The sequence below is a fragment of the Monodon monoceros genome, unplaced genomic scaffold, assembly GCF_005190385.1.
Source record: "Monodon monoceros isolate NGI ecotype Baffin Bay Population unplaced genomic scaffold, NGI_Narwhal_1 Super_Scaffold_12, whole genome shotgun sequence".
In the NCBI taxonomy this organism is placed as follows: domain Eukaryota; kingdom Metazoa; phylum Chordata; class Mammalia; order Artiodactyla; family Monodontidae; genus Monodon; species Monodon monoceros.
This window is the reverse complement of record NW_021703768.1, coordinates 69259638-69331726: the sequence shown is the minus strand read 5'-3', so window position 1 is coordinate 69331726 and position 72089 is coordinate 69259638. Positions and strand designations below refer to the sequence as shown.

General features: G+C 36.8%; 1 protein-coding gene and 1 non-coding gene across 2 annotated transcripts; both read right to left on the bottom strand.

The window, feature by feature from the left end:
* Positions 1-23150: 23150 nt before the first annotated feature.
* Positions 23151-25186, bottom strand: LOC114892630 (cytochrome c oxidase subunit 7C, mitochondrial). Its single transcript, XM_029217781.1, has 3 exons — positions 25003-25186; positions 24120-24248; positions 23151-23284 (listed from the first exon to the last, which is right to left on the bottom strand). The coding sequence occupies exons 1-2, from the start codon at positions 25075-25077 to the stop codon at positions 24132-24134; spliced, it is 192 nt and encodes a 63-aa protein (XP_029073614.1). The 5' UTR covers positions 25078-25186; the 3' UTR covers positions 23151-23284; positions 24120-24131.
* LOC114893507 lies at positions 23381-23443 on the bottom strand. The gene has a single exon (XR_003792926.1). It is a non-coding gene; the product is annotated as a small nucleolar RNA Z39 (small nucleolar RNA).
* Positions 25187-72089: the final 46903 nt, after the last annotated feature.

Here is a 72089-nt window from a genome sequence, read left to right as displayed (position 1 = left end):
GGTCTGTTAATATTTTCTATTTCTTCCTGGTTCAGTCTTAGAAGGTTATACCTTTCTAAGAATTTGTCCATTTCTTCCAGGTTGTCCATTTTATTGACATAGAGTTGCTTGTAGTAATGTCTTATGCTGCTTTGTATTTCAGCAGTGTCTGTTTTAACTTCTCCTTTTTCATTTCTAATTTTATTGATTTGAGTCCTCTCCCTCCTTTTCTTGATGAGTCTGGCTAATGGTTTAACGATTTTGTTTATGTTCTCAAAGAATGAGCTTTAGTTTTATTGATCTTTGCAATGGTTTTCTTTGTTTCATTTTTGCATGTTTTATTTTTTTCTGCTCTGATCTTTATGACTTATTTCCTTCTGCTACCCTTCTTCTTTCTCTAGTTCCTGTAGGTGTAAGGATCGATTGTTTATTTGAGATTTTTCTTGTGTCTTGAGGTAGGCTTGTATAGCTATAAACTTCCCTCTTAGAACTGCTTTTGCTGCATCTCATAGGTTTTTGATCATTGTGTTTTCATTGTCATTTGTCTCTAGGTATTTTTTGATTTCATCTTTGATTTCTTCAGTGATCTATTGGTTATTTAGTAACGTATTGTTTAGCCTCCATGTGTTTGTGTTTTCTACGTTTTTTTCCCTGTAATTGATTTCTAATCTCATAGCAGTGTGGTCAGAAAAGATGTTTGATATGATTTCAATTTTCCTAAATTTACTGAGGCTTGTTTTGTGACCGAAAACATGATCTATCCTGGAGAATGTTCCATGCACACTTGAGAAGAAAGTGTAATCTGTTGTTTTTGGATGGAAAGACCTATAAATATCAGTTAAATCTATCTGGTCTATTGTATCATTTAAAACTTGTCTTTCCTTATTAATTTTATGTTTGGATGATCTGTCCATTGGTGTAAGTAAGGTGTTAAAGTCCCCCACTATTATTGTGTTACTGTCGATTTCCTCTTTTAGAGCTGTTAGCAGTTGCCTTATGTATTGAGGCACTCCTATGTTGGCTGCATATATATTTATAATTGTTATATCTTCTTCTTGGATTGATCCCTTGTTCATTATGTAGTGTCCTTCCTTGTCTCTTGTAACAGTCTTTATTTTAAAGTTATTTTATCTGATATGACTATTGCTACTCCAGCTTTCTTTTGATTTACATTTGCATGGAATATCTTTTACCATCCCCTCACTTTCAGTCTGTATGTGTCCATAGGTCTGAAGTGGGTCTCTTGTAGGCAGCGCATATGTCAGTCTTGCTTTTGTATCCATTCAGCAAGCCTGTGTCTTTTGGTTGGAGCATTTAATCCATTCATGTTTAAGGTAATTATTGATATGTATGTTCCTATTAGCATTTTCTTAATGGTTTTGGGTTTGTTTTTGTAGGTCCTTTTCTTCTCTTGTGTTTCTCACTTAGAGAAGCTCTTTTAGCATTTGTTGTAGAGCTGGTTTGGTGGTGCTGAATTCTCTTAGCTTTTACTTGTCTGTAAAGCTTTTGATTTCTCCATCGAATCTGAATGGGATCCTTGCTCAGTAGAGTAATCTTGGTTGTAGGTTTTTCCCTTCCATCACTTTAAGTATATCATGCCACTCCCTTCTGGCTTGTAGAGTTTCTGCTGAGAAATCAGCTGTTAACCTTATGGGAGTTCCCTTGTATATTATTTGTCATTTTTCCTTTGCTGCTTTCAATAATTTTCTTTGTCTTTAATTTTTGTCAGTTTGATTACTATGTGTCTTGGTGTGTTTCTTGGGTTTATCCTGCCTGGGACTCTCTGTGCTTCCTGGACTTGGGTTGCTATTTCCTTTCCCATGTTAGGGAAGTTTTCAACTATAATCTCTTCAAGTATTTTCTCGGGTCCTTTCTCTCTCTCTTCTCCTTCTGAGATCCCTATAATGCGAATGTTGTTGCATTTAATGTTGTCCCAGAGGTCTCTTAGGCTGTCTTCATTTCTTTTCATTCTTTTTTCTTTATTCTGTTCTGCAGCAGTGAATTCCACCATTCTGTCTTCCAGGTCACTTATCCATTCTTCTGCCTCAGCTATTCTGCTATTCCTTCTAGTGTATTTTTTATTTCAGTTATTGTATTGTTCAGCTCTCTTTTTTTGTTCTTTAATTCTTCTAGGTTTTTGTTAAACGTTTCTTGCATCTTCTCCATCTTTGCCTCCATTCTTTTTCTGATGTCCTGGATCATCTTCACTATCATTATTCTGAATTCTTTTTCTGGAAGGTTGCCTATCTCCACTTCATTTAGTTGTTTTTCTGGTGTTTTATCTTGTTCCTTCATCTGACACATAGCCCTCTGCCTTTTCATCTTGTCTATCTTTCTGTGAATATGGTTTTTGTTCCACAGGCTGCAAGATTTTAGTTCTTCTTGCTTCTGCTCTCTGCCCTCTCTTCATCTCATTTACACATTGAGTTCTTGTGTTTTCTCATATTTTTGTTCAACAGCTGATCTGTAGTAAGTGGTATATAAGGTGGTGAGGATGAAGTGGTAGACACAAAGACATAATGCTTGCCCTCAGTGAACACATTGCATATGTACACACTCAGAATTGTTTTTTGATAGCTTGTGTGTGAGACAGATCTTCAACATGATTAGCAGATTTAAGTTTTAGAGTATGAATTCATTAAGAACTAAGTGTTATATGACTCTAATAAAAAGGAAAACTGAATATCACAGTTTGAAGTCAAAGGAAGGTAAAATAAGTAGGAAGACTCACTTTCTTTGTGATTTAGAAACTCTTCTGAAATAATCCAAAAAAGGAGTTCTAAAGAGAAAACAAGTTTTCTCTTATCTCTTTCTCAATAACTCCAGAGAAAGGGCAAAGTATGGTTGCCTATACCCAGCAATGTGGTGTTTATTTCATTTTCAGTGTCTTTGCAAACAGAGCCAATTCTCAATATTTCTGGATTCTGTACTTTAAATTTTGCCTACTCTTAAAAATGTATTTGTAACCTGAAAATCAATACTCCTGGCATTTTCACATCATTTATAGACATGCACAAAGTGTCAAAACGTTTAAATTGCAGGATGGGCACATTCCCAGCTGAGGAACAAGGTAACACTCTGCCTTGTTTCAAATATCATGCTGTAAAAAAGTGTCCTTTGGGGAGATCTATTTAGTGCCACGTATCTGGCATTTTTGTGCTTTTTGTTGATGATTTTGCTTAACACAGCCCTCAAGTACTGTCTGTTCCTGAGCACAGGAAGGCTGTGCTGAACCTCACAGGAAAAAATATATGTGTTAGGTGAGCTTTGTTTAGCCTGATTTATAGTGCTGTTGGTCTTGAGCTCAGTATTAATGAACCAATGATACATATTAAATAAGATAATCTTTAAACAGAAACACACATAAAACAAAGATATGTATTGATCAGTTGACAAAAGAAAATTGGCAGCAATATAATAGAGAAATATGGTAGGAACAAAAATTAATCCATCCTTGAAATTCATGCTCCCTAACATTTTTCTTGCATTAGGATTTAATGGCAGTCCTTTAGCAAGAACTTTGGCAACTGTCAGTATTCCAAAAGGGTGAGCAGGACTTGACAGGAAATGAAAAGTTTGTCATTTGTTAAGGTGTTGATGGTAGAGAGGTTGGAGAGTTTCATCAAGGGAAGAATTAAAGCTCTTGGATTAGCCTTTGCTTAGATTAATACTCTATTTTCCTCTTTGCCAAAAGCCTGTGGAACAATCAGAACAGAAGCCAAGATACAGTGTAGATATTTACAATGCATTAATTTTCACATCCTCCCCAACATTTCCCAGCTTCCTTGTAGTTAAACAGGGCCATGTAACTAGTTCTAGCCAATGATGTTTGAGCAGAAGTGCTATAACTCTTTTGGTAGAAGCCTAGCAGCTTGTGTCTTCCAAACCACTTCCTCTGCATTCTCGTTCCCTGCCACAGCAAGCCCTAGAACTTTATTGTGGTGATGGTGCCATGAGAGGGCAGAAGCTTTGTCATCCTGGGTCACTGAACAAGAAACAGACCTCTCTCAACCAGCCTAATGAATAATCATCCTGAGAAAGGAATTTTTTGTTTTGTTAAACTATTTGATTTGGGGGTTACTTTATTTCATATTGTTACATTTTCAATGTCCCTTTTTATTCACTGTATCCGGAATGCATGCACAAGGTATTCTGGGTCAGAGACAGATTTCTCAGTAAATTTCTCACAGTAAATAATAAATGCATTGTGTCCTATTCACCCTAGTCTTAGTGGAACAATGGAAGCCATGTCAGTTGTCCTATGTGAGTGGACAAATGCCTATAGGAGAGATGAAGAAAAATGATTTTTCTCTGCTTATATAAAGGAAGAAGGCAGCTGTCTCCCTTCCCTTTTGTAAATAAAATCTCTCCAGGAGCCAGATCTCAGCTTTTCTTTTTACTTTTTTTTTTTTTTTTACATCTTTATTGGAGTTTAATTGCTTTACAATGGTGTGTTAGTTTCTGCTTTATAACAAAGTGAATCAGTTACACATATACATATGTTCCCATATCTCCTCCATCTTGCATCTCCTTCCCTCCCACCTTTCGTATCCCACCCCTCTAGGTGGCCACAAAGCACCGAGCTGATCTCCCTGTGCTATGCAGCTGCTTCCCACTAGCTATCTATTTTACGTTTGGTAGTGTATATATGTCCATGCCACTCTCTCACTTTGTCACAGCTTACCCTTCCCCCTCCCCGTATCCTCAAGTCCATTCTTTAGTAGGTCTGTGACTTTATTCCCGTCTTACCCCTAGGTTCTTCATAACCTTTTTTTTTTTTTTTGATTCCATATATATGTGTTAGCATACGGTAATTGTTTTTCTCTTTCTGACTTACTTCACTCTGTATGACAGACTCTAGGTCCATCCACCTCACTACAAATAACTCAATTTCATTTCTTTTTATGGCTGAGTAATATTCCATTGTATATATGTGCCACATCTTCTTTATCCATTAAACCCATCTACCTAGAGAGGTCTTCAACTTCTGGATCTTTATCCCTTTTTGACATGTAAATCCCTACTGAGATAGCCCTCCAGTCTTCCAAGTACCTTGGGACTTAACCTAGGGACATAGTCCAGGCTCTAACTTGTTGGTCTTTTTGAAAGATAAGAGCTCTATCCTTTCAAATCAAAGAAATTAATTGTAGGCAAGTGACAACAGAACTAATTTTCATGGTATGAGAATACGCTTTTTACTATAAGAGGAGTGAAAACAAACATTCTCTAACTTTATAGCATAAAAATTTCTGTGGCCTAAGAGGGTAGAGCAGGAGCATTGAGAAATCCATGGAAATTTTACTTCCCCACATTTATGATGGTCTGGCCTCACCTGAATAATAAAAGTGTTAAGGGTCAGACTAATCTGGCTAAAGAAAAGTATCCTTGGTAGGCCAACTGGCCCGAGGCAGGGGAACACAATCAGATTCACAGGTTGCATCAGACCGAAATTCTCCAGACCACCCAGTTCCAGAAACTGCCCTGGGGACTTTGAACCCAGCCCAGCCTTCCTGCCTTTCAAGGGGCGGGACCAACGGTCCCCCGGATACCCGAAAAGACCACCAAATAAGGAATACCCTGCGCCCTCCCAGATTCACCACATCCCTTTCCCTTCTTCCCCTATAAAATCTTGCCCAACACTCGCCCGGGTGCGACTTCTCTGGCCCCTTTCTCTCGGACCAGTGAACCTCGCCCGGGAGCGCTCCCTAATAAAGCTCACTTGAAGCTTTCCTCTGTTTCGCGGTGCCGTTTGTTAAGATCCGACCTTACAATCCTTAAAAGAAAATAGAAAACATGAGACTGAAAATATAGCCTGCATATATATTTTTGAGGGCTAAGCATGTCAGGCCAAGGGTTTGGTATTGTATTCATCCAAAAGCATTACAATGATTTTGGAGGCCTTGTTATCCAAAGGTGTCTATATATCAATTCAAATATTTCTAACAAGTGTCTGATATGTTCAAATGTGAGGGAGGCTCAAAGCAGTAGTAAGTCTCTAGTGAAGAAAAGGAACTTCCTTGGATAAATTATGAAAAAGCCACAATCTCTAAAAGAGGCTGGAGACTCTGACTCCTTGAAGTCTGACACAATCTTAGTATGACAACTTAAAGTAACTTAACTACATGGACCTGGCCTAGAATGTGCCTTCAGGGGACAAACATCTCCCCAGGCTAGGCTTCTGCTGTCACCTTCACTATACTTTTCTCTAGTGATGACCTCCAGCAGTTGTCATTCAAACTGATTTTAGATTGGACTTGGTATCTAAAGGACCAAGAGAAAGTTCAATTTTTTTTCCTTTAAAGGCTAAAGTAAAGCTCTCAAACTGAGGTTATATTATTACATCACTAAGTGAAATTAAACAGAGGTCTAAATATCAGCTATAAAATCTTTCTAAATGTAAATTCTAATCCAGGTTTCAAGGGAGATATGAGGGTGAGGTCCTTTTGAGGAATCAGGGTTTGATTGAATGTAAATCTTTGGTGCCAAAGATTCCTCTTTTTGTAAATAGAAAACCTAGCAGAACACAACATAAAGCTACATGAGCATATACTTAACTTGAGTCTTTCCTTCTTGAATTTGGCTCATCAACACAGAGCTACAGGGGTCTGTCTTTAAAGCCCTAATATTCTGCTTTGAGAGTAGACTTGCCAATGAAAATAATAAAAATAATGTTTTTCTCCCATAAAATCCATATCCTCAAAAAACTGAGGTAAATAAATAGTGACTGTATTTCTTATATCAATTGTGCATATCATTACAGCATTTCACATGATGTTTGTTTTTTCCTCAGCTGTAATTTAGTTTGATCTTTGGGAACTGAAGCATGCATAGTTATAATTTTCCAGCTCTTCATAGTGTATAATTAAAGTATTTGTATGTATTGTGAATTTAATTGATATATAAACAATATGCTTATGGATGATAAGCACATACTAATTTCCATATCAAAAATTGAAAGTAAATAAGAAGCTATTTTCCTTGTAAGCCTTTTGACAGAGCCTCTTTCAATGGCTTAACTTATTTTTTTTCTCATAATTATGTTATCAGGATAGGTTTAGCTCAAAATAAGAGTATTTATCTTAGCCTTGATAAGATTCAAATGCTAAGTGATACATTGAATACTGAATAGAAGTCAAACTTTAATTTAGAAGACAAAAACAGAAATAAGTGACAGTCATTGAGTGTAGAAGCATAAAAAGAGAAGTTATTTGCAAAAGAAATTGGAGGTGAGGGAATGAGTGATTCCTCAGCATCCCTCCACCTCCTTCCCTACCCTATGTAGTGACTAAGAGCTGCTGTGGCAGGAGTGAGACATGAATTTAAATGTCCATATGTCATTTAATAGTTACATGTCCTTGGACACACTTGGGTACTCTCTGAGCCACAGTTTCTTAATACATAAAAAGCACCTTCTTTCTTTCTCTCACCCCTTAAGAGGTAATTTGCTAGGAAATCCTTGTCAAGAAATCCTGTTGGCTCTACCTTCAAAATATATTTCCCCAAGTGCCCATCATTATCCTTCGTCTGAACAATGCAATATGCTTCTCCTTTGCCTCCTGCTTCCAATCTTGCCCCCTTCTGTCTGTTCTCAATGCTGCAGCCACAGTGAACCTTTGAAAATTAAAGTCAGATGGTGTCACTCCTCTCCTCTAAACCTTCTCATTCAGAGTAAAGGCCATGGTCCTTATAAAGGCTTAGGAGGCTCTACCTGCCCTAGCCCACAGTGACCTCTCTTTAACTAGGCTCTCTCGCTGCTATGCTCTGGTCCCTCTGATATCTTTGTTATTCCTTGAGCCCAAATGACAAACTCCTGCCTTAGGAATATTCTTATTCCAGATATCTCAAGTTTTTGCTTAAATATTAACTTCTCAATAAGGCCTACATTGACCACTCCATTTAAAATTACAACTTACCTCTCCCTACCCTACCCACAGTCCCTTCGCCCCAGTTCTATTTTTTTCCGTGGCCCTCCAACTTCTAAGATACTATGTAATTTGCTTATTAGCCTTCATATTTATTATCTCTCTTTACCCCTTTAATATGTAAACTTAACAGAGGCAGGGATTTTACTCTGTTTTGTTCACTGATGTATATCAAGCTCCTGGAGCAGTACATTGAATCTAGTAGGTCCTCAATAAATATTTGTTAAATGAATGAATGAATGAATGAATGAATAAGTACCTATAATGTTATTTTGAAGATTAAGTTCAGCTGTTTAATACTGCTACTATATTCTTGTCTAGATATTTCTAAACTTTCCTATTTATAAAATGTCATCAGTTCTCCCCACATTCTCAATTATAAAAGAAATAAACATAAAGTCACTATGTACATAAAAGATTACAATGAATTATATTTTTAGCTTCATAAATATGCTCGCTTTCTTTGAGAACTAAAACCCTGGGCCACCGACATTCATAGCCTTATTAGATGCATTTTAGTAAATCCTTTGCTCAGCCTACTGCTAAGAGAACATCCTGAAGAGATTAAGGCTCTGTGGAAACACTAAGTACACGCACACACACACATACACACACACATAATCAGAAACAATGGCCAGTTTTAAAATCAAGTGAGTGAACGAGGATCAGCAATAGCATAAAGAGGTGAAAAAATATACTGAGATCTAAATAATGTTTGCATCTCAGTTAACATTAACAGCTTAGTTTACCACATGATATGTAGTAAAAAAAAAAAAAAAAAGGGGGGGCTTCCTTGGTGGCGCAGTGGTTGAGAGTCCGCCTGCCGATGCAGGGAACACGGGTTCGTGCCCCGGTCCGGGAAGATCCCACATGCTGCGGAGCGGCTAGGCCCGTGAGCCATGGCCGCTGAGCCTGCGCGTCCAGAGCCTGTGCTCCGCAACGGGAGAGGCCACAACAGTGGGAGGCCCGCGTACCGCAAAAAAAAAAAAAAGAAAGAAAGAAATATTAATTCCTCCTTGCCCTGTGGTAAAGCATACAACAGATAATGTGTGAAGATCCCAAAATTCAGTACTTATTTCTCAATAAACATCAGTTGATTTTGAATATTAAAACCAGGTATACTGTACTTTATAATTTGATAGCAAAATTATTCTGTGTTTTTAAAGTTTATTTTCTCTAACAAGCAAAGCACACTTTTATAATAACTTAATCTCTCCAGTAAATTTTCCTCCTGAAAGGGTGTGTGCAGAATATTACATCTGCACCAATAAATTGTCATTCTCATTTTATAACTCAGTCTTCTGTGATTTTGGTTACCCTACACAAGTAAAATGACAAAATTGAATGATTAAACGTAATATCTAGTTTCTGGACCCGTGCAGTCATCACGTTGGTATAGATCCCTCATGAAACACAGCCTGAAATGACCCACTACTCTGTCTCTACCACATCCTAGTTGTAATTACAATCTTTCATTAAGTTTCAGACAATAGTCTCCCTTCTCTAGGAGATTCTCAATGTACTCATAAGATCAAAGACCCATCAATTTTCTTATTCACTCTTTAGAAATAATTGTGAGATATATATATTTGCACACATACGCACAGAAATTAAAAGGTTAAAAAGACTGAAGTATCTGCCTAAATTATCCTTGAGAGCAACTGAAAGATATATATTTCTATGACCATTATGACATTAAATTAAAACAAATATGGCGGGGCTTCCCTGGTGGCTCAGTGGTTAAGAATCCTCCTGCCAACGCAGGGGACACGGGTCCGAGCCCTGGTCCGGGAAGATCCCACATGCCGCGGAGCAACTACTGAGTCCGCAAGCGACGATTACTGAAGCCCGTGCGCCTACAGCCCGTGCTCCTCAACAAGAGAAGCCACTGCAATGAGCAGCCTTCCGTGCACCGCAAGAAAGAGTAGCTCCCGCTCAACACAACTAGAGAAAGCCCACGCAGCAACGAAGACCCAACGCAGCCATAAATAAATAAATTAATTAATTAATTAAATGACTTCCTTTCTTAAAAAACAAAAACACAAGCTTTCAATAAATATTAAAAAAAATAAAATGTGGCCAAAAATTGTTTCTAAATCTGCCAACTCTTTCTTCCATTCTTTATTAACAACCATTTTCATTTCTCATAGGTTACATTTTAACAGCTGAATTTCAGCCTTTTGTAACTCTCTTAACATGTTTTTTAGTTTGTCGCTTGGGAAGTTTTTCACATTTACAAATTGAGGATTATTTGACTCCAGGGCGCAGAGGTCCAAAGTTTTGTCTTAATAAAGACTCCTTCTAAGAGTGTGATATTTTTGGAGTCTATCATCACTGCTTACAAACTATACAAAAGACGTTGTCATAACAACCAGAGCTTAGTGGCTTAGTATTCCAGATTTTCAGATTTAATCTTTATACCTAAGTAATATCTTTCTGCATTGCTTTAAACCTCTTGTAAAATAAACGAAAGGTTTACCTTGAGCATTGAAGAGGAATGCTTAAAGAATTTCCTATAAATAAACATATCTGTGTAATTTGTATATGTATATCTCTCTATACATAAATATGTGTATGTGTGTTTGTCTATAATATATGTAAATATTACATGTTCTATATCTGTATGACCCATCCTCTTCTCCACATCTCTATGACCTCAAATTCTGCCCATCCTTCAAGGCCCAACCAAACTCCACAAAACTGTCTCAGATACACTGTGTTCCCATCTCCCCTATGCTTTCACAGCCCTTTTTGAGCCTGTTTTCAGTACTTATCGTATCCTAATTTGTATTCATATGTGTAAGCATCTATCTTTCCTGAAAGGTGGGAAATATCATCTTACTTCTCAGTGCTTTTCTTAAAGACCACTAGTTATACCTTAAAACATAGGACTTAAGTAGATATTGAGTGAATGAATATATGTCTTTGTCAAGCAACTCCTTGGGCAGGGTACTAGAGTTCTGCTTTGATGGAATACTGACATCCTATGTTCATATGCAAATGGAGCTGCCTTCAACTTTAGAGATCAATATTCATCTTGGTAAATATTAAAATGAGCTCTCTGTAGAGTACTGCCTCTTACTGTCACTTGATTAACTGTACTGTAAAGTTATTTTATAATGCCAGAGAAACTGATAGTGATGTCTTTTGATTCAAGACATCAAAAGACTTTACCACAGGTCTTACAATGTTGAGACCTTAAGATTTTAAGACCAGGATTAATTAACTACAGAGATAGAGGAGTCAAAATACTTTTCACATTGGCTGGCCTTTTGAAGAATTTTCTATTCTCATTTCTTTTCCAATTTACAATGTAAAGACTCAGTTTTTGCATTTTGCACATGTACACAGTATAATAGAATTGCTAAAGAATTTCATAAAGCACACAGATATAAGTTCATTATGGAAACAAGACAATTAGGAACAACAGGAAGCATTATTTTCCTGTATTTTATTATAAAGTATCTCATATTGAATACTCTACCCCCCTACTTTTCATGTTCTAACCCTAATTGAACCCTCATATTCCCATTCTAAGATTACGTCTTCCTGGTTATTCTTCTTTCCCAGTTTCTCTTCTTACTAGGCCATCAGGCAGGTAGTCGCAAATTAATATTACTCTTGTAACACACACGCTTAGAACTGTAAAGAGCTGAGACCCACCATCAGTCCTATATCTTAAGTTGCCAAATCAGCCACACCTGTAACCCCCCTCCCCACCCCACCAAGACCTTTCCTCTTTGCCACACATATTATCTACTCTCATTCTGCAGTACTCAATTAAACCAAAGCCCTCTTCATACTTCCTGAAATCCTTAATTACGTTCACACTCTTCTGTATACTTGGAATGCTCTTCAGTTTGATTCACTTCCGCAAACATTAATTGAGTACTTACGGTTCACCAAAGACTACGTTAGGTACTAGGAACACAAAAATGTAAAGATGCAGCCGATGCCTTTTAAGGATACATCATTCTTTTAATCTTTCTTTGTCAATTCTTTCTTGCCTTTACATGCTACTTAAGCTACTTCCGAGGAAAAATTTTCCTGATTCACCTCACCTGATGCTACTCATTCTTTTACTTCATATACATATTCTGTTGGGCTGCACCCCACAGGCCTACAACACCTGCACTTGCTGAGCTTTAAGATGAAAGAAAGAGCCCAGAGTCAGCGACGGAGACGTCAGTGGCTTAATTGGTGGGGGATCTTACACGTCTGAAGCAAGGTCCTGGAGTGACACCCCACTGTGTGAGGCAGGTAGCAGGCAGGACATGGTGGCCATCTTTGCTCCTTGGGGGAATGGGAGACTGCTAGATATAGCAGGAATGACATCAGGTTGGCTCATTAGTTACCAAGGAAACCAGCAGAGAAGCACGCCCCTCACCACCCCTTTGATAAGGACAATCGGCAGCTGGAGCAGGGAGCAAATATGTAGGAAGTTCAGTCTTGTGAGAAGGGTGAAGTTGAAGCAGGCACAGATTGAGTAGGGGATGTACTGAGAGTAGGAGAGCAGTATCTTGATGGCTCTGACTCCATATTCCATAGTTCTTCAATTGTATTATGTCATCTGTAAATTCTTATTTACTTATTTATTCATTTATTTATTTAATTTTTGGCTGTTAGGTCTTCGTTGCTGTGTGCAGGCTTTCTCTAGTTGTGAGCAGGGGTTCCTCTTCTGTTGTGCGCAGGGTTCTCATTGCAGTGGCTTCTCTTGTTGTGGAGCACGGGCTCTAGGTGGGTGGGCTTCAGTAGTGGTGGCACGTGGGCTCAGTAGTTGTGGCTTGTGGGCTCTAGAGCACAGGCTCTGTAGTTGTGGCACATGGGCTTAGTTGCTCCGCAGCATGTGGGATCTTCCAGGACCAGGGATCGAACCCGTGTCTCCTGCGTTGGCAGGCAGATTCTTAACAACTGTGCCACCAGGGAAGTCCCTCACTTGTAACTTCTTAGTCAGATTTTCTCTGGAAAATGCTTTGAAACTGCTAGAACTGATAGTAATATATTCGTGTTCCCTAAAATAACAGCATTTAATAGATACATCTATAGCATCTTTATGCTCTGAAACTTTAATATATAGAAATTATACACCCTGTGAAGTTCTAGAAGAGACTAATCTGGTAAATAGTAAAAAGAGTTGTTGCTTCTGGGAGATAGGAACAGGGATTGACTGGGAAGGGTATGAGAGAACTTTCTACAGTTAAGATTTGCATTATGTAGGTGTATGTATTTATCTAAACTCCCCAAATAGCTATTAAGATTGTGCCCATTTCACTATATGTAAATTTTACCTTTTTATGTCTTTGTTTTGTGTTTATTTCTTAGCTGTTTTATGCCTTTCCTTCAGTTTCTTTACTAAATTTCAGGGAAATCTATCCTTCCTTAGACAGCTTATAATTTCAAAGATCATTGTGTCTTTTTTCTTATTTTTTTCCTGTTTGGTCAGTTATTGTTTCATACCTCCAAGCCAGAACTTCTAAGTTTTTGAATTTTTAAATTCAAGGTGACTTTTTTCCCTTCACTATTTGCAAATGTTTAAGAATATTTAATTCAGATTAGATTGTGTTAAGACTGCTTCTGCTTCGAAGATGGTTTATTGGCAGCGGACTTTTCATTAGCTGAAATGAAATGCTATGAATCTAAATTTCTGATTTCTTCTTATAGTAACTTTGTATGAATTCTATCTGGCATAGGCTATTCACTTTGAAGCAGGATTTTCCTGTACTAGTAATACAATTATATGTAACCAGAGTGAGAGTTTAAGGAGGCTAACTAGGTTTTTTGTTCAAAGGCATCCTCTTCTTTCATGTGGTGAAATATTAGGGTTTTTTTGGGTTTTTTTTTTTTTGCGGTACGTGGGCCTCTCACTGTTGTGGCCCCTCTCCCGTTGCAGAGCACAGGCTCTGGACGCGCAGGCTCAGTGGCCATGGCTCATGGGCCTAGCCGCTCTGTGGCATGTGGGATCTTCCCAGACCGGGGCACGAACCCGTGTTCCCTGCATCGGCAGGTGGACTCTCAACCACTGCGCCACCAGGGAAGCACTTACTTTTTTTTGTTTTGTTTTTTTTAATTTGCACTTTGTTGGGAGAGGGCTTGGTGCTCTGAGTTTGTACTCCATTTTTACAGGAAACAATTTCGCCCTCATGCTTCCTTTTCTTCGTTTACCAGCCAGCCTCCAAGGGTGCATCTCCTTGACACTTTGACTGACTAGAAGTGGTGCCATTCTGAAACTCCTGCCTTGGGTTCTGCTCATTTTCAAGTCCCTTCCTTTCATTGTCACAGTAGCCAGTGCTCCAATCTGCAAGATCTCAACCTGATTCTCAGTATTTTCCCACTCTGAGTGCAATTGGTTTTTGAGAGTGATTTTACCTGTATCCCAACATCCCCTGTCGCCCTACCTCCACCCTCATTCATACCCTGTTGACCCTACCCATATCTCTGCATAAGTCTCCCCTTGGGTATGGGCTCTATATGTGATTTTGCTAGTCTGAATGCTTATTTTTCTACTTACAGGTAACTTAAAATCTATCTCTTAGTATTTGGGGTTCCTGAACCCAATTCCAGTGTGTGTGTGTGTGTGTGTATAGGCTTCCCCACACAAACACTTCTTGAACACCAGCAGTGTGTCTGAGAATTCAACTCAATTCTGACATTATCTACCCAGAGATAACATTAGATTCCACAGGTAAAGGGCTCAGTCCCATTAGACCATCTTCCCCTTCAGGTGCCAATTGCAACCTCAGGCTGTTACCTGTGCTTCTGACCAACTGGCTGTAAATCAGTGGTTCCCACAAACCCCTGCTTGGGTTTGATTAATTTGCTAGAGCAGCTCACAGAATTCAGGGAACCCATTTACCGCTAGATTACAGATTTATTACAAAGGATATTAAATGATACCAATCAACAGCCAGATGAAGAGGTACCTAGGGCTTTGTCCAGAACAAAGGAGGTCCTCCTGGACCTTGGAGCCCAGCATTGGGGCACATGGAAGTGTTCTGGTTCCTCAGCCTGGAAGCTCTCTGAACTGTGCCCCTTTTGGGGTTTTTATGGAGGATTCATTACACAGGCATGATTCATTAACTCATCAACCATTGGTGATTGACTCACCCTCTAGCTCCCTCTCCCCTCCCCAGAAATCAGGGAGTAGGACTGAAAGTTCCAACCTCCTATTCAAGGTTGGTTGGCCCTGGCAACTAGTCATCATCCTTAGGTGTTTTCCAAAAGTCACATTCATTAACATAAATCCAGTTGTTGTGGAAAGGGGCGGTTATGAATAACAAGACACCCATTTGACCTCCATGGTTCGGAGGTATTTTCAGGAACTGAGGACAAGAGAGCAAATTTTATAACAAAAATGCTCCCATTGCTCTTATGGCTCAGGAAATTGCAAAGGTTTTGGGAGATGTGAGCCAGGAACTGTGGATAAAGACCAAAGATACATGACAAATATATTTTGGTCCTTTGAGTGACCATATATATATTTATAAATAGAAATGATAAATCACAGTATCACAGTTACATTAAAGGCATAGGTTATGGGTGAATTTGCATTTTCTACTGATCAGTAAATTTCTCTGGAGGGCATGTGGGGAAATTTAGACTTAGGACATGTCTTAGTTTGAGTTGCTGTAACAGAATATCACAGATTGTGTGGCTTATAAGCAACAAAAAATTTCTCACAGTTTTGGAGGCTGGGGAGTCCAAGATCAAAGTGCTGGCAGATCTGGTGTCTGGTGAGGGCCTGCTTCCTGGCTTATAGATATGTCTTCTTGCTGTGTTCTCAAATGACAGAAGGTGGTTAGGGAACTCTTAGGGGTGCTGACCTGAAACAAATAGACTGCCAGATATTTCTCCAGCAAATATGGGTTTATTCAGGATCAGCAAAGAATTGCAATTCAAGGTCTACAACCATGGTGAGCCACGTGCAAGTCTCCACAAGGCAAGGAAAGAAGAGTGCTTTTATAGAGAGGAAAAGGAAGTTGGGAGGGCTATAGTAAACAAAGAGCCCTTGCCAGGAGGAAGGAAGGAAGAGAAAGGTCTTCTTCCAGTTGGGCTCAGCTATTATCATAGGGTGGGCGAGCTCCTCCTTCTGCTCTCCCGACTCTATGTAATTTTGGATTTTATTAATTTTTTACAGGGGTCTCTTTTTTAAGAGCACCAATTCCATTCATGAGGACTCCAATATCATGATCTAATCACATCCCAAATGCCCTACCTGCAAATACTGTCACTTTGGGGATCAGGTTTCAACACACGAATTTTGAGGGGGACACAAACATTGTCTACAGCAGGAAGTTCCCTTTTTTTCTGTGATAACTTGGAGATATCTAGAATTTCCTTTCTAAAATTCCAACCATTTTTTTCCCCAGGTAATTCATATTAATTTCCATACTGGTAAACACTGCAAGCCAGAATCTTGCTGTCAACTCATCCTATTATGTGCATCAAAAATTATTGTTGGTACTGTAATTGACAGCAGTGTCCCCCAAAGCTTTGACTATTAGGGAAAAGGCAGCATTTCAGAATTTTAAATTATCTTTTTCTTTAATTGGTAATAATGATACCCATGTTAAACAGTTTCAATTCTGCTACACAGAGTGTATACAAGCTATTTAATCAATTTCTGATGGTGGGAAAATCCACAGCTTCCCAAATAGGTACATATATGAAGAAAAGGACCTCTATGCATGGTTCAGTAGCTGAGAAGGGAAACTGTGACCATTGAACCATCAAAAATTTCCATCTGTAGTATTGGTAGTTTCATATGGTTCAACTTATGTACCCCGTCTGAGGAAAGTGTGATTGATTTTGGTAGTGAGCATGAAGAGATTTCACACTACATAGTTTATAGATACAACTGCACTAAGCAAAGTTCTCAGAACATAAAGATGAAGATATTATTCAATATTTGTTGATATTATTAATTCGAACAAATTAAAGGTGTAAGTCTGATAAATTTATCAATATATAGATATTTAACTGATCATCTCCTGTTACTAGGCATCAAAAGAGAATTTCCTAGACTGGCTTCTCATATACTAGGAAATGCTATTAAACCTAATTGATAGTCATCCTACCTCCATCTATCTAAATATAACTGTTGAAAGCCTAATATTTACCTGGCATTGTAGTAAGTTTTGGAATACAGCAAAGAAAAAAGACAAAGCTTATTCTAAGGAATATAGAGCCCATTAAAATCTTGAATAATTATTCAATATCAATTATTGTAGTATCTGCCTTTTGTTAGATCTCTGAAAATTGTGAGGGGATGGTGAATTTTAGCTGAAAAACCTAAATTTGAGATGACTTTCTACAGGAATGCTACATTGAGTTGTACTGTTTTCCAATGTATAATACACAATGAAGGTGACTGGACAAGGGAGCGAGTGTGCTCTGGCATGCTGTGCACACCTGGAAGAAGGCCCACATTTTTCTAATTTTTACAAAGCTGCCCATCGGGTAAGTGGGATCCATCAAAATGAGAGACAAGGTGTAAATGCACAATAGGTAGCTACTAAAAACTGCAGCTCTAAAAAACCACTTTGAAAGTAGAAAGCTATTTACCTCCATCAATCTGGCCCTTCGTACACACATGGGAAGTGCTGAAAAGAGATCTTTCCTTACTACCAAGTCATGCTTTTGTGTGGTATGGTACCCATCTTTGTAATTGTAGATACAATTCATTTTAAATTTTGAAGAGTCCTTAGAAGATCGAGTTGACAAAGATTTCTACAATTAAAGATTCAGAGATATAGAGAAGTAATCCTTTTCAAGGTCTTACGGGGTACCCAAGTATTTCAGTGAGGGTAGGCCAAGCTTTGCTGCAGTCACAACCCTCAAACCCCAGAGGCTGAAAACAATGAGAAAGTTTCTTGCTCATTCTATATATTTGACAAAGGGCTGTACTACTAGTACCTCAGGAACCCAGGCTAATGAAGGCTATACCCCAGCAGCAGGAGTAAGGGAACTTGGTGAATTGTACACTGTCTTCTAAAGCTTCCATGAAGTGTCAACACATCATTCTTCTCATATTTTCATTTGTCAAAGCAAAGGAGACAGTGTTCAATCCTGCCATGCATACAGAAATAGAACTGGCATATTCTTGAAAAGCCCTAATGACTACTATACCAGGTTAGAGAAAGACTCAGATAACTTGTACCCATATTCAAATCTGAGTTCAAGAAGTCTCTCCAAAATTAACTGTAAATTATAATCATATACTAAAAAAATCTTCACTGTATTAACATAATACAAAGAAAATGGCTATGTTCCTTCTGGTCTACAAAATTTTAACAGCTGTGAGAACAAGGTATCATTTCGTAATGGATGAAAATTTTTTAATTGTTTGATGTGACAGAGTATAAATCATGTAAAAGCTTTCATTATTTACTACAGAGAAATTGTTTTCTATTGAGACAGAAAAAAAGAACACTATTTCTCCTCTTTTCTAAAATCAGCTTAATCTTAAATTATACTCTAAAGACCTATGCTATGGCCTTTATTGGCTACACTAAAATAAAGGCTTATTACATTTTGACATTGGGGTCGATCTTCTCAGTATACTTTATAGTTGCAGCAGGCATTGTCTTTTACACACCCCATAACCACTTTCTTCTCCCGTTCTATTAGAATGCTGGTTTGTTCCAGTTTCCACTTTTTTCACGTTAAGACTTGGAAGAAAATATTAATTGCTCAAATGTAATCACTGCAGTGACTGTCATTTCCCTTGCTAGTGTTGTATTTAGAAATGGGTATATTATATCCCTTGTGTCCAATGAACGGTGAAGGAGTTTGCTAGTGGGCTTCTAGGAAATCTTTCTTCATTCTTAAAAATAACTTGAACAGATTCTTTTCTTGCTGGATATTGTCAAGTCTGTACGGGATGCCTGAACTGTAGCAGCCATCTCATGACAAAGAAATAGTTTACAGACAATAGGCTGAGTTTGGATAGAATGCCCTTAAATTCTCTGAGCTCTATCTTTTGTTATGTAAAACATATTCCCTAATCCTTTAAGCCAGTGCCTCTCAAAATGCTGGTCTCAAACAGGACCAACAGCTACTGTCGGAATGTAAATCAATATACATTTTCTTTCAAGGAAGGTTATCTACAAAGAACATCAGATGGACTAAACAGTGTCGTCAGTGACATAGTTAAATTACACTTTGGCAGAAAATCTTAATCTCATTGAGTCTGCAACAACTGTTATTATTTGGTTGGAGAACTCAACTAATAAAGTTACCTGGGAAAAATTCATTTTTCTTCAGAAAACACTGACACATACACCATTTTGGTGTACAGACCAGAAAGTCTGGGGTTTGCTTTTAGGTAATTTTGCTATTCTTGGTTTCAATTCAGTAATTCATTCAATAAGTGTTCACTGATCACTTAAATTATACATGTAGTATAAATGAATAAGTAAAAGCTGCCCTGGTCTCAGAAAAATTACAAGTTGGTATGGGAGATAGGAAGGGAAATCAGTGATTACAGTACTTGCCAAGGTTAACTATAAAGCTGTTTACAGGGTGTTGGAGACTTAAGTGTATTATGTTTGGGAGGAATTGGCAAGGGAAAACTACAGAAAAAGGTGGCACCTGAGCTAAGTTAATATGTGGAGGCAGTTCACAAAACTGGAGCTGTGGCCAGGGTGAGGCTGAAACAATAGAGAAATGACTGTCATGTTAAAGAGTTTTAATTTTACTGATGGTGACTACTTATTACATGATCGGCTTGCATTTACTACCATGATTCCAGGCATTTTTGGACATGGTTAAGGTTGAAGTTATTTGCTGGACTAGTTAGAACTGTAGCTAGACTTAGTAATTGAAAATCCCAATCTATAACTGCCAAATGGCCTTGGGATTAACTTGAACAATTTATACAATGTCCGTTTTAGTTCCTCTACCTCGTTTTTGAGTTAAGCACTCTATTTTAATCTTCACAATATCCTAAGATACACAAGGAAACTGAGGCAGAGATAGTCTCTAGTTGAGCTGAAACATGGTTAAGGCTGGCTTTGAGTCCAGTCAAATCTTAGTCCTGAGTCCATATTCTTAACCCCTTTTGTATTGCTTCTCTGGCAAAATGCAGGACATTTTGATTTTTCCCATTAGGGTGGCCAAAGCTTAATTACGATAATTCTGGTTTCCTTAAAATGATTCCTAGGTTTCAGCCCCCAACCAAAATCCCTAATCAGGTATTCTGGAGTCAGGGAAGCCTCTGCATAAGGTACACTTAGCCTAGTGTAGTTTCATTAAGTGGGTCCATCCAGTGTAAACTTTTATAAGAGAATCTGGATTTTTATGGGAATCTTGTGGTTTTAGGTGTTGGCTTAACTTTTAAAAACCAGTGCAGGGGGGAAATATATACATAAAATTGAAAAAAAATCAATATTCTGTGATGGTTTTAAAAACTCAAGCCAACACTTAATAAAAAAATTAAACTGGAGTCACATGCTTATATGAAATTGTGAAAAAAAAATTAAACTGGAGTCACATGTTTATATGAAATTGTGATGGTTAATTTTACATTATCAAGTTGACTGGGCCATGGTGTCCAGATATTTGGCCAATTATTACTCTGGATATTTCTGTTAAAATATTTTTTGGGATGAGATTGCCATTTTTTTTTTGCCACACTGCACGGCTTGCAGGATCTTAGTTCCCCAACTAGGAGTTGAACCTGGGCCATGGCAGTGAAACTGCGAAGTCCTAACCACTGGACTGTTAGGGAATTCCCGAGATTACTACTTAAACGTTTCAGTAAAACCTACTCTCCATAATGTAGGTGAGCCACATCCAATTAGTTGACGGCATTAACAGAAAAAGACAGACTTCTCCGAAAGAGGGAATTCTGTTAGCAGATGGCTTCCGACTGGAATATCAACTCTTCCCTGGGTCTACAACCTTCAGTTTACCCCATAGATTGTTGACCTGACAGACCCCCACAATTGCAAGAACCAATTCCTTAAAATAAATCTCTCTATAGACACATGCTGTTGGTTGTTTCTCTGGAGAACCCCGATACGAAAACTAAAAAACTGTCTAGCCTCTATCACTCAATATTCTTACACACTAAGAGCCAGCCTGTTGAAGGCCTTTTATGGGGATGGGGTAAACCGCATTCCTATCCCGGGAAAGGGAGGTTTTTCTCTCATTCGTGTACACCACTCAAATACTTTAACTCAATTCAGAGAGAAATTTAATAAATGACATTTTCTACCTAGACCCTGCTGTAAAATACTAAGTTACTTTCGGGTCCTGATATATTTTAAATCAGGGGAAAAAAAATTCTTCATTTAGGACTTGCCAGGACTTAAAATGTTTTTATATAGCTCAATGAATTTCAAAATAGGAAGAAGGCTCTATCCCCATTTCCTCCAGGAAAACCCTGAAGGCTAAATTTGTAATTTAGCAAAGATTTGAACCAAGAATTCAAAATTATATGAACCCTAAACTCTTACTCTTGCTTCTACTGTTCCAAAAGGTAGAAATCATTAATGTTATATCGAAAAACTCTCCAAGCACAGAACATCTAACTCATCAATGGATAATCAAAAAATAACACACAAATACACAGAATAGTTGGACAAAGTCATTTAGACTAAATTGCATCCATATTTAAGTAACTGCCAGGCAGTTACTAAAGAGCCTAAAGATAGGTATTCTAGTGACCAAACTGGGATTAAAATATTCAGTAGCTAATTACTTTCCCCCTGCCCTAATATAAAGCCCTTGGAACTAAGTCATATTTTAAGTGGTAAGCAGCATTTCATTATTCATAATTTTGATTCACTGATACAGCTAATCAGAGCCATCTTGTAACCCATTTCTACTAGTCAAGCTCCAGAATAAAATGGGAATATCTCCTATATTGTCTCACATGCTATTATATTCCATTTCAGTTTTTTGTTTTTAAATTATTAATTTATTTATGGCTGCATTGGGTCTTTGTTGCCACTCGCAGGCTTTCTCTAGTTGTGGCGAGCAGGGGCTACTCTTTGTTGCAGTGTGCAGGCTTCGCGTTGTGGTGGCTTCTCTTGTTGCGGAGCACGGGCTCTAGGCATGTGGGTTTCAGTAGCTGTGGCACAATGGCTTAGTTGCTACGTGCCATGTGGGATCTTCCTGGACCAGGGCTCTAACCCATGTCCCCTGCATTGGCAGGCGGATTCTTAACCACTGCGCCACTAGGGAAGTCCCTCAAATAGTTCTTTCATTCAGTCTAAACAAGACTAACATTGGTCAGTAGCACATTTATCATGGCAAAAATTTCAGTTTTAGGGTACAGGTCTAGAGGAAAAAAAGGAAGCTCTTGAACTTAAATCTGCTAACACTACTGGTTTTCCTAATGATCAACTAATTATCACTCATGGAGAAAAATGAATTTACTCCCCCAAAGTAAAAAAAGACTAAAAGTGTATCTTTCTTCTGCTGCCTTTAAATTAAAAAAAAAATTATAGGACAAAGTTTGCATTTCTTTTATAATGAATTACCGACAAATTCCTGACCCAGGAATCAAAAATTTAAATTCATAATTTAAAACCAAGCTAAATCACATACATATTTAATTAAGAAACTAATAATGCAATATTACCCAAATAAAAAGTAAGCACAGGGACTCCCCTGGTGGCGCAGTAGTTAAGAAGTTGCTTGCCAATGAATGGGACACGGGTTCAAGCCCTGGTCTGGGAAGATCCCACATGCCATGGAGCAACTAAGCCCATGTGCCACAACTACTGAGCCTGTGCTATAGGGCCTGTGAGCCACAACTGCTGAGCCCACGCTCTGCAGGAAGAGAAGCCACCACAATGAAAAGCCCGCGTGCTGCAACAAAGAGTAGGCCCCACTCACCGCAGCTGGAGAAAGCCAGAGTGCCGCAACAAAGACCCAATGCAGGTAAAAAAAAAAAAAAAAAAAAATCCTAATCTAACACAGTCTATTCGTCCAAGATAACAGTGTGAATCTATATATGTTCTCTTCCATCTCAATATGTCATGTAATGACAAGTTCAACAGCCAAGCAACCTCATCTTCTGGATGGACCAGTAAATTTGTACTGTCCATGTCTGCAGAGTCCTGCCCCCTTTCCAGCATACCTGTGAGTGGCCCTTATGAATAGTTTGGTTGGAGAAAGCAAAGTCTCCACTGTTGAAAGCTATGGAAGAGACTCTTAATTCAAACAGTATTAGGTTGGTGGATGAGGCAAATTGGAGCATGTAAAAAAAAAAAAAAAAAAAAGCACATGCTCAATTATCATGTTCCATATTTCAGAGAAGAGGCATTAAGGATTTATGCTGTAAGTTTATTTACAAACATATCTAGGATGCTAAGTTCAAGAGTTTGATCCTTTTTTCAAAGAGACTGCACATCTTAAAATGCTCCTCTTCGTATCTGTGAATAAAAAATTAACGATATTAAAGAACCCATTCATTTAACAGAAATATGTAGTTTCATTAATATACTGTCTGTCCTTCAATTTATGACTGGTACATCAGAAAGCGTTTACAGTATCATGACTTTATTCATACTGATTTTCTTCATCATATGCACCAGAGTCTTCCCAAGTAATGGCTTGGATAAATCATTTCCCTTCTAAACTAAGACAAGTAAAGTCCTTCTTTTCCAAAGTATATTTTGGGATTTATTCCAATCATCCCACAGAGCTTCCTTTAGTGTTACTTTTGCTGAAAATTCTGATTATAATTTAACTAAATAAATCCTTTCTTCTCACTCAGGGAATCTGCTCATCTTGCTGCACACAAGATTCCTTCAGGTATACATTAATATATACTGCCCTCAGGACAGATTAGCATTAATCAGTTTACTAGAACTTTACCTGGTCAAGTACCTGAGCTCTGGAACGAGACTGCCTGGGTAAAAATTCTGGTCCACCATCACTAGCTATGGAATACTGGGCAACTTAACATTTTTTTTTTTTTGGTTTCAGATCAGGTTAACATCATCCACCTCAGTCTTGCCTGGTAGCCAACCTGAGCTTATTAATGTAAAGTGTGCCTGACAAAGCGCAGCACTCAATAAACACTGGCTTTCACACAAAGATACATTTGTTTATAGGTTTAACCTGTCTCCCTCAATGCCACACCCACACTTAACTTCAGGAATTACAACACACAGTAGCGTATTTGTGATTTTGGGGGACATGGTAAGGGAAGAAAGGAAAAAAGGGGAAACCTCTGTGAATATTAGAAATGCACTAATTATTTACCTGTCTCATGGATTATTTTTTAAGCAGTTGGTGTCTTACTATATAGAAAGGTGCAGCAAATCCAGACCCAAAGTACAGAGTCATCATAGCTAGTAACCGCCACTTGTTTTCCACTGAAAATGGTAAATTCTGTTGGGAAAAAAAGAAAAAAGAAACTGAACTTCAAATCATCTGATTTTATAAATCAAAAATAAGTATACAGGAAACGCTAATTTTTCCATAATCAGGTTATATATGTCATATACCGTAACACTTTTTTAAACACTACCTTTCAAATCCTATGACCTCCATCACACAAAACACTAGAAGGTAAAAAAATACTCATCAACTCTACGCCTCTACACCCTTTCTCGGCCCATTAATACTAGGCTTCAGGTAACCCTCGGAGGGTGTTACTGCTAACTACCCGATTTAAACTATTTACACTTGAGGCTAAAACCAACTTCAATCAAGGGCGGTTAATACTGATTTCGTCAACTAGTTGGAGACTAGCCCCACACCACAGGCCCTCATATCCTCAACGTTTCAATGACTTTCACTTCGAGTTCGGTAACCTCTAGCTGGGCTTTAAGCCGCAATACCTACATCCAGGCGCTTCAGGGCCCTCCATATCTTGAAGGGCGGGGTGGGGCGCGAGGGGGAAATGGGGGAGCACTAATGTGAGGTAAGGCCTCTGGCTTTACCTACTCATTCCTTTTCGCGACTACGGCGCGCAGCCAGGGTCCTGAACTTTCTCCCTGGTCCCTGGAGGAACTGGAATGCTAGTCGACGTCCCAGATCAAAATCCCGGCTTCCCATCTCTCTCTCCACGGCCCTTAGGCGGCCTTGGAGTTCAGCCATTCGCAGCCAAGTGCCCCCTGAGCCAGGCCCCTTCCATACTAACCTTCCCCGGACCCTCCTCATAGTGGCTCCTACGGACCACAGAGGTTGTGAACCTCCGGATGCTTTGTCCCAACATAGCGCTGTTGGAAGTCCTGCGAAAGGCGCAGAAACTGAAGGCGGAAGAAATGGCGGAAGCACACCCAGCACTCCTTTCCTCACGACCTTGTCCCTTGTGGGCAAGGACCGAAAGGGAAGATGGGAAATGGGGCAGAGCTCTGGGAACATGCGACAAAGCGGCGGCCCCCGAGGATTGTGGGAATTGTAGTTCAGAAAATCGTGGCGCCTTGTCGGCCCTGAAAGATTGTGGGAAATGTAGTCTCGCCCAGGTTCCGGTAAGATCAGAACATACTTACCAGCAGTGTTTCTTCCAGACGTGAGTTCTTGTCGAGTTCTTGACCGGGTTCTTGGGGCCTGTTTCTAGAATGATTTTACTGAAGTTAACGAAGCAGTTTCACCATGTGTGTTCTAGTTTATGGAAAAGGAAAATAAGCCTCTCCCTTTTCTTTTTTTGTGACTATATGCTAAGTGTCTGTGATTTGCAGTACTACTCTGCCAGCGCTGCGAGAGATGTATATGCTCTTATCTCACCGGAAGGAAACGAAGCGTAAACACGAGTAACCAAATAACATGCAGTACAAAGGATTTCAGAGAGAAAACTGAGTTGAAGTGCGAAGGGAAGGATTCCTGGAGATATAGAGAACTAAGTAGAACAGAAATAGGAAGAGAGGGAAGAGAAAACTCAAGGCCAGTATGAGTATGGCATGTTGGGAGTGTGGAAGAGAAAGCAGCCTCTGATCCGGAACCAGCCTGGACCAGGAATTGGTGTTCTCCTGCTGAACCTAAACAATTTAAGAGGACATGCACATCAAAGTTTCTCATGTCAGTGATGGCTCAAGGAAATAAGATCACTCTATTATATATGAAAATAGACAAAACATGAACATTGTTCAAGTCACAAAAATGACCAAACATCACCATACCCAGTCAATACGATGACTTCTGCTTCTTTATCAATTGCAACCTTAACCGTAGGCTAGTCTTCCTTCCTCCTACGTAGAATTTAGTAAGAGAGCAAAAGTCACCGGAAAGAAGCCCAAAGCTTGTTAAGTCCTAACATCTTACTGAGATCCGCAGGGTTTCTCTGGGTGTTTGGTCACCCTTACTGCAATGAGTAATAAACCCAGCTTCTTCATTTACAGATGTATTCCTGATAGTCTTTGACTAGTGGGTATTGGAAGAAAATGGTCATAAATGAGACTGGGAAAGTATTAGGTTAGATTGTGAAAGACCCTGCTAATCTAAGTTTTCATCTGTGGCAGAGTGTACGTTGCTTCAGATGACTCATTTATACAGCAGTAGTGAATAAAGTCAAGTAGGATTTAAGTCTTCCTTTGAAAACTGGTTATAAAGTGTATGCTTTAATCTTTCTTTAGCTTTTGAAAGAGAAAAGCCATGTTTCACCTGGACAAAAAACAAAAAACATGAACAAAAGTGAAGAAGTTTTATTTCTACAAGTAACTTGTAATTGAGTAGAGATGCATGTAATGCATAATCGGTGTGCTCCTCCTAATTGATAGAGGATTATGATATTCAGTTTTTTAAAAAGTCCCCATCAATGTCTTTATGTATTAAAGGATTATGATTTAACTATAATTGGGAGATGTTTTCACAGTTAATAGTTAATGTTTTCTGAATTCTCTTTTTCAGTCTAATGTAAGTAATATCTCCTGTATATTTGGTTTATTGTTACTTCTAATTCACATTAATTGATGCTCGTCTGTGTATCTGGCTTTCAGCTAACTCCAAAGGGAACTCCAGGAGAGATTCTAGCATATGGCTTTGAAATTGTCTGCCTCCTCATGGGCTCTGTGACCAATTAAAGACAGTGGCAAATTCTTTTCATCAAGAGATAGGGTCTATGCCTTTTCTCCCTGAATCTGGATGGACTCTGTGTGACTATTTTGACCAAGAGAATTTGCCATAAGTAATGCTGTGCCAGTATCCTGCCCAGGCCTTACGATATTGGCAGCTTCCTTTCCTGTCTTTTGGAACATTTGCCCCTGCAACCCTGAGCTTCATGTAAGAAGTTTGACTACTCTGCTGGGGAGGCCTCCTGAAGAGTACTCAAGAATGCACCGAAAAAAGTGGGGGGTCGGGCTCAGGTGTCAGGTATGTGAGTGAAGCTATCTTGGATTCTCCAGTCCAGTCCAGGTGCCAGCTGAATATCACTGAGGGCCCCCAGTCAGTGCTGTGTAGAGAAGAGTAGCCCAATTTAGCCCTGCCCAAAATGCTGATCTACAGATTTGTGAGACATAATTAAATGGTTGTTCTTTCAAGCCATTAAGTTTGGGGTAGTTTGTTATGCAATAGTAAATAACTGGAATAAGAACTGCTCAGCTGAACCCACCAGCCTCCAAAACTATAAGAGAAAATAATAAGTTGTTTTAAGCTGCTAAATTTTAGGGTAGTTTGTGATAAAGGAGTAGAAACCTGGAACATGTATCATGCACAGCTTCTTATATATATAGCCTAACAATCTAAATTCAGTCAAAATGGCTGGCAAGGAAAATGCACATCACCCTTGAGAACCTTTTGATTCAGTATGATACTCTTTTGGTATAAAATGAATTTTAAGAGAAATGAGACATTTCATGGATTGGAACAAAACAGAAAAGATCTTTAGGGACACGAGGTTTACTCCCAAGTTGTACTTTAAAAATAAAATCCAATTATTTTAATAGTGAATAAATAGGATGTATATCATAGAGTAAGCAATCTGCTTTTTAGACCCACATGAATCTTTGGAAACTGAAATTACATTATATAGAACAATATATCTAAAAATTAAAGTACAATATTTGTCATGTCTCTCACCAGCTACTATATTAGATTTTTAGGAACTAGGTTAGAGTTTACTTAAATTGTTTACTGAAGAAATTATATGTTTCTGTCCTACATTGAAAAACTCAAGTTTTCAAGTTTCTTTTGGTCTCAAGTTTTTAGAATTTCCTGCTACTGTAGCATTAAAGTCGGAATGCTGAGTTAACTTTTTTTTGAAATTTTACATTTGTAGAGGGAAAAAAAAAACTGGTTTTAGGAAAGGAGAAAATGTGATTCCACGGAGGCAGTTAGGGTTGGAGAATATGCTGCCAGCCTTACAAATGATTTAGTGATGACCAACTGGAAGAAAAATTTCTTCAAAAAAGAAAAAAAAATGTTTATGTGATCAAGCTGTATATTTTACTCTTAATCTTGCTTTATTACTTTTGAACACCATTTTTTCCTTAAAAGCCTTTCATGTTTTTTATTCCAACTTTATTGCTTAATCTCAATGAAGCTTTAAGGATGATTCACTTTTTAAAGATTACTTTATAGTTTAATTATTTGTCATTGAGAATTGCCAAATATAGGTAGGTACATTTTTACAAGGTGAACACAGAAAATAACATTTCTCACTTTGAAAATCAATGATTGTATTTATATTTATGTTCCATCTCCTTCTTGACTTAGCTTGCAATGATACTGGTATTGCTTTGACTAGTTTTCTTTAAATTCACTATGGCATTTCCTGCTTGTGTCTATAACTGGAATACTAAATAATCAAATAGTTTCATTCATTTATTTTAAGGAAACATAATTTAAATGAGGAAGGGGAATCTGAAAATGAATTTAATGCATCATTCTAAACAGAAGTCCTTTTTGGTTAGAAGTAAGAGAAACATAGGAGATATTTGAAAGTAAACCAGCTTTCTTGCTTTACTTACGTTGTTTTGTAAAGAATTGTGCAAATAAGGACTATCTGGAAGTCTTGGTTTATAACTAGGCCCTTTTTTGCTGATCAATGCATATAAAGTGCTGCTATATTTCTTCCAGATTCAGGTGAGATTGCAGGAATCTGATCAAAGGCACTTTGTTCCTCTAGACAATGTTCCTCTTTACAGTCCAGAAAGATGTTTGTTTATGCTATAACAGCTTTTGTATTTGGCTTTTCAGTTTGGGCTTATAATTAAGAAAAATGGGTTTTTTTTGAGAATAACATTTATGCACTTTGAGTAAATTATTAGTGAATTCACCAAACAGTTCTTTTAAACATTTCAACTAATTATAAAATTATACAAAGTGGGTTAGGTTTAATTTCCAGTTCTCTTCACATCCTTCAATTAAGCTATACCCTCACTAACAACATTTAAAACTGTATCATTGTCCCTGAATTGTGTTCAGCATCTCCTTACCACTTTGTACTAAGGGATATTATAAGCAACAGACTTATGAAACTCTTGCTAGGTTTACTATGCAGATTCTTTTTTTTTCCTTTGAGGATGTGTTTCAGTATATTTCATGGTGTCATTTTTATGAGGACCCATAGGAGAAATTTCTCTCTGGTCTAAAATAAACATGCTTCTCCTGAGTAGCTGATTTGCTTTTGCCTTAAGAGTGCTGTGAATAACAAACTTTATTGCGATTTCTTCCTTATACTGATTCCTAGAAAGCTTAGAGCCAAATGTGTGACCTACCTTCAGTGGAGACTGTGAATGTATTTTGTATACTTTACTCCTAGCTCCATCTTCTTTTCTTTATTTAGCTTTGCTTCACTTTTCTACCCAATTTTATTTTATCTTGTTATATAGTATGTGTCTTTGTTCTATACCTCAAATGTTTTCTGTAAATAAGCTAATAAATTATAAATTCTTCTCACATAGAAAGTTGTTGTAGTGTTACTTACTTTATTGATTTTTCTCTTTGCTTTCTGGAGCCTGGGCTAGGTAAGGTAATTAAAACTAGCTAATGTAACAAATGATCCCCAAATTTTAATGGCTTAACACAATAAAGATTTATTTCTCACTTATGTCACAATCTGAATCAGATGTTCAGCATGCAATCTTCCACTTGGTAATTCTAGTGCCGTCATCTTCTTGGGCCTCCACTCAATCCTCTGGATCGACCCTACCTGCCACCATGCTGAGAAGGTAGAGGCACACACAAGGGTCAGGTTAGTAGGTGGCATGCACTATTTGTGCCTATATTCTATTATCCAAACCAATCACATGCTACACAGATTTCTGTGTGTCTGAGAGGAAATTGGAAATGGTTTGGTTGAACACATAGCATCTCCTCTACAGAGACCTTCTAGTGTCTTGCTGGAATCTTATGGAATACTTCTGCAAGAATTCAATATTCAGTGGTTATATGTTATCTTGGTGCTTTGCTACAGTGGCTGCAAATCCTCATAATTCTTCTGTAATTTCCTGTTCCTGCACATTTCCCCAGAGTTGCACACTCCAGGCAATATACTGCACCTGGAATCAGAATGACATGGGTTCAAATCCAAGATCTACCTTAACTGTTTAGCTTTGGGCAAGTTGTATGACCTTTCCTCATCTTTCAAATGGGGACAGTAATCTTACGTACTTTGCAGGGTTGTTAGAAGGGTGTTTGGCTGCACCCGTCAGGCCTGCAAGCCTTGTAACTACCCAACTTCCAAACCAAAGTAAGCACCCAGAGATAGAGACAGAAACATCAACAGTTTAGTGGATAGGGGAGCTTACTGAGTTTGCAGCAAAATGTCCTGGAGTGACACCCAACGGCAGACCACAGAAGGCAGGTGGCAGATGGCAGGAAGGACACAACAGCAATCTCACTACTCTCAATACTGGGGGAGAAGCAGGCTACCATTTATAAGGAGGAATTGACTTCAGATAGGCTCATCAGTTACTAGGGAAACCAGCAGCTGGGGCAGGGGACAAGCATGTAGGGAGTTTACTGATTAAGCCCTACAATTAAGAGGATTGGATAGCCATGTGAGTGAAGCAAGGACTGGTCGAGTAGGGGGTGTACAGAGAGCAAGAGAACAGCCATCTTGAGTGGCCTGACCATACAAAGGGTCAATTGAGATATTTGCTGCTTCAGAGTGTTCTATTAGCAATGGGCCAGTGACAACCCCCTTTGGGGAATCCCCCTCCACTTGCCACTTTTTAATTATCTTTCTGTCTTTTCTCAACAGTTTGGCCACTGGAATATGTAGATCTGAAATATTTTTTAAAAACTGATGAACTACTGTAATGTAAGCTCTTTGAGGGAAGAGAATGGGGTTTTTTTTTGTTGTTTTTTCTGATCACTTATGTATCATCCTAAGTATCCTCCATAAAGACACTCAATGAATGAATGCTGAAAACAATTAATGAATAGCGTAGTAGTTTGAATTTAAATGAAAATACTATGTTCTGAGTGTAGATTATGATTTAGTTTTTAAAATCCACTTTATTGAGGCACATGTTACATGCAGTAAAACGTCTATTTTGAGTGTCCTGCTCCGCGACGGGAGAGGCCACAGCGGCGAGAGGCCCGCGTACCGTAAAAAAAATAAAAGAGTGGCCCCCGCTTGCCACAACTAGAGGAAGCCCTTGCACAGAAACGAAGACCCAACACAGCCAAAAATAAATAAATAATTTTTAAAAATCCAGTACTTTTCCTATCATTTTCAAGAGGAAAGTAAAATCTTTGTTTCTAATATTTGACACAAAGGCTTAGATACATATTAAGAGAAGTAAGAGTTTTATTTAAATTCACACTCTAAGGCCTTTCTAGAAGGCAAGATTACCAGGGAAAGGGGGGAGGGGTTGACATCTAGAAGCAGCAAGGGATTAGAGCAACATGCAAGATGAAAAAAAAATATTTGCAGAAATTGCATAATTTTGTTTAGAACAAGATTTTTTGCTTTCTTTGTATAAGAGAAAGAGAGAAAGCAAAAATGAAAATTTGGTGGAAAATACACAGTTACAGAATCGAAATAACTTTACAGCTTTAAATAAGTTGTAATTCCACAAAAATAATTCTAGAAAGAGGTGTTAAAGATTAAGGATGCCAAGTTTAAATATATCAGAAAAATAAAATGATAGATTCGAAAGTCTGAGTCATAAAGACCAAAGAAGCCTGACAGGGTGATTTGATAAAAATAATAGGATAAAAAAATAAGATAAACATTCTCATACCTTTCCCTCTTAGGTGCCAAATTGGCCATCTTCTTTGTAAAAGCAACGCCCTCCATCTCTTGTACTTAACCTGACTTCTGTCAATGCTGCCATCATTGAAGAGTTTTAATGATAAGCTCTCCCATGAAGTCCTAATGGCACCATAGACTCAGTCTTTGTAGAAGCGAATGTGTTCCATTAGTGTACCTCCAACCTATACCACAAAGCTACTCTTCTTCCCAATTTTCCTTTTTATGGGTGTCATTCCCTTTTCCTGGTCATCCAAACCCAGAATCTGAGAACTGTCCTTGACTCCTTTTTCTCTTTTCAAGGGACTTACCACTTAATGGGGTAGGGTGGAGAGAACGTTCAGATTCATAGAGGAAAAAACAATCATAGAATGTTATAAATAAGTAGAAATAGGAGGATCTAGACCCAAGACTGAGTCTTCTTTTCCTCTCCTGTGCACACAGTTACCCAGTGTTACAATGATGACCATTTTAAGTGGGTATCTTAGTGCAGATAATAGCTGGTTATTTCTGTCTTAGTTCAAGTAGAAGGAAGATAGGAAAGTATTCCTCCAGCGTTGCTCTAAGTTAGAAGCTTTACACTGATTTTCTAGCTTCTGATTTCAAGGTCACGCCTGGTTGTTTATGAAAACAGTACCTACACTAAACACAATTCGTAGGTAGAAAAATGTTGCTGTTAGTCTTCCAGCTTCTGAACGCTACTCCACTCCTACCACTCTGTGGGCTCTTCTTTTCTGCATGTTCCTCTCCACAATTCCAGAAAACACACCCTCTTTTTGAGAAAAAAAAAAGACTTTAATGAGATCTAAAATTAATAAATTTTTAATATGTAGACCATTGATATTATATTGGGGCACGAATGTTCTCTGAAGACTTTCCAAGTTAACAGGAATTGAAGCATAAGTAAAAGGAATAATGCTTCTACAGATAATTTCACACAACATGAGGAGGAGGAAAATTCTTTGTGCATGTTTTTGTTTAATCAGGAGAGAATGTTGTGGACAAAATTTAAAATATTCAGGTGGTTTCTGTACCATGTAAGTATTATAAAGTTATACTAGTTTTTAGATAGTTTCTTTCCTTGGCATGAGTTCAACTATATAATTTACATGTCATATTTTATTTTATTTTATTTTTAAAGTTAATTAATTTGTTTATTTATTTTTGGCTGCGTTGGGTCTTCGTTGCTGCCTTTGGGCTTTCTCTAGTTGCGGCAAGCGGGGGCTACTCTTTGTTGTGGTGTGAGGGCTTCTCATTGCTGTGTCTTTTCTTGTTGTGGTGCACAGGCTATAGGCATGCGGGCTTCCGTAGTTGTGGCATGTGGGCTCTAGAGCACAGGCTCAGTAGTTGTGGCGCACGGGCTTAGTTGCTCCGTGGCATGTGCGATCTTCCCGGACCAGGGCTTGAACTCGTGTCCCCTGCATTGGCAGGCGGATTCTTAACCACTGCACCACCAGGGAAGTCCTACATGTCATATTTTAGATTATAATGTTTTTTATTTAGGTATTTGAAGTTAACATCTTCAATAATAATCTTTAAACAATGCAACAGTTTCAATTTTTCTATGTTGGTTAGAAAGGTATGTTCAACTTGAAAATATAAGAAAACATGATATATTTTAATTAAGTTTTAATAAAATATTATTGTTTCTGGCAATATTAAATCATTTTTATCTCTTTCAAACATATTACTGTGCAAATATAACTTTAAAGAGAAATTTAAGTCATCCATGTTGAAACTTTATAATTTTAGCTTGTTTTTGTACTAATGATTCTATTTGTGAATGCAGTACCTAATGTTAGATATGATAGTCTAAGGGTATGTGATTTTATTAATGAGCCAGTTAAGATTGTAAATAATGTAAGGAAAATTTGGATATGCTGGAGAAAACAAATATAGAAAATTTATAATCATTTTCCTCAGAAAATGCTACCTCATATTTTTAAGAATATGTAGTATATTACGTTTTGGTTATAGTGTACAAAATGATCTTAAAGGAATAATGGAATAATATTAAAAGTAAAAAAGTAACCAAAGTGGAATATAGGATTTAGGTCAAATCTTTTCCTTTTGAAATATGCAGATAACTGAAAAAACAAATAGATTTTAGCACAAGCCTTAATACTCCATTTCACTTCACTTTGGTGCCTGTAGGAATAAGCATATTATGAATTTTTAATAAAAAATTTAAAAACAACAAAAATTAAATCTAAAAATTTGTTTTGAAAGGAGAAGTTCTCTTAAGTTCTCTCTTATTGGTTCTCTTAAGGAGAACCAATAAGCAACAGTTAACTTTTCTTCAATAGGATACAATATTTTAGATGTCTATTAATAACTAGCTAACTTTAAGATGGAAGTACATAGACAGTTTCCAGTGTTATCTAAAATTTAACAGTGCATAGATTTTCTTTGAATAACAATTGGCCTATAAGAGACCAAAGCTACAGTTTCTAAGTTCATCAATTTTCAGTTGATAAGAAAAAAAGGATAATGTTGCTTAAACTTTTTTGCTCCTTTTCAAATTTTATTGGTAAAAAACTGTAATGTGGTTTTAAAAATAAGATGGGCTGGGGCTTCCCTGGTGGCGCAGTGGTTGAGAGTCCGCCTGCTGATGCAGGGGATACGGGTTCGTGCCCCGGTCCGGGAAGATCCCACATGCCGTGGAGCGGCTGGGCCCATGAGCCATGGCCGCTGAGCCTGCGTGTCCGGAACCTGTACTCCGCAACGGGAGAGTCCACAACAGTGAGAGGTCTGCGTACCACAAAAAAAAAAAAAAAAAAAAAAAATAAGATGGGCTAACAAGTGCTTCAGTACTGACACAAAAAAGAATAGAGTATGAAATTTTATTAATCTTATTCAGCCTAATATTTTGTTTATTTAAAACAAACATCTATTTCCTTAAGTATGCGGTAGCTTTTTTTTTAAAGGAAGAAATGGATTAAGTAATTAAACTATGAAGGGACTGAAGAAAAATCTCCCAAATTATATAACCTTAAAAAGTTAATCCCATTATATTATTAAATGAGCGCTCGTTTTAGGCAGCACAGTGAGAACTGACAGATAATTGCTGAACTTCTTTTGAGCTTACTCTTAAGCAATCAGAGGGTAGAAGAGAATGTTTTGGAAGATGTTCAACATTTAATTATCTCGATTCTGAGTTTTCCTAATGATTGTCAATACTTTCAACCAATTGAATTCACATATTTATATTGTGTAGTACAAAGAATATGTCAGAACTAATAAAAAATGTAAATGAAAAAAGGAAAGTGGCTAATATTCCTTAGCTTTCTCTTTCTCTTTACCAGCACATTTAAAAAATGCGCAGTTTGTTATGTCTGTGAATATTCTTGCCTATATATGCATAAATGGGACCAGAAATCATAAAGAATGATGGATTTTTTATTGGATTTTAATTACAACTGTGTGTAACTTTGAACTATAAAATAATTTAAAGAGATTAAGCAGAAAATTAACCATAGTAAAAAAGCAGAATTGTTGTATTAGGAACATGTTCTACCTGCTAGCAATGCAGATTTCAGTTTTTCTTGTTGATCATTAAATTCTGTTTTCTAAGGATAAAAGAGATATAGATGCAGACATACAAGCTACAGCCAAAAAAATTTCAAGCTTGTGAAACCACTGGTCTTCCCAGTCCAGTAGTCTGTCTCTGATAGTGGCACCCTATCACCTTGGGGGTGCATATGGATATGGTTCTTAAAGATCAGAATCTGCATGGATTTCATCAGTGAAACTTTATTCCAGAGTATATCTAACTTCTATCAGCATAATGAAATGGTCATTTACACCACTAAGTTTGAGGTGGTTTTTAATGTGTCAATATATAACTGAAACAGAATGAGGTGCTGCCATTGATTTTGGGATCAGGCAGTGGGCTTGTGTCTCAGTTGTTACATGACATTCTGTGTGTCTTGTGCCCAAATGTCCTTCTTTTTGAAAGAAAACCAGTCATATTAGGTCCATCCTAATATCCTCATCTTAACTTGATTATATCTGCAAAGACCTTATTTCCAAATAAGGTCATATTCACAGGTACCAGGTGTTCTGACTTCAACATATCTTTTTGGGAGGCACAGTTTAACCCATAACAGTGGAGCACCAGAAAAGCTGAGGGAATCTGGCCAGGGCACCAACACCAAAGACTGCAAGATCTTTCTAAGTTCCTAGTGCATTTGGGCTTTAGATACACTGAATTATTGGCTTACCAAAAATTTTCAGGTTGCAATTTTCATATGTTTCAATATTCTTCTTGTCTAAGCTATGTGCCTTTTCCCCTCTGCTTGGTGAAAGACTCCTCATCTTTAGGATGTACTAGTATATCCTGAGGGCAGCCTTCCCTGGCCCTCCCAGTCTCTCTATACCAAGTCACTCACTCCATTCCAGATGAGCTTGCCTATTAATTCATTCAAATTATTTTAATGCATATTATGTGGCACAATGATAGATACTAGATATATTACTTGGTTACTAGGAATACAGACCTTAGCTCTAAGGTAGGTTACGGACTAGTAGAGGACACTAAAGATAATTATAACAAAGTTCAATAAATGATAAAGTGGTCATAGCATGCTGTGGGCACTTAGGGGAAGAACACCAAGCCCAGGCAATGGCAGAGATGCAAGGGATGACACGAGTCAGTAAATTTTGATACAATGAAGATTAATATCTTAAATGCAAAAAGTCCTTTAATGAAGCACCTATTTTTGACTCTAAAAATGTTCTCTACTACATACTTACCTGTTTAGTCACTCGATTCATTGAATCATTCATTCATTAAATTTAACAGTTATTTCTAGATTGAGGCACTGAGTTAAGTTCTGTCAGACATATGTCTGTTTTAAAACAAACACTAAGTATAGGTAATGGAATAAAATATACTTACCTTCTTAAAGTTAATGGAGCAACTTATTTTGAACTGTTGATCAAGCTGTATTTATCTATAATTTATTAGCTTCCTAGAAGAAATTTTGTCAATCTGTAATTTGTATATCTCAAAGCAGTCCTTAAATATTCTAAAGGTAATTTTCCTAAACAGACATTTCAGAATGCTTGAAATTAGAGTTACAAGTTATGATTGTCTGCAATAGTAATTTTCTTGTCTTAATGGAAATAAGCTGCTCATTATTTTTTAAAATAGTATGTCAACCATTATTCCTGTTTAGAATGCTACCTTTTCTCCAGAATCTGATAAAATACTCAACTTTCTACTGCCAATGCAGTAAAATGTGAAGGAAGACACCAACCTTCAAAGACTGACAATAAAAATCTACACTTAGTTTTGAAAGATTCGTTTTAATATCATTATCCTTAAAATAGCAAGTTTGGGAGACAAAAATGTTTTACTTTTACATTTGTCAGTCAAAGATTTACAAGCATTCATATTATTAACACAAATGGATACATAGTATTTCACCAGTTCATCCAATTTCTTGTATTCATAATATTACATAATAAAAGAGTAACTTTAGTTGACTTCTCCTTATTATAGGCATACTCTATATTTAGATAATACAATAATAAATGAAACAGAAACATTAGGTTCATTGGTTTACAGATAGAGTGTTAGCTTTTTCTTTCTAAATAAATCTAGAACAAGGTTTGGCAAATGTTTTTTGTTAAATGCCTTTTACAACCACATTAACACATTAAATAAGAAACTGATATACATTCTTTTTTTTTTTTTTTAAGATGACTTTTAAGAAACCTGAAATGCATATAGGTTAGACAATAGAAATGAAAAGGTTTTCAGCCAGGCCTTTCTGAAGGAGTTATTCTGCTAAAGATAATATTAGTTGTCTGATAGGCCAACTATTGAACCTCTTTGTGACAGTATCAGCACTGGCTTCTCCTGGCTCATTTTGGGCATGTGAGAAGTCAGTCAGTGGTAACTGCTACAGGGCCTATATATTAGTAGTAACTGGTTAAAATAAACCACTAAGACTATAAGCCTGGATGTGCCACTCTGCTTCAACAGTATATCCTTCTAGCAAACCTCACCTATCTAATCCAGTGAGTTTTAACTCTACATCTTATTTCTTTCTTCTTTCCCTACCTTTTATCCTTTCTTTCCTTTTCCTTTTCCTTTTCTTTCTCTTGAAGAAAATTTTTTCATGTGTTATTAATAGGAATTCATGTGTGGTGTGGTGGAACAGCATCTCAGAAAGTCATCAGAATGTGAGACTTCTTACTTGGAACAGTTTTGTGCTGCTGTTTTAAAAAATAATAATAATTAAAATCAGCTGATGTTAATAAATATGTCAATGTGAACTTGAAAAAAAAATTGGTACTATTGTTCAGGCAAGGAAATCTGACCTTTCCAGAACACTGATTGTTCAAAGTTACCCTACAGGTAAGTGGTGGGGTCTATATGGGTTTTGAACTCAGCTTAATATGAGTGCCTGGGCTTTTAAATAAAAACATATGGAAGTTGCAAGTTTACAAGGAAAGAAACTTTGTACTGTTTTCATTATTTCATGCCTTCATCTACTGTTTGGGGCTGGCTCTAGGGCTCCACTGCTTTTACTTTCACATTTTGGTATAATTTCATGTCAGAAAGTGTGTGGATATTAGGAGTATAACTCCTACAGCCAGAAATCTGAGAAAATGTGGTCACTAGGCACTCCATTAGGCTGACGCGAATTGTCCTTCATTTTATTATTTATATAGTTAGTAAGGATCAATACAGTTGAGTATTATTAGCATTCAGAGGAAGGAGCAAGTGGCAGTAGTTCATAATCTGGTGGAGTTCTATGATAATCATTCTCTAATGCCTTTCAGTTAGAGTTCTTAGTGAAGAGCCATTTCAAATAGTTTGGCACCTTACATTCATCAGCCCTGGAGTGAGACGAGAGGGAAGGGAGTGGGAATCCATTATTCTAGCTGCTAAATTGCCCCTTTTCGACCACAGTCTCGTCTATAGGGCCAAAGTTTTGGATGAAGAAGTGTTCTGTGAACCACAAATTTTATGTAAAATAATTTCCCTCTCAAAACCCAGAAACCTGACTTTTTTTTAATCTGTCCTGGTTCTGTCCTATTGGGGCATGATGGATCCACCAGCATACAAATATTTTATATTACTCTGCACCCTAAAAAAAGTCTCCCTTGATTCAATATTTCAATGTTACTAGTGCCCTGTTTCTCTGCTTCAGTCCATAAACTCTTTAAATTCATTGTCTTCATATAGCATCTCTACTTCCTTATCTATTATTTGCTCCATCTCATTCCATTCTGGCTTCCACCTCTACCACTCTACTTAATCTTGTCAACATCACCGTGTTCTACATTTTGTCAGCTCCTCTGTTCATTTTTCTCTGGTCACTTATCTTATTTGAAAGTAGTGCAAGATCTATTTGACCATTCCCTTTGTCCCAAGCTCCTTTTTTTCTTTGTCTTAAAAATACTGCTTCTGGGGCTTCCCTGGTGGTGCAGTGGTTGAGTCTGCCTGCCAATGCAGGGGACCCGGGTTCGTGCCCCGGTCCGGGAAGATCCCACATGCCGCGGAGCGGCTGGGCCCGTGAGCCATGGCCGCTGAGCCTGCGTATCCGGAGCCTGTGCTCCGCAACGGGAGAGGCCACAACAGTGAGAGGCCTGCGTACCGCAAAACAAAATAAATAAATAAATAAATAAATTACTGCTTCAGGCTGTTAAGAATGATGCAGAGAGGGCCAAGAATGGATTCTAGGAGACCTGTGGGAAGGCTGTTGGTGATAGTAAAGTTTGATGACAGATAATAGTAGATTGGATTGGGGTGTTCACAATGGAGATGAAGATAAATGAATATGAAAATGATATTTAGGAGGTAAAACTGGAAGTTCTTGGGGACTGATGAACTTTGGTTCAGTTTTGAATGTGTTGAAATTGAGCAGCTCCAGACATCCAAATAGAGATATTGAATAGACATTGCCCATAGTGGATATAGACCTCAGAGAAGAATTCTGAGATAGAACTAATTTAGAGCCTCTTCAGTTTAGAATCGATTTGAGGCAATGGACTTGGATATGATTATTTAAGAATGGAGGGTAAATTGAAAGAGAGGAAAAAACATACTATAGCCTGTGATGTATTATAGTTCTTCATTCGCTTAAAAGAATGGCTATAGAGTAAGTCTGGATATATAGGAAGTGACAAGATAATAACCCTTGGAGTTGTTCTTTTTATTCTTTATCTCATGTGATACATTTTTCTTTCAGATTGTGATGAGACAATGTAGTTGAAGGCACATGAGCAATAGATTTTGTCACACCTGTCACTCTACTTTCAACAATACATTTCAGCAATAACAAGGTCTTTTATGATGTATAAAGTCAATATTCAGTATAATAATTCTATATTTGATTATGATGATGAAGTTTGATATAAATATCTTTCTCCTATTTTAAAAGAAAAGTTTTGCTACAGCTGTGAAATTCATTTAGTGCTTTGCTGTTGTCTGGGAATATCACGTTCATATTTTTCCCCTTAGCCACTTTTGAAATGCTTTAGCCTTAATGGTTGAGGTTGCAGTACATAATAGTGTTTCTTTGCACCCTAAACAAATAGAATTTTAAAAAATGTTTGAGTAAACATATAAACCACAGTGGAAAACTAAATATCAAAATGTATATCATACTTGCATTGGGAAAAAAGAATATATACATATAGAAAGTAAGCTAGCTTCAATATACTTAGAATCAAAAAATGAAAAACATTCATTTGTCATAAATGTTGTTATATGAATGGCATCTTCTTAATAATCTAATAGTACTAATTTATGTGGATTATTAAGCTGTATAACTACATTGAAATATTCTTTTTACATGTGGAAAAAAGATGTGTGTAAATAAAGGAAATAAACCATTTTAGAAGAAGCATTTTAATAAACTTAAATGTAGGAAACTACTTAATTACTCTGAAATTATTCTTTTGCTTGAGTATCATCTTTTACTAGCATACATTAGTCACGTTTGTGAACAAAACGGAAAGTGATTGAATTTATTCAAGTTTTTGATATTTAAGTAGAAAGAATGCAAAGAGTTTCCATTAATCTTTTGATGTTAATTTATATTTTCAGAGCATATTTGATAACCAGATTTTCCAATTTAGATTTCTGAGAAAATGATAACTAAATTAGAAAGTAATTGATGATAAAGACCGTTTTGTTTGTAATTCATCGCACAAAAATTCAAAATGCAACACTGCATATGTCTTTCATTTGTGGTAGATATAGCCTGAAGTGAAGAATTTCTCTGGAAATATAAAAATATATTGGGAAATATATTTTTCAAAAATGTTTCTAGAAATTCATTTATTACACACTGTAAATAAATCTATATTAAGCTGATATCAGTATATGCAATATGTGTAAACTTCAAAACATCTGAAACATCCCCATTTCCTATTATTATTAATAAAATATTTGTACAAACCAACTTTACATTTTATGAAATCATAAAATACACACTATTCTCTTCCCAAATGATGCCAAATGATGTTACTTTTTGTTACATTTTCTCCTTCTAATGACTTAACCTTCTAAGATTATCTCCTGAATGCATAATACTCAAACTAAAACTACCACACTGAAAAATTTATTACTTCAAGCAAAGAAATTTTAACTCTGTGACCCTAGAACCATCCTGAATTGTACCCCACCTCTTCCCCCTGCAATCCCAGGAAAGTGTTTAGGGCCTGGACTGTTAAGGAGTGATTTTGCTGACATCCTGAGGATGACTTTCCCACTGAAAACCCCAAATCTTTATTTTCTGGGCATGCTCTCTTCCTGGAAATGTATACTGTTACAGAAAATACACATTCATCTCAAGTGTGTTATGAAGCTAAGCTAAAAATCAAATTGATTAAGTTTGTTGAATGGTGTGTTTCTTTCCTTTTGGTTTGATCTGAGATTTATTTTCTCATTATTCTTGAGCTCTGTGAGATATCTGGTTATAATAGAAAGTAAGGTTTACTTGGTCAGAACTAGACACACATGGTAATTTAGCTGAATTGCAGAAGAAATCATGGCATTGTTGCTCAAAAATGACTACCTGAAAAAAACAATAAACAAACAAACAAAACCCTCCCTGTCAGGCTGAGTTACTAAACTCTGTATATCCTGGCTAGATTGCAGTCTTGTTTAGCTCTGTAAACTACACTTTTCCCTACCACCTCAACCATTCCCATGCCCTCATTTCTCTTAACATCTACTTCGCTGACTACACACACTTATGCAACAAATTAAATAAGAAAATAAACTTCTGTGATTTAAGCCACACGGTCTGTGGTGTTTTGTTATGGCAGCCCTAGAAGACTAATACAAACACTGAGAATCAGTATGGTTTACACGGGATTGGAGGTCCTTTTAAATTAGTTCAGTTCAATTAAGAGAGCTCTTATTGTATTAGAAAGTATCTCAGTATGGTTAACTGATTGTCAGTGCTTGCTGCCACTCCTTTCTAGGCATGAAATTTGCATTCCTGGATTTTTATTCTTGTCCTTCAGAGTGTCTTTGATTCATATGGTCAGGAAATATATCTTGGAAATGTTTTCTGCACTCTTGCATATCCACTATCTTTCTGCTGCCTTCACACATTGACAGTTTTCCTCGAAACAGAATTCTTGAATAACTTCCTCAAAATTTGATAAATATTGCCTCACAGTCTCCTGGCCTTCAGTGTTGCAGGGAAATCTGGGCCAATTGTATCTTATTTCTTTGTACGTTATTATTTTTTTTTCCGTAGATGGCTGTAGGATTCTTTTTTACCTTTTAACTGTGACAATTCCACTAGATATGTTTTGATGTTGTTTTCTTTTTATTGATTTCCTGAAATATAGCACTTACTCTCAGATTTCAAAATAAGGTTTTATTAGGTGAAGAAAGTTTCCCATTATTTATTTGACTATTGTTTCTGGTCCATCTATTCTTATATACTTTGATTAAACTTTGGCAATCTGTTTTCCATATGGCTCATTCTTTCTTCTCATTTTAATTCTTTTATTCCTTCTCTTTATGTTTTAGAATAATTTCTCATATTTTCTTCCAATCATTAATTTGATTTTCTGTAACATCTAATATGCTTTCCACTTAATTATATATAAAATTCAGAAACCATAATTTAGAAATAAATAAAATGTGTTCAATCATTCCTTACCTTAATTTTCCATTTTACTGGTAATTTATTCTAGATTCATAAGTTCAGTGCCTCTATGTGAACATAAAGGAGATATTTTAAAATGTTTTTTGCTCTTTAGTCTATTTTAAAGAAAAGCAATTAATAATCTTTACAGAAGTGAAGACTGCATTCTTTGAAATTCAGAATTTCTCCATGGCCTATGTTGCTTCTATTTTTACTCATTCTTATAGGGAACAGTCTATCCCAGCTCTGCCACTCACTAGCTGAGTGACCTTTGACAAATTATCTTGACTCTTTGTACCTAAATATTCTTATCTATAAAATAGGGTTGATGATAATAGTGTTCATCTCATAGTGTTGTTCTGATGATTAGGTTTACCAATATATTTCTTTTCATCTTCTTAGGTAAGAAGAGTACTTGACAGATAGTGAAATTCAATAATCATTACATTGAAAGGAAAGAAAAAGAAAGGTTGGTTTCCAGGAAAGAAAACAAAACAAAGAAACTTTACTTTTTCTATCCATTGCTCATTTTAACTTGCTCTGTAGGAGTAGCTCTTTTCCACTAGTGCAGGTCTCATGACTTTTCTGGTCGCTCTATGATAGTTAAAACAATTCTCTGGCAATTTTAATCACAGGATCTTGTTTTAGGAACTAAAATGTTTATAAATGCTTTAAAGTTAAAGCTTCTCCTTTCCCCCAGTTTGATCCGTCTTCAGGCTCAAAGTCCACAGCGGGTAAAGTAATATTATCAGCATCTTTCATATTTCCTGGGCCTTGTAGTCTTCCTCCTTGCTTACTGGCCCAGTTTCTGATCCTTTCCAGAACTGGAGCTTGAGACTATGGAGGCTGAGCAAGGAGAGCTAACATGAAGAAAAAGTCTTAACAAGTTGCATCTAACGTGACCTAGTATTGGAACTTTATGGGAATACCGATGTTCAAAGCTGACTTGTTTTCTTGGCAAGAATTTTTGGATTCTTTAGAGGCTGCAGCACTGCAAGTTTCACCAGGATGTGGAATTCTACTTTAAACCTCTCTTTTGTTTTTGCGGTACGCGGGCCTCTCACTGTTGTGGCCTCTCCCGTTGCGGAGCGCAGGCTCTGGACGCGCAGACTCAGCGGCCATGGCTCACGGGCCCAGCCGCTCCGCGGCATGTGGGATCTTCCTGGACCGGGGCACGAACCCGTGTCCCCTGCATCGGCAGGCGGACTCTCAACCACTGCGCCACCAGGGAAGCCCCACATTATATTTTTACAATAAGAAATTTTACCCAAAATTAAGATGGTCATGGTTCTTAGGTCAACTCTTCTGGCATTTTAATTACTTGTTTTAAAATACATATATATTATTCTTCCTATATAAATTGCTCTCTCCTGATATAACTAACTCATCAAAATCATTCCAATCTATTAAAATCAGACTCATATTCTTTTCCTGAGAAATTTCTCTTGACCATATTAACCTGAAATAGATTTTCCTTCTTAACTCCAATTATAATTGTGTGATATATTTTATTTTATTGTGTTTATTACAGACTGCTTGGTAGTATACATGTTTCAATACCTGTCTTGGCTCTACTACCGTATCTGAGCATGTTATATCCCCAAGGTGTGTCTCTAGCACTGGACACTGTAAACAGCTGATGCTCAGCAACACTACTGAATAGGTAATTTTTGATCTGCTTACAGATAACTTGATTAAACGTTAAAAATCTGCAAGTAAAATTTTTTATTTATTAGAAGAAAGACAACACAATAGGAAAATAGGCAAAGGATAAAAATAAGAATTTCATGAAAGAGCAAATCCAAATGGCCATTCAATGTATTTGAAAGGGTACCAAACCCACTGAGAGTTTTGGCAAATGAGAACAAAAGTCAAAATGCGAGCGATTACTTCCCACTCATCAGACTGGCAAAACTAAAAGAGTGATAGCAAGACCTCTGGCAGTGATGTGGGCAAAATGGTGCTTACTGATCTTGCAGTGGAAGAGGCGAGCTTGAATGCCTACTTAGAAAGCTATATGACAACATAATAAGAATAAAAAAATACATATACTTTTTGACCCAGCAATTCCACTTTTGGGAATGTATCCTATAGAAATAAGAACAAAAATCTTAACAGGATTGATTATTACAGTATCTCTGTAGTGGGAAAAGCTGCAAATAAAATAAATGCTTGCTAATAAGAGAGTGGCTAAATACATTTTGATATATCACTTGAAATTATCCTGGCATTAAAAGACTTAGTTCTATAACTTTTGGCTCACAAAATAATGTTCAAAATTACATGAAGAAAGATTCAGTAGGGTCATAGATGAAGCTATAAGGTAAAGATTATCCCTGGCCTCCAGGATTACTGAGTTCTCACCTCCCCTAACCTCTTCTAGTATTTTTCTATATTGTCTAGGATTTGATGACATACTGCTTTATATTTCTAGCTAGCTATTTTTATGTATATTTCTTGCCTCCTTAGTCCCTTGACATTTTATGTTTTCTCTTCACAATGTTAAGGCTTACTCTTTGTACATAGTAGGCAGACAGGCGATCTTTTTTGATTGATCGGTTGTTTCCCTGAGTGAAAGTTGTTAATAGATGACAGGCCTGAGGACTTGGTATTTGTCAGTAAAACCGTTTCCTTTTCCCGTCCCATTGTGCACTGAGGGGTATAGCTACTCTATTCAATTATTCAATCATTTTGATGAAAACTTGGAGAGTCTATCTGTAACAGAACATAATAAAAATGTAAAGCCAAAGCCATTAATAAATAACAGAATATATGTGTCTGTTTTCCAGTAGCAAGCAGAGTTTAAGTCAGTATTCATGTTGTTCAAGATTAGGTAAATCACCACAGACAAGGAAAATTACGCCATAGCTTATGCGATCAGATCAAAACAACAGTCATTTTCTCCACCAATGATTCCTATTAAATGAATTGTATGCTAACGGTTTCCAATAATGAGTTGGGTTTAATAAATTATGTACTCTTCATAACTTTTTAATGTACATCCTTCCAAGACTGGTCTGTCCCCAGAAGGGAATTTATCAAACGGCTTCTGCACATCAGAAATAAAAACAAAATGAATGAAATTGAGGTGGCTGAAGCATAACTAGTGGTAATGGGATTGGTCTTGCTTCACTTTCTCTGTCACCCACCAGACATGAAAAATCTCCCACGAGTGGCTCAGTGTTATCTTTTTTTCCTGAGTTTTTGTTTTTCCTATAAACATTAGATATTGGCTACTGACAATGATAAGATAGTTTTGTGATTGATCTGTGCATTTCTCTATTGCATGAAAAACTTTATTTCTGAAATAGAGTATGTAAAATAAGGCCACTGAGAATACACAAACACATACACACATACACACCTAAAGATGTATATGAGAGACCATAGACAATTTATCCAACAATTTCTTTTAATCTTTGATGTTGGTAGTATAACAAAGGAACATTAAAGGAGAAACAAATCAAAAGTGATATTAGAGATATTTTTTGGGTTTTCACAAACCATCCAGAGAAAGTAGATTCTATTGGCTAGGATTCACTTAATAAACATAGCATTCACTTTTGCATCCTAAACTAAATATCTGAAGTCACCCTTTTTTATTATTCACTTTGTTAAATACTCAGTCTGACTGAACAGACTTCTTTCCATTCAAAAATAAATGATCTTTGGGAAGATGCCATATAATTAATCCCATCCATTTTGCATCATCCAGTGTGTAGAGAGAATATATCTGATTTTATTGGAGGAGGAAGAAGGATTCTTTATGAACTTTATATGTAACCAGCAAATTTATTTTCAAAACATGACGCTGTTATGGTAAAGCATTTTTTCAGTGGGATAGGTGGTAAAGCAGGTGACTGTTGCACTTGCTGCCCCATGTGATTAAGCCAACACTGATATGTTGTTTAAAAACTTGTTACCATATTAGAACTGCTAAAGGAAAATTAGAGACAACACTATGTGTTTGCCAAACCAATTTCTTCTTACTCCTGGGCACATAACTTGACTGCATTTCCCAACTGATTAGACTGGGTTACATGACAAAGTTCAGGTATTGGAACTTTTCCCCATTACCTCTCTCTTTCCCCATTACTTGGCTGCATATAAGAGAGGTGGAACCATACTGGAAGAAGCCTGGGTTGTGGATGATTACATGGAGCACAGACTTCTGCTAACCCAAATCTGACTGCAGTGACCATGGAATGAATTCCTACTGGGTTAAGACACTGAGATCTTGGATGTTTGTTATAGTAGCTAGCTTTTTTGACTGATATGTACTAGGCAGGATGCTTTCAGATGTAAATAAAGTCATTTTATAATCTCACACAACAACTACTCTAGAGTTGGTTAAATTCCAGTGTTGACAAATTTAGTGACTCAGCCAAGTCCTGAAGTATCCAGATTTTTGCATCTTTCCACTGCAGATTTTTTTTTTTTTTCATTCTGCATCTTTTTCTGCAGCCTCTTAGTCTGGCTCACATCTTGGACACAAAACACTTCCTGCAGTTCCAGACACCATACAGAGAAAATAATGGCCGGAGGGAATAAAACTACATTTCTCCCCTTTTCTCTTTTATTAAGAGCAAAGAAAGCTTCCCTAAAAGCCACCTTGCAGACTTTATCTTATGTTTCTTTTCCCAAAATTGGGTCATATGACTTTTTCTGAACCAATCACTCCAAAGGGGTATGGTGTAACTAATCAAGATGTAGCCCCTGGGAACTTAAGTCTTTTCTAAAATATGTGGTCAGTAATACCTAAACAAAACCAGGATTCTTTTAGCAAAGAAGAAAAGAAGGATGGCTTTCAGACAACCAACAGTATATATTCAGATCATTTAAGGTTTATTGAAGTCAAAAATTTCAGATATTCTCAAACTGTTCTGTCCAAATAGGTAATAAAACAACATACTAGTTTAAGGGAGGTGCTTGAATAATAAAAAAGTAGAACCGGCTAACTATGCAATTCATATATCCTAAGTGAGGCGGTATTCAATTTCTATAGTATTAAAGGTATACATTTAATCTTCTAAGAGAGGATAGTGGTGTGGGTGCAGTTGCTAGCAACTTTGACATTCGTGTAAAGACATGATAGCTAAGCATTTAAAAAATTGTAGATAGATGTGGAAACCATGAAAATTATATTTGTTCAAATCTCATCTAGAAAGCCAGAAGGATGACTATATTTACTCAGTTTAGGTTATTATTGCATAAACAATATAGTATATTTTGATCATAAGAATTAAATAATTCCAGAGGTTAAGAAGGCAACTTAGAGCTGTTGAACCAGATTCTGCATATCACAGACAAGGAAACAATTCTGTAGTTTTGAAGGCACTTTTACTGGATCATATAAAAAGTCAGTCCCTGGTAAGGCAGGAACCACAGTAGAATTTTACTTACCTTCAGTCTAGGGGTATTTTTAACACAGTATAGTACTCTTATCAATGCATAAGCATCAGTTAAGAAAGTGGAACTTAAAGGAGGAATACAGTACATGTGTGCAAAGCAGCATACCTCACAATTCTTAAAATAATGATGATAACTCAAATGTATTGAGATTTCCCTGGGCACTGTACCAAACTTTCTACATTGCATTAGTTCACTTATTTGTCACAACAACTATATGATGGGAGGGTTTATTAATGCCCCCTTTTTTTAGGTGATTAGACTAGATTTCACAGAAGGTAAATCTATTTATCATCCAAGATCCATCTAATTTTCTTGTGGGCCTTTGAGGTAACAACTACAGGGATAACTTGAAATAAGACAAAGACTAATCAGGCAGAAGTCACTTGACTATTTTTACCTTTGTGCAGAATAAGAGATAAAGAGAGACAGTCCATCACCTCGAGCTGATTTTAGTGGATATTTTTGACAGTCTCACAAGAAACACCTTTCCCCAGTACAAAATTGCACAGTCTTTCAATACGACTCTTTTACAACCCTGTACCCACCCATACAAGTCAGTTGGAGAAAACATTTTTAGGGAATTTAGGATTAATCAGCTTGGTCTTGCAATCTTTGTTATTTGTCTGGGGAGGTTCTCTTTCATTATTTCCTTATGAACTCTTAGATTTTTTAATCATTAACATCTGCTCAACACTCAGTCTCTAGGATTAAGTTTTATCTTCCGTGTTTAGTATCAATACTGATTATCAGGAAACTATCTAGTACATGTCCAGCAAGGCCAGGATTATATGCAATCCAAGGCAACCCAATAGGGAGGGAGTGCACCTATGAGGTGGCTCTTTCTGAGAAACAAGACCAAGGTCTAGCAGCCAGTGGAGCTATGCTTAATATATCAACCACTTGCTTTAATCACATTTACTTTCATTGTGCACTGATCAAAGGGTTTGCTTAATATTCTTGAATGAGCATTGCTTTCCTCTCCTTTCCTGTCTTTGTGACTGAGAGTAAAAAACACATCAAACATTTTGTCCTGCTGATTGTATCGCTCTCCTACCTATGAGAAGGCTTAGATTAATGACTTAGAAGAATCTTAGAGTTGTTTAATTTTCCCTGGTGGTCTAGAATATGTGCCTCAGTGGAAGTGTAAACAGCCTCAAATTTCTCCCATCCTGGTGCAATATAGTCTAAGGAATGTCTCAATTTCCATTTATATGGGAAAATCTTTTTTATGGAATGACCTTGGACCTGACCCATTCCAAAGATGTTTTATTTTGCTCTAGAGGTAACGATCATTATTTTTCTACAAGAGTCACTCATATCCTAGCATCTTTAGAGACATCTTTTGGAAAGATGCCTCATGGCATTCCAGTATACCCTAGCAAGGGGCTGCATGATGGTAGCATTACAGCTTTGGTCATCAAATCTCAACAAATAAAATCCAATGTTTATTTGTCTATCAAATGTAGGTATATATTTGCAAAAGTGTATATGTGTGAAAAACAGCTACTCAGTTGGCCTGTTTGGTTTAATCATTTGTATATGCATGGCTACAGAAAATGATCATTACTGAATATTAAGGAAGAAAAAAACTTTAGGAAAAGTTAGAATCACTATCGCATATGTGAATATTTTTTGGCACATACAGATTCTCTAAAAATCTTAGTGAGAGGGTAGTGGTATTTCTAGAAGGATATAGAATAGAAAATGTCTTTTCCGTATAAATAAACAGTGGTGTAGGTGTTTATATTGCTGGCTTCCCGAGTCACTGGTCTCTGGATATCAAAATACTAACAACAACAACAACAAAGTCCTTGGTACTATGTTTCAAATGACAATAATAGGGCTTTGTTCCCGTTTGTCAAAAATTCTTAACTGAAAATGAGAGAAATCAGAATTAATATATTGACTTTTTCATGTATTAGTTTATATCTTTATCATGTTTATTTTTAGTCAGTTTAGATAGCCAAAATTTAATTGGATTTTTATTGATTTATATATATATATCAAATCTCTTGACTAGTGGCTATTTAATTTGTATGTGTGTGTGTGTGTGCGTGTGTGTGTGCAAAATAATTAATTTCTACAATCATATAAACATATAGACCTGGTACTCTGAAAACTATTCTGTTATAAGAATTAATAAGAATCAGAGTTTGGAAAATTAACATTGAATTATTATCTAGGTTAATAAGAAGCTTAAGAAAGATTTCCAGAAAAGAGTGGATTCCATAAGCTACTTAGGTAAACTTTTCCTGTACTAAATAACCCTAGAAATGAGAAGCGTTATTCCATTTTTACTTAATTTCTATGAGTTAAAATGTTTGCTTCCTTTTCTGATTTCACTGGAGACGAAGAAAGCTGGTTACAAAACACTGTTCAAGTATAAGACCACATTTGTCTCGTTCATCACTATCTCACCTATCATAGTAACTGGCATGTAGTAGGTGCTTGATAGATATTTGTTGAAAACGTAAATTAAAAAATGAAGTCCACATTTTAATTAATTTTCAGTACCTTTCCTTCTAATAAAATAATCCCAATTCTTGTACAAGTCTACAATACTATATCTGCAATTCAGAAATTCCAAAATCTTTTACAACAGAAATTTTAAAAATGATGTATTTGGTAGCAAACCTTAACCTCACATAAACTCACTTTTTTGGTGGCATACTTTGATCTAAACTAACATGAGGATATTTATAGCCTTTATTGCACTTGTTATGCATAGTCATATAATTTTGTTGTAAAAATATTAATGTAATGTTGCCCCTTGCCATCCTGTGGTGTTACATAAAGTATATGTACTTTTTCTCCCCCACATACCTCTCTGAAGTTCTATACATAATCACATCCAGCCTCAAAGGCTTTGAGTAAGACATTGTGGAACTGAATTACTATTATCTCATCTTTTCAGTTATTTTAGACATCTGTTTGTAAGTTTCCTATATAACTCTCTACCAAGATATCCATCATTTCTCACATATCAACATCAACATCTTTTGTTTTCCTTATAATAAAAGTTCATTCCAAACTTTTTCTAAGGTTTCCTCATCTCTGCTCTTCAACCCAGAGGAACCACTTAGAAGAAGGGGCAATTCAGCTTCTGTGAACCTCCAGTTTTGACCTCTCTTTCGAGAGTGCTAACAAGGATGCCAATTAGTGTCAGTTGTGATAGCAAAGTTTTATGATTTTGACAGGGTATTATTTTTAAAGAAATAGAGTGTCCTACCTACTCACTTCACATATAATTGTGATGAGGAAGCTGTAAGGTAATGATTTCGTATGTACTTCCTATCTAGACAAACCAAACTAATGATCTTAAACTCAAAAATCTCTAAGTTCTGTATCTGATGTTTTGATTTATTATTATTGGTTACTAAATACTTTTAAAATGCAGATATACCTCTCTAATAAGTACTTATTATTATAATACTTGGGAAAACAAATAGCATATTTATAAAATTAAAATTGCTTTAATTCCAAATAGGATGGTAAGACCAGAGGCTATGTGGAAAATATATACAAAATTAGAGTAGAAAAGCAAGTTATGCAACTGTAAATTCAGTGAAAGTTTCTATATATTTGAATTGAGCAGCCTTACATGTAGACAAAATAGTTTATTTTTTTTAAATGGCTACTTCTATAAAAAATACACATATTTTACACACAAACACACATATACACACAGAAATAATTTTAAAATATAGAGTTCTCCACTTACTAACTGTATGAACTTGCATGAGTCAGCTGAAATCTTTGGCTTCCTTATTTGTAAAATGAAGATGATAACAGTACCTGCAGTTGCAGCAACACTTAATGTTTAGTAGGCACATAATAAGCATTAAATGAATGGAAATAAAATAATAATGATAATAATAGTTACCTGGATTTCCACTATACAGAAATTATTACAAAGTAAAATTTTCTATGAGGGCCATTTTAGACTATTAAGTTATTTACTCCTCAGTCTGTATCTCTGATTCCTCAGATATGTTTTTTTTTTAATTTTTATTTTATACTGGAGTTTAGTTGATTAGCAATGTTGTGTTAGTTTCAGGTATACAGCAAAGTGATTCAGTTATACATGTAAATGTATCAATCCTCTTTTCAAATTGTTTTCCCATTTAGGTTAGTACAAAATACTGAGCAGAGTTCCCTGTGCTATACAGCATGTCCTTGCTGGTTATCTATTTTAAATATAGTAGTGTGATATGGGTTATGAATAGACCAGTTGAATTGAAGAACACTGGGTGTCTGAGGAGAAAATTTGAGGGCTAGAATACTGCAGGTGGGAGAAAGGAGAAACCATGGAGCAGGTGGGTGCACTAAAGAAAAACTTACCCACTAAATGTTATCAACTTTAGTTATGCTATTATTGCCACATAATAAGGATATTATTAAAATTACTACTATTTTCTTATTTTTATTACTAATTAATTTTCATAAATGATATTTGCTAACATTTGAATGTCCACAGCCTTAAGGGGTAATTGAAATCCTTTTCAAAATTTCTTTGACCCATAAAACTTGTTTGGTTCAAATGTTAATAATGGTCTGCTCAATAGTGTATTAGAATAAAGTAATGCAAACATTTGTCTAAATATAATTTTGTCCTCATAAACAGAAATTCTCATTATATTCATTTTACCCAAATCAGAAACTGCTACATATCAGCTTCTTTTTAGTCCACATTGCCCTGTGATTTTTGTACACAGCCCCTTTTAAAAAACCAACATCTACACAACACATATCATAAATGACATGAAATATATTTTAAGATATAAAGAGTAATTCACTTTAGAAAAGCTCTGAAAATTGAAATTAGGTGTTGAAATTAATATTGAAAATATTGCAAAGGGGATGAACTTTTCATTACATTCTATCACTCTTTGGAAACACCAGTTTTGGTTGAGATGGTTCTCCAATTTTAAACACACACATACACACACACATGCAAGTACACACATACACACCCACATACACATACATCTCTAGCTGCTTTGTTTCTCTGACCATGTAAGAATGGTACACTCTTCCTTTTGGGCAAAGATATCAAACAGCTGAGAGACATCCTCTCTTGAACAAATAAAGCAGATGGAGTTGTATGCACAACAGTCAAATAGGCTTTAGTGTAATATAGACTTGATTATGAGCCATGGCTCATTTCTTACTAATCTAGGCACATTACTTAACTGTGTTAAGACGTAATGGCCTTACCTCTAAAATGGGGGAGATAATCTTGCATCAGAGAGTTGTTATGAAAATTACACCCATCAATACTATCATATTTAAAGTTCTTAGTACAAATTAAGAAATACATATATTTTAGCTTGCCTTGAATAGTCAGATGGCCACAAGACATAGAATAAAAATCATAAGAGGGTACACTAAGAAACACTCAGAACCCAGGCTGAGATATGAGATAAGGAAGTTAATGGACAGAGCACCATGAAGGGAATTAAGGGATATCAAACTCCTGAGCACTTCAGAGTGGTTCGTTTACAGTCCCTAGTGGGCAATGATGGTATATCTGGCCATGTTGAGAAGCACACAAATCAAGGGCAATTGGCCACAGTCCTCAGCATCTTAGCTCCAGGTCCACAGTCTTTCTATCTTTTCTGAACCACGTTATCAGCCCAAGTGATTTCAGTCTCCACACCGAGGATATTAGGATGAAGATTTCTACATCACCAGTCCCATCTCCATTCCATGAACCCCATGCTCAACTAACTATTACTAACACCCATTATTATCCTAATTTGTTCCACCTCCACATAGATTCTGAAATGTGTTTCTCTCAATGCAGAAAAAACCTTTACAAAAGAAAGAGATTAGAGTTGATTTCTGAAGAAGTAGGAATTAAATATGCAGAAATTTCCAGAAGAAAGGAGAGGGGTCTTCTTCTTTTGCAAGTCCTGGAGTGTTATACTGAAAATGTTCTGTAAATATGTACATATGGTTGCTATTCCTCAGGAGAGGAAACAATGAAGCTAGGCTACAGCTCTAATTCTAAATGGCTAAGCAGCCACTTACAGTAATGCTGACCATTCTGACCCAGGGCTTCAGTTCCAGCTACCAGTGAGAAGCAATGGGTAACAGCTTTGATCTTTGTTCTTGAACATGGTTTATGGCTCCAGAAGGAGTGCTTCCCTGGATGTCACATTAACAAAAATGATATTGAGTAGAGTCATTAACGTGTTATTCTGCTTTGGGAAAGGAATACACTGGACATTTTCATTTGTATAAAGTACAGCATTATGGTTAACCTTCTTTCCCTCAATACTTAGGATAATCATTTGGCACATTTTGTATTTTCCATTCCAATTATTGATTTCTCCTTTGTTTTTGTTTGTCTCTGGTGCATAAATCATCATGCATTCACACCATTAAGCTTATGAGTACTCTTGTCACCATGGATCCAAAGTTATGTTCTTTGGAATTGTTTTTATAAACTGAAACTTTGCCCCAGTGACTAGGAAAAGATGTTAGTGATTTAGGGAGTTATGTGTAATTTTAAAATTCACAGACTCTTTCCTTCTGAGCAAAACTGTGTGACAGTCAATGGTAAACAAAGTTTCTCTTCACTAAGCTTCTCATTACAGAAGACTGATAACAGTCCCATGTGACAAGAATGCGTAGACACTGAAAGTAACAATGACAATTTGGTGCTTTAAAGTCATATAATATGCAGTTAACAGCAGACTATTTCTGTTTAAGTGTGAGTGAAAATAACAAACAACTCAACTTCCAAAATGAGATTGCCACAACTCCAGGATTATTCTTTATGCCAGGGTAAATTGAATTAATAATATATAGAAAAGGCATAAGAATTATTAGTGGATTGGGGGACTTCCCTGGTGACACAGTGGTTAGGAATCCACCTGCCAATGCAAAGGACATGGGTTCCAGCACTGCTCCAGGAGGATCCCACATGCCGTGGCACAACTAAGCCCGTGTGCCACAACTACTGAGCCTGCGCTCTAGAGCCCGCGAGCCACAGCTACTGAGCCCACGTGCCACAACTACTGAAGCCTGTGCGCCTAGAGCCTGTGCTCTGCAAGAAGAGAAGCCACCACAATGAGAAGTCTGCGCACCGCAACCAACAATAACCCCTGCTCGCCGCAACTGGAGAAAACCCGTGCGCAGCAACGAAGACTCAATGAAGCCAAAAATAAATAAATAAATAAATTTAAAGGCACTTCCACAATGTTAAAAAAATAAATAAATATTAAAAAAAAGGAATTATTAGTCAATTGGGATTCCTCTGAAGTACATTGAATCCTGTTTTGGAAGGCTTAAAAAGGACAATTATTTTTACAAATTACACAATACTCTCAATCTCTTGGTATAAATGTAAATTATTTTTGTTTCTTATTTCATTTTAATTATTCACATAAATTATCTTATTGGCATGTAGACTGTTAGTGAATTTATTTTTACTCTAAGAGATCTTTAAAATTCATTTTTAAAATAGTAGTATTTTCTCCACACTAATCTATACAAATCTTTTAAAATTCCCCAAATTAAAAAAATACTTTGTAGATCAGCTTGAGTATGAATTGTGGGAATCCTGATTAAAATACCTTTTGGCTAACAAACGCTTATTCAAAATGACACAAATTCTTAGTGGGATACCTAAAAATAGACAAAGATAACAAGATGAGAATATGCTCTAATACTAAATTCTATGAAACACAGTCAATTTACTTTTAGGCTCTGGGAGGAATACTCACTAATACAAAATCCATGGAAAAGTAGAAGTAAAAAGGGTACATATCAATAATTTTTTTTCACATAGAGCAGAAAAACATGGCCCATCTGACAACAGGTTTTCAGATGCTTTATTGGTTTAGATGAGGAAATAGTTCACCTCAGACCAGCAGAGTCTTGATACATAAAAATCTAATAAACACTAGAAATCAGATTAAAATTCATATACATCGATCCACTGGCTGTAGATTTAAGATGGGGTTTCAACTAGTCCCCAAATAGACAAATATGTAGGGAAAGAGCTAGCCTTGCCTACTGTATTTTGTCAACCATCAGAATTTACTAGATATCTCATGAGGCCTCTGGGGAAATTACCATAGTTGAAAGAAGAGGAAATTATTCTGAAGACTCAGAGGAAATACATATAAATCTCTAAAATGATTTATTATAAGAACCGGAAGAATATTTTAGAAAAAGGATATGCCCATTATGATACAGGAGAGAGACCAGGCCATATGACAATATAACTAGGTAAGTTTCAACGACTATTTGTTGATATTAAAATTGATCTTATTAAGATTTAGAAAGTAATATTAGGATACTTAATTTTCAATTATAGAGTTAAAGTGTATCCTGGTTTAAACAAAGAGCAAAAACAATGTCAAAATTTGATTAGTAATGGGGAAGATGAACTTTCCTTGAATGTAAAATATAAGAACTAAAGGGACAAGATGCTGATAAATATGGAGGAAAGAGAATGAAGAGATAACCTAGCATGGATAAGTGATACTAAAAGAGGAAACACCTTGGAGCCAGTTTCTATCCATTCTTTTCTAAAGTTTTCAGTTCACTCTGATCAACCCACCATTCTCTGCTTAAACATCTGTGCATAGGCCTCCCTCATTATTATTCTACTGAATTTACTGGAACTAAGACCATAGCTATTTCTTTAGGCTAAAGTTAGTGGTCACTTTGTAGACTTTATTTAAGTCTACTTATCAGTACCTTCCTTCTTGAAAGTCTTCCTTCTCTTTACTTCCATAACACAACACTTCTGAATATTCTACTTTTCTGGCTGCTTTTTCTCAGTCTTCCTTTTTTTTTTTTTCTAAACATCTTTATTGGGGTATAATTGCTTTACAATGGTGTGTTAGTTTCTGCTTTATAACAAAGTGAATCAGTTATACATATACATATGTTCCCATATGTCTTCCCTCTTGCGTCTCCCTCCCTCCCACTCTCCCTATCCCACCCCTCCAGGCTGTCACAAAGCACCGAGCTAATATCCCTGTGCCTTGCGGCTGCTTCCCCCTAGCTATCTACCTTACTACATTTGTTAGTGTGTATATGTCCATGACTCTCTCTCGCCCTGTCAAAGCTCACCCTTCCCCCTCCCCATATCCTCAAGTCCATTCTCCAGTAGGTCTGCGTCTTTATTCCTGTCTTACCCCTAGGTTCTTCATGACATTTTTTTTTCCTTAAATTCCATATATATGTGTTAGCATACGGTATTTGTCTTCTTCTTTCTGACTTACTTCACTCTGTATGACAGACTCTAGGTCTATCCATCTCATTACAAATAACTCAATTTCATTTCTTTTTAAGGCTGAGTAATATTCCATTGTATATATGTGCCACATCTTCTTTATCCATTCATCCGATGATGGGCGCTTAGGTTGTTTCCATCTCCGGGCTATTGTAAATAGAGCTGCAATGAACATTTTGGTACATGACTCTTTTTGAATTTTGGTTTTCTCAGGGTATATGCCCAGTAGTGGGATTGCTGGGTCATATGGTAATTCTATTTGTAGTTTTTTAAGGAACCTCCATACTGTTCTCCATAGTGGCTGAACCAATTCACATTCCCACCAGCAGTGCAAGAGTGTTCCCTTTTCTCCACACCCTCTCCAGCATTTATTGTTTCTAGATTTTTTTATGATGGCCATTCTGACTGGTGTGAGATGATATCTCATTGTAGTTTTGATTTGCATTTCTCTAATGATTAATGATGTTGAGCATTCTTTCATGTGTTTGTTGGCATTCTGTATATCTTCTTTGGAGAAATGTCTATTTAGGTCTTCTGCCCATTTTTGGATTGGGTTGTTTGTTTTTTTGTTATTGAGGTGCATGAGCTGCTTGTAAATTTTGGAGATTAATCCTTTGTCATTTGCTTCATTTGCAAATATTTTCTCCCATTCTGAGGGTTGTCTTTTGGTCTTGATTATGGTTTCCTTTGCTGTGCAAAAGCTTTGAAGTTTCATTAGGTCCCATTTGTTTATTTTTGTTTTTATTTCCATTACTCTAGGAGGTGGGTCAGAAAGGATCTTGCTGTGATTTATGTCATAGAGTGTTCTGCCTATGTTTTCCTCTAAGAGTTTGATAGTTTCTGGGCTTACATTTAGGTCTTTAATCCATTTTGAGCTTATTTTTGTGTATGGTGTTAGGGAGTAATCTAATATCATACTTTTACATGTAGCTGTCCAGTTTTCCCAGCACCATTTATTGAAGAGGCTGTCCTTTCTCCACTGTACATTCCTGCCACCTTTATCAAAGATAAGGTGTCCATATGTGCGTGGGTTTATCTCTGGGCTTTCTATCCTGTTCCATTGATCTATCTTTCTTTTTTTGTGCCAGTACCATACTGTCTTGATTACTGTAGCTTTGTAGTATAGTCTGAAGTCAGGGAGCCTGATTCCTCCAGCTCCTAATCTTGTTCTCAAGATTGCTTTGGCTATTCGGGGTCTTTTGTGTTTCCATACAAATTGCGAAATTTTTTGTTCTAGTTCTGTGAAAAATGCCAGTGGTAGTTTGATAGGGATTGCATTGAATCCGTAGATTGCTTTGGGTAGTAGAGTCATTTTCACAATGTTGATTCTTCCCATCCAAGAACATGGTATATCTCTCCATCTATTTGTATCATCTTTAATTTCTTTCATCAGTGTCTTATAATTTTCTGCATACAGGTCTTTCGTCTCCTTAGGTAGGTTTATTCCTAGATATTTTATTCTTTTTGTTGCAATGGTAAATGGGAGTGTTTTCTTGATTTCACTTTCAGATTTTTCATCATTAGTATATAGGAATGCCAGAGATTTCTGTGCATTAACTTTGTATCCTGCTACTTTACGAAATTCATTGATTAGCTCTAGTAGTTTTCTGGTAGTATCTTTAGGATTCTCTATGTATAGTATCATGTCATCTGCAAACAGTGACAGCTTTACTTCTTCTTTTCCGATTTGGATTCCTTTTATTTCCTTTTCTTCTCTGATTGCTGTGGCTAAAACTTCCAAAACTATGTTGAATCAGAGTGGTGAGAGTGGGCAACCTTGTCTTGTTCCTGATCTTAGTGGAAATGCTTTCAGTTTTTCACCATTGAGGATGATGTTTGCTGTGGGCTTGTCATATATGGCCTTTATTATGTTGAGGAAAGTTCCCTCTATGCCTACTTTCTGCAGGGTTTTTATCATAAATGGTGTTGAATTTTGTTGAAAGCTTTCTCTGCATCTATTGAGATGATCATATGGTTTTTCTCCTTCAATTTGTTAATATGGTTTATCACATTGATAGATTTGCGTATATTGAAGAATCCTTGCATTCCTGGAATAAACCCCACTTGATCATGGTGTATGATCCTTTTAATGTGCTGTTGGATTCTGTTTGCTAGTATTTTGTTGAGGATTTTTGCATCTATGTTCATCAGTGATATTGGCCTGTAGTTTTCTTTCTTTGTGACATCCTTGTCTGGTTTTGGTATCAAGGTGATGGTGGCCTCGTAGAAGGAATTTGGGAGTGTTCCTCCCTCTGCTATATTTTGGAAGAGTTTGAGAAGGATAAGTGTTAGCTCTTCTCTAAACGTTTGATAGAATTCACCTGTGAAGCCATCTGGTCCTGGGCTTTTGTTTGTTGGATGATTTTTAATCACAGTTTGAATTTCAGTGCTTCTGATTGGTCTGTTCATATTTTCTATTTCTTCCTGATTCAGTCTTGGCAGGTTGTGCATTTCTAAGAATTTGTCCATTTCTTCCAGATTGTCCATTTTATTGGCATAGAGTTGCTTGTAGTAATCTCTCATGATTTTTTTTATTTCTTCAGTGTCAGTTGTTACTTCTCCTTTTTCATTTCTAATTCTATTGATTTGAGTCTTCTCCCTTTTTTTCTTGATGAGTCTGGCTAGTGGTTTATCTATTTTGTTTATCTTCTCAAAGAACCAGCTTTTAGTTTTATTGATCTTTGCTATCGTTTCCTTCATTTCTTTTTCATTTATTTCTGATCTGATTTTTATGATTTCTTTCCTTCTGCTAGCTTTGGGGTTTTTTTGTTCTTCTTTCTCTAATTGCTTGAGGTGCAAGGTTAGGTTGTTTATTCGAGATGTTTCCTGCTTCTTAAGGTGGGCTTGTATTGCTATAAACTTCCCCCTTAGAACTGCTTTTGCTGCATCCCATAGGTTTTGGGTCGTCGTGTCTCCATTGTCATTTGTTTCTAGGTATTTTTTTATTTCCTCTTTGATTTCTTCAGTGATCACTTCATTATTAAGTAGTGTATTGTTTAGCCTCCATGTGTTTGTATTTTTTACAGATCTTTTCCTGTAATTGATATCTAGTCTCATGGCGTTGTGGTCAGAAAAGATACTTGATACAATTTCAATTTTCTTAAATTTACCAAGGCTTGATTTGTGACCCAAGATATGATCTATCCTGGAGCATGTTCCATGAGCACTTGAGAAAAATGTGTATTCTGTTGTTTTTGGATGGAGTGTCCTATAAATATCAATTAAGTCCATCTTGTTTAATGTATCATTTAAAGCTTGTGTTTCCTTATTTATTTTCATTTTGGATGATCTGTCCATGGGTGAAAGTGGGGTGTTAAAGTCCCCTACTATGAATGTGTTACTGTCGATCTCCCCTTTTATGGCTGTTAGTATTTGCCTTATGTATTGAGGTGCTCCTATGTTGGGTGCATAAATATTTACAATTGTTATATCTTCTTCTTGGATTGATCCCTTGATCATTATGTAGTGTCCTTCTTTGTCTCTTGTAATAGTCCTTATTTTAAAGTCTATTTTGTCTGATATGAGAATTGCTACTCCAGCTTTCTTTTGGTTTCCATTTGCATGGAATATCTTTTTCCATCCCTTTATTTTCAGTCTGTATGTGTCTCTAGGTCTGAAGTGGGTCTCTTGTAGACAGCATATATAAGCGTCTTGTTTTTGTATCCATTCAGCCAATCTGTGTCTTTTGGTGGGAGCATTTAGTCCATTTACATTTAAGGTAATTATCGATATGTATGTTCCTATTCCCATTTTCTATATTGTTTTGGGTTCGTTATTATAGGTCTTTTCCTTCTCTTGTGTTCCTTGTCTAGAGAAGTTCCTTTAGCATTTGTTGTAAAGCTGGTTTGGTGGTGCTGAACTCTCTCAGCTTTTGCTTGTCTGTAAAGGTTTTAATTTCTCCATCAAATCTGAATGAGATCCTTGCTGGGTAGAGTAGTCTTGGTTGCAGGTTCTTCTCCTTCATCACTTTCAGTATGTCCTGCCACTCCCTTCTGGCTTGTAGGGTTTCTGCTGAGAGATCAGCTGTTAACCTTATGGGGATTCCCTTGTGTGTTATTTGTTGTTTTTCCCTTGCTGCTTTTAATATGCTTTCTTTGTATTTAATTTTTGACAGTTTGATTAATATGTGTCTTGGCGTATTTCTCCTTGTATTTATCCTGTATGGGACTCTCTGTGCTTCCTGGACTTGATTAACTATTTCCTTTCCCATATTAGGGAAGTTTTCAACTATAATCTCTTCAAATATTTTCTCAGTCCCTTTCTTTTTCTCTTCTTCTGGAACCCCTATAATTCGAATGTTGGTGCGTTTAGTGTTGTCCCAGAGGTCTCTGAGACTGTCCTCAGTTCTTTTCATTCTTTTTTCTTTATTCTGCTCTGCAGTAGTTATTTCCACTATTTTATCTTGCAGGTCACTTATCCGTTCTTCTGCCTCAGTTATTCTGCTATTAATCCCATCTAGAGTACTTTTAGTTTCATTTATTGCGTTGTTCATCGTTGCTTGTTTCATCTTTATTTCTTCTAGGTCCTTGTTAACTGTTTCTTGCATTTTGTCCATTCTACTTCCAAGATTTCGGATCATCCTTACTATCATTATTCTGAATTCTTTTTCAGGTAGACTGCCTATTTCCTCTTCATTTGTTAGGTCTGGTGCATTTTTATCTTGCTCCTTCATCTGCTGTGTGTTTTTCTGTCTTCTCATTTTGCTTATCTTACTGTGTTTGGGGTCTCCTTTTTGCAGGCTGCACGTTCGTAGTTCCCGTTGTTTTTGATGTCTGTCTCCAGTGGCTAAGGTTGTTTCAGTGGGTTGTGTAGGCTTCCTGGTGGAGGGGACTAGTGCCTGTGTTGTGGTGGATGAGGCTGGATCTTGTCTCTTTAGTGGGCAGGTTCACGTCTGGTCGTGTGTTTTGGGGTGTCTGTGGCCTTATTATGATTTTAGGCAGCCTCTCTGCTAATGGGTGGGGTTGTGTTCCTGTTTTGCTAGTTGTTTGGCATAGGTTGTCTAGCACTGTGGCTTGCTGGTCGTTGAGTGAAGCTGGGTGCTGGTGTTAAGATGGAGGTCACTGGGAGATTTCCGCCGTTTAATATTATGTGGAGCTGGGAGGTCTCTTGTTGACCAGTGTCCTGAAGTTGGCTCTCCTACCTCAGAGGCAGAGCCCTGACTCCTGGCTGGAGCACCAAGAGCCTTTCATCCACATGGCTCAGAATAAAAGGGAGAAAAAGTAGAGAGAATTAGTAGAAGTATGAGGAAAGAAAGAAGGAAAGGAGGAAAGGAAGGAAGGAAGAAAGAAGCAAAGAAGGAAAGACAGGAGGGAGGGAGGGAGGGAGGAAGGAAGGAAGGAAGGAGGGAAAGAAGGAAAAAAGACAGAAAGAAAGAAGATACAGTAAAAATAAAATAAAGTATAATATAGTTATTGAATTAAAAAATATTTAGAAAAAAAAAAAGGGACGGATAGAACCTCAGGACAAATGTTGGAAGCAAAGCTATACAGAGAAAATCTTACACAGAAGCATACACATACACCTTCACAAAAAGAGGTAAAGGGGGAAAAATCATAAATCTTGCTCTCAGAGACCACCTCCTCAATTTGGGGTGATTCGTTGTCTAAAGGAGGGAAGGAAGGAAAGAAAGAAAGAAAGAACGAAGGTAAAGTATAATAAAGTTATTAGAAATAAAATTAATTATTGAGAAAAAAAAATTTTTTTAAAAACCATGGACGGATAGAGCCCTAGGACAAATGGTGGAAGCAAGAGTATACAGACAAGATCTCACACAGAAGCATAAACGTACACATTCACAAAAAGAGGAAAAGGGAAAAAAATCATAGATCTCGCTCCTAAATTCCACCTCTTTAATTTGGGATCATTCCTTGTCTATTCAGGTATTCCATAGATGCAGGGTATATCAAGTTGATTGTGGAGCTTTAATCCGCTGCTTCTGAGGCTGCTGGGAGAGATTTCCCTTTCTCTTCTTTGTTCTCACAGCTCACAGGAGCTCAGCTTTGGATTTGGCCCTGCCTCTGCGTGTAGGTCGCTGGAGGGCGTCTGTTTTTTGCTCAGACAGGACAGGGTTAAAGGAGCCGCTGATTCGGGGGCTCTGGCTCACTCAGGCAGGGGGTGGGGGGCGGAAGGAGGGGCACTGCGTGCGGGGCGGGCCTGCGGCGTCAGAGGCGGCGTGACGTTGCGGCAGAGGCCGGCGTGACGTTGCACCAGCCTGAGGCCCGCCGTGCGTTCTCCCGGGGAAGTTGTCCCTGGTTCCCGGGAACCTGGCAGTGGCGGGCTGCACAGGCTCCGCGGAAGAGGGGTGTGGAGAGTGACCTGTGCTCGCACACAGGCCCCTTGGTGGCGGCAGCAGCAGCCCCAGCATCTCCCGCCCGTCTCTGGGTCCGCGCTTTCAGCCGCGGCTCGCGCCCGTCTCTGGGTCCGCGCTTTTAGCCGCGGCTCGCGCCCGTCTCTGGGGTTCGCGCTTTTAGCCGCGGCTCGCGCCCGTCTCTGGAGTTCCTTTAAGCAGCGCTCTTAAACCCCTCTCCTCGCGCACCAGGAAACAAAGAGGGAAGAAAAAGTCTCTTGCCTCTTCGGCAGGTGCAGGCTTTTCCCCGAACTCCCTCCCGGCTAGTCGTGGTGCACTAACCCCTTCAGGCTATGTTTAAGCCGCCAACCCCAGTCCTCTCCCTGCGCTCAGTCCAAAACCGAAACCCGAGCCCCAGCTCGCAGCCCCGCCCGCCCCGGCGGGTGAGCAGACAAGCCTCTCGGGCTGGTGAGTGCCGGTCGGCACCGATCCTCTGTGCGGGAATCTCCCCGCCTTGCCCTCCGCACCCTGTTGCTGTGCTCTCCTCCGCGGTACCGAAGCTCCCCCCTCCGCCTCCCGCAGTCTCCGCCCGCGGAGGGGCTTCCTAGTGTGTGGAAACTTTTCCTCCTTCACAGCTCCCTCCCACTGGTGCAGGTTCCGTCCTTATTCTTTTGTCTCTGTTTTTTTCTTTTTTTCTTTTGCCCTACCCAGGTACGTGGGGAGTTTCTTGCCTTTTGGGAGGTCTGAGGTCTTCTGCCAGCCTTCAGAAGGTGTTCTGTAGGAGTTGTTCCACGTGTAGATGTATTTCTGGTGTATCCGTGGGGAGGAAGGCGATCTCCGCGTCTTACTCTTCCGCCATCTTCCCAACTCCCCTCTCAGTCTTCTTTTATGTCTGCTCCTTTGTTCAATTATCAAATACTGAAATGTGCAGTGCAGTCAGGATGACCTCCTTTCTCTATAATCACATGACCATCTCTCTAGTGATCTCACTAATTTCAATTGACAAATTTAGATCTCTGATTCATAATTGTTATTTTTGATATGACTCTTTGACTAGGAAATCAAACTCTCAAATTTAACATGACACCCCCCCCCAAAATTCTGTATTCCTCTACACCCATTCCCCCCCAAATTGTTCTCATTTTAATAAATTTTCCCACATGCCTTGCAATTACTCAGTTTAGGGAACCTAGAACCTTGTCTTTCTTTTACTGGCCTCCTCCCCCTGCCCAGCCAAAACATTACTCCCATCCTGGTCCAAGTCACTATCTTCTTTTTTTGCCTTTTCAAGAATTTCTCTGCTTCCTATTGTTCATCACTGATAGTCCATTTGCTAACTAAGAGCCAGAGTAATTTTCTAACAAAGATAAATCAGATCATGTCACTCCCTTGCTAAAAACTTTCAATTCTTTTTCATTGCACTAAGAATAATATCCAATCATAATGACACAGAAAGATTAGTAATAAAATAAAGGGCAAATGAAACAAAAGGGCCCAGAGTAAAAATATTAATTTCAAGCAAAGTGAAAATCAAGACAATCAAATCAGTGACTAAAGGTTAATTTTAAATTGATAAAATGAAACATAAAATGAAAGTTATAAAATTCATAAACCTTTACATGCAAAGTATAATGAAAATATGTAATGGCAATAGCTATAATTCAAATGTTTAACATATGTCAGACATTATGGAAAATTCATTATTTCATTTCATTTTCAGAAAACTGATTATCAAGGCCTTTTCACTGAGTAAAAAACTGAGGACTCTAGTTATACAGATCACAAGGGATGGAGCAATAGTACGAAGAGAGTTCTGAGTGTCTCCACAGATTATGCCTATTATAGAAAACAAGACAATGACACTGAAAAATATAGAACAAATTGAACACAATTGTGGTGGAAAACTTCACCTCCGCTTTGACAACTTTGACAGATCAAGTAGATAAAAACAAGTAAGGGTGTAGAAAAATCTGCATTTTGTAATTGTTGTGGAAGGACCTCAGGACAATCTCCCAAATTGGACCTGATTTTGTTTCATTTTTATAGGAGAAAATACATTTAATTTGTTGAAGGTATTACTTTTAAACAAAATATGTTAAGGCCTATGTATCCATTCCAAGAAATAAGTTATATATTTTAGTGAAAGGAGTCTCCTTTAGAGAAAGGAGACAAGCATTTTTTGGAAGTTTTTTCTTGAGAAATTTTGTTTGTTTGATAATCATGTTTCTAAAAGTTCGTTGTTAAGTGTACTTCAATGGGGAATTATGCCAACTCATTATGTATGTATGTATATATATATATATGTAAGATTGTATGTATGTATACACATATCTATGATTATGTATATATACACAATGTATATATAAAATATATACCTATATGTATAAATAAAACACATATTATATATCACATGTTTTATATATACATCTATAGGATGCTAGGATGTTTATTTCATGATACTGGCTGCTGTATGCTGATAACACCCTCAAATTTCTACCCTCTTTTTTGAATCTTCTAATTTGCACTAGTTTAGTGCATAATTTTGATGTGGTTGAGGATGAAGATTTTGATACGTTTGAGGATGAACTTCAGTGTAGATGTTATATACTATTGTAATTTACAAGGTAAAATGTAAAGACTGGCTCTCTTTAACAACTTAAATTTCTCAATGTCTTATAGTTTAGGGCTTCTTTATTTTTAATGGCTATACCTACTTCACAGGAAAACTGGAAACATGAAGACAATAAATAGTGAGGTGGACCCAGATGTGTAAAGGCGTTACAGGCACAGTGAGTAGGAAGACTTAGGTTTAAAGGTAGGCAGCAGATGTAAGCAAGCCCAGGAGCCATAGCCCTTTTGGTAGACATGAGAATGATATCACAGTTTGAGAGTTCATGGTGGATAAAGATGGGCTCAGCTCTAACTTACAGCAGGCAGGTTTATAAAGGTTTTCTTTGCCTTTGACTTGGCTAAGCCTTTGTTCTTGATCTAGAGTCCAGCTTTTTAAGGGTTCTTTCCTTTCAAGACAAAAAGTTAGTAATCCTTTGGGAAAGGGAGAGTGCCTTCCCAGATTTGTGACTAAAATCTTACTAGTCTATGGGGAAGGTGACACACACATTTAGATATGTGACAATTTGTGGTGGGGTGTTGGCAGAACTTGGTCAGGGCCTTTGAGCACCAGTCACGGTTCCAACTGGAACCTCCTGTTACTGTTCTCATTTTAATAACATGTGCTGTTGAAGCAGGTGCACTGTCCTTGCTTCAGCCTGTAACATCCTATCTTGGATTTTTACATAAAGAGGTTGGAGGGGTAAATGTATGAATAAAAAACTGAGAGCTATGCAAAATTTACAGATTAGAAATAAACAAACTTTGGCTTTCTTTATGCTGGGCTCGTCCAACTTGAAGTAAGTTAAACTGCTAAAATTGAAACAAATATTAATCATCAATTTAGCATATGTTTTCTTCACTCTGTAGCCCATTACATTTGGACCAGAATAAGGACTTTAACTTTGTCTGTTGTAAATTAGACACTTTAATGATATAAATCATTAACCCCATTTCTCTCACTACCCTAAGTAAGTAATAAAGGAAAATATCTAGATATGTGTTTATCTGAACTTGGGACAGGTTTGTAATGCTTATTGATTAACGGATTAATTAATTAATTGCTACTTTTAATCTCTACCCTGTCCATATTCTAAGTGGCAGTTTGAGTAAAAAAAATTATTAGCTAATCTTGATATCCAATATTCCATGGCTTTTTCCTGCTTACCGATTCCTGGGGCTGGATTTGTCTAATAGTAATTTCTTACCAGGTGGGTGAACTTGTTCTATGGACTCTCTTCAGTTCAGAGAAATTGATCTCTATGTAAAACAAGTGAACGTTGCCACGATTGACCTCAAAAAAGTTAAACCAACCACAGATAGGTGTTTTACTTTGTATCTTGCTTAGAAAAATAGAACAACCACATGAAGACCACAGATTCTAAGTAGCAATTTTACTACAAATAATACTAATAGTTTGTTTTTCTTATTACTGCAAATTAACAATATGAAGTGAGAGAATACATGTGGATTTCAGAAATAAACAGATTCTTCTTTTTCCTACACTTTTTCCCATATAATTGTATGAGTTATAAACAACTGTAGAAACTATATCTTCCTGCTCTTTAAAAAAATATTGAAAAAACTGAATTCCAATCTTGTTTTCTAATTTAGAAATTCTTGACAATTTTTTAAGATGTGACATTTTTCTTTTCTACCTATTCCTTACATTAGACTCTTGTCTATATTAATGTATACATTTATATAGTCATCCATCAATTAATTAATTATCTGTAGTAGATCTCTTAATAAACCTCTTTTTAATCATTTTAACAGATGAATTAAGTTTTCCATATAACATATTCTATCTAATGCCCTTGGCATGCTGAAAATGTATTGCTCATAGGATATGCCCTATTTTGCCATGGAATATCTATTTCTACCTTGGATTGAAGACTTGCTGCAATCACAAAAGTTTAAATAACTATAATATAAAGTGATGAAATATCTAAGGAAAAAGCTATTGCAATGAAATCTAAAATGAATGCTTTGGAAAGACTTGATATATGTAAATGACTAAAAATTATGTGATGATTTTAAAAGACTGAAGAAACATAGTAAAAATTGGAAAGGTCTGACACTCATATTGCTTTAAAAATGTGTCTAAGTTCTATTTTTATTTTAAAGACATTGACACTGGAAATTGGAGATGATGCATTAGAGATGGTTTATGCAATCAACCAAGACTGGTCAGTATTCCAATTTATCTCTGGCCAATATCAAACTGGTGAATGGATGTTTATGTTTTAAGTCAAAATATAATATACAGTGTTTTTCATTTATTTATTACCTTTATGTATCCACATCCCATATTTTTAAGATTTGCTATTGAAATGAACTCTTTTTTTTGCCTTCTCATCCTTTTATTTCCTTTCGATATTCTTTTTAAAATTAAAGTATAGTTGATTTACAATGTTTCAAGTGCACAGCAAAGTGATTCAGTTATACATATGTATATATGTGTGTGTGTATATATATATGTTCTTTTTCATATTGTTTTAATTCAACCTGTAATGAAACGAACTCTTTTGATTTACTTACACACTATGACGGCAACTCTTGTGCAATAAAAAGACTTATAATGTATCTGTGTATCTATTTGTAGCCTTTTTCCATAAAGAATTAAAGATGTGTGATCAAAGTCATTATCACAATATTATCTATAATTAAACCAGACATTATAATAACACATCTTTATTATTTAATTCTTTTAATTACACAAGTAAACAACTCCAAATAATATTCAGTGAGTTTTAATTCTAGAATTTCTAGTCTTTATCATTAGAGAAGTGGAAATACTCATAATCAGATGTGGGCAAATAAAAAGTTTGTCCTTTCTCTTTGTAGTCAAGTTCTAGGTGTCCATTTCTGTGTCTCTTGCTATGTTAGACCATTGGGCTGACTGGAGACCATTTTTGTACCAACATTATTATAACAGTAAAAGAAACTTCCTTGTTTGTAACTACTTACAATTTAGATTTTAAATCTAAGTCTAAATCAACAGCATTTTAATGGCATTTTGCTTCTTCCTGAAATTGTGAAGAATACCTGTTCATTATCACATGGCTTCACTACCTTTGTCTTGGGGCTATCACTTTTCTCCATCTCTTGATTATAGTCTGATTTGCATTTCTGCATCTGGGCAAAAGCCTATTATACCTCTGTCTTACATTGACTTCTTTTAATCCGTCTGTGCATTATTTGATCAATTGGTTCTGTTGTCCTAGTCAGGTGTTTTTCATTTTATTCATTTTGTGGGTAAAGAATGACTTCCAATTTGAATCAGAGGTATAAAATAATCCTATTAGACAGAGTCATAGAAAGGTATGTCCTGCATTATAGAATTAAACATGCCTTCTGGCTGTAGCATCTTGAAGTTTTACTATTTAATCTTTTCATGCTCACTGTTGTATAGACCATAAGAACATCTCCACACTTTCACTTTCAGTGTCTGGTAAGCTTAGATAGTTAAAAATTGAAATTAAATATTTATCTACCTTATTTATCTTTTTATTTTTTTCTATATAATATTATTTTATAAATATATGTATGTACATGTGTATATGTATTTATGTGTGTATATGTATGTCTGTATATATATTTCCTATATGTAGCATGGAAGCGATATGACTGGCCACTTCTCACAGAAAACAAAACAGGTGGTTTGCTAAATAAAGGATAACAATATGTGTCTTTCCTCTAAACGTGATCTGAATATGCTATTTATTTTATAGAGACATCAAAATGAGCAACAACTCCTGAATGTACTATGAAATGCTCATTATGATCCTAGAAAAAAAGTTCTGTGTATGTTCAAATGATAGTTTATCATAATAGAGTGATAATCAGTTTGTGGTAGCAGTTTTCAGTCTATCTTCCTTTGCTACTGATATTATTTTTATTTTTTCTGAAGATAGAAGTAAATACATACGTCCTCAGAATGAAAAATATCTCTTTTCTATCAAGCTCAAACAATATCACACAATTGTGAATCCCACAACTATCCCATATTAAACCTAGGGATTTACTTCAAAGAGAATTACTTTAAAAAGAATTCAGACAAAATTCTAGGAAAAACCTATGTGAGAAAGATAAAGCTATTTTCTGTTGCTTAAAATTTTTTTCTACTTCTCTTTAATTTTTTAAAAGGCCTTATAACTTCTTTATATCTGATAAAATTCTGCATTAACTTCTTTATATGTGGTACAAATCTTGGTGTACAGCTGGCCCTCCTGAAACTTTAAGGTGTGACACAAACTCAGAGGTTTTTGATGTTTACCTTTAGAGGATCTGTTCTTGAAAGAGTAATACAAAGTTTTTGTTAAGAAAAATATACTCTATGTATCATAATTATTATTAAGAGAAATTTATAGTTAGCTATTTCTGAAAGGGAAATGGGAAGGTTTTAAATCATCTTCCAGCTGCTTCTTGTTTCTGGAACCATGGATGCTTCTGCATCATGGTTTTAGAATGAGCTATGAAAAATTAATATTACACTTTATTTTAGCAACAGCTTCAGGTCCAAATTCCTAGCAAAATCCATTCATTGCCCCATAATCTTAAAGCCTGTCAAGCTAAGGCTTTTTTTTACCCTGGGCCCCATTGTGGTCCTGCTTGCATTACAAGGGCGAGAGTGCTTTCCAAAACTGGTGTGGAAAGAACGACACTCCTTGAAGAGCAAGGTCCTTGGCCCTGTTTGGCTGTATTTCAATGTGTACCTGATGAGACTGACTTTCCTTTCTTAGTGTTTTATGCTGGATTCTATTTTATTTGACTATCGCATGTTAGAATGCTACCCTTTGTCATTGAAACCTTTTTATACACTCTCTCTAGGTGACTCCATTGAGTTTCATGGGTATAAATGATATCTGTGTGTTGATAATTCTCAAATATATAGCTATATCCCTGATCTTCCCAGGGACTCCAGATTCACATACTCTGCCTGCTACTTGATATATCCACATGGATAACCACTAGGCATATCAAACTTAACATGATCCAAATAGAACTCTTTATTTTTATTCCAAGTCTGCTTTTCCCTCACTCTTGCTCATTTCAGTAAATGGCACTACCATTCACTCATTTGTTCCAGCCAAGCTTCTAGAGCTGTGCTATCCAGTATAGTAGCCACCACTGGCATGTGGTTATTTAAATTCAAATTAATTAAAATTAAGCAAAACAAAAAATTACATTTCTCAGTTGCAGTAGTCACATTTTGTGTGCTCAATAGCCACATATGGCTAGTGGCTACCATATTAGACAGTACAGATATAGAACATTTCCATCATGGCAGAAAATTTTATTGAATACTGCTGGTCTAAAGTCATGATTTATATGTCTCTCTCTCACCATACACATCAGGTCCTATCTGCTTTATCAAAAGTATGTGGTTTATTTAATT

What these genes read in the sequence shown, in the direction of transcription:
- LOC114892630 (XM_029217781.1), bottom strand. Translation starts at nt 25,077, where the DNA reads ATGTTGGGACAAAGCATCCGGAGGTTCACAACCTCTGTGGTCCGTAGG. An exon ending in ATGAGGAGGGTCCGGGGAAG is followed by an intron (nt 24,249 to 25,002) that starts GTTAGTATGGAA and finishes TTTTCCCAACAG; the next exon opens with AATTTACCATTTTCAGTGGA.